Source organism: Hemiscyllium ocellatum, unplaced genomic scaffold, assembly GCF_020745735.1.
Source record: "Hemiscyllium ocellatum isolate sHemOce1 unplaced genomic scaffold, sHemOce1.pat.X.cur. scaffold_540_pat_ctg1, whole genome shotgun sequence".
NCBI classification, from domain to species: Eukaryota; Metazoa; Chordata; class Chondrichthyes; order Orectolobiformes; family Hemiscylliidae; genus Hemiscyllium; species Hemiscyllium ocellatum.
In genome coordinates, this window is record NW_026869107.1 from 151,188 (window position 1) to 223,276 (window position 72,089).

Here is a 72,089-nt window from a genome sequence, read left to right on the forward strand (position 1 = left end):
CTGCTCGAGGGACTCCTACAGATGTGCAGCTGAGTTGACTGACCTTCATCAACCATGACCATCTTCCTACGTGTCAGGTATGATTCTAACCAGCGGAGAGTTTGCCTCTGATACCCATTGATTCCAGTGTTGCTAAGGCCCCTTGATACCACATTTGGTCGAAGGCAGCCTTGATTTAAAGGGCTGTCACTCTCAAGCCATCTCTGGAATTCAGGTCTTTAGTCCATGTTTAAACCACGGTAATGAGATCAGGAGCTGAGTGGACCTGGTGGAGCCCAAACTGGACGTCATTGACCAGGGTATTGCTGAGCAAGTGCTGCTTAAAAGCACTGACACCTTCCACCACTTTACTGATGATCGAATGTTGGCTGATGGGGTGGTAATTGGCCCGAATAGATTTGTTCTGCTTTTTATATACAGGAGATACTTGGGGTAATTTTCACATAATCGGGAAAAGCCATTGTTGTAACTATATTGAAGCAGTTTGGCTGGGGGTTTGGCAAGTTATTGGTACTATTGCCAGAATGTTGTCAGATTATGGACCCTATGGAGTATCCAGTATCTCCAACCGTTTCTGGATATCGCGTGGACTGAATTGAATTGGTTGATGACTGGTAACTAAATTGCTGAGGACCACTGGAGGGGGCTGAGATGGATCATCATTCCCATTTCTGACTGAAGATTGTTGCGAATGCATCAGCCTTATCTTATACACTGAAGTGCTGAGCTCTTCCATCATGGAGGAAGGGGTTATTTGTGGAATCTCTTCCTCCAGTGAATTGCTTAATTGTCCCCAACATTTCTCGACAAGGTGTGGAAGGACTGCAGAACTTAGATCTGATCCTTTGCTTGTGGGATCACTTAGCTCTGTTTATCACTTACTGCTTATGCTGTTTGGCGCACAAGTTGTCCTGTGTGGTGGCTTCACCAGGCTGACACCTCATTGTCAGGTATGCCCAGTGCTGCTCCTGCCATCCTGCGCATTCCATTGAAACAACGTCGATCCTCTGGATTGATGGTAATTGTTGTGAGGGGGATATGCCAGGCCATGAGGTTGTGTGGCTGTACAATTCTGCTCCTATAGATGAACCACAGCACGTTATGGGCACCCAGACTTGAACTGCTAGATCTGTTTGAAGTCTGTCCTATTTAGCACAGTGATAGTACCACCCAAAATGTTGGAGGCTATTCTCAATGTGCAGGTGTGACTTTGTCTCCACAATGACTATGCAGTGGTCACTCTTACCGATACTGTCATGGACAGATACTTCTGCAACTGGCAGATTAGTAAGACTGTGGTCAAGTGTATTTTCTTCTTGATGGTTCCTTCACCACTTGCCAGTCTAGCAGTTATATCCTTTAGTACCAGGCCAGCTCGATCAGTCATGCTGTAGCTGAGATACTCTTGGAAGTGGACATTGAAATCCTCCACACAGAGTACATCTTGCATCCATGCTTCCCTCAGGGCTTCCTCCAAGAGTTTTTCAGCATGGAGGAGTACTGGCTCATCAGTTGAAAGAGGCTGGTACATGGTAAGCAGCAGGAGGTTTCCTTTCCCATGTGTAAACTAATGCCATGAGACTTCATGGGATACGGAGTCATTTTTGAGGACTCCAAGAGCAATTCCATTCCAACTGTATCCCAACGTGCCGCCACTTCTGCTGTATCCGTCCTGCTGATGAGACAGGGGATTTCCAGGGAAGGTGATGGGGAGTATGGGACATAGTCTCAAATGGACCATCCACTTAGTATTTCTGACTGAGGATTGTTACGAATGAATCAGTCTTATCTTATACACTTAAGTGCTGGGCTCTTACATCATGGAGGAAGGGGTTATTTGTGGAATCTCTTCCTCCAGTGAATTGTGTAATTGACCCCAACGTTTCTTGACTAGATGTGGAAGGACTTGTAACTTACAGAATCATACCTTACAGACAATGTCAGGCTGTTGCTTGACGAGTCTGTTTATTTCTATTCATTGTTTCCTGTCCCATTCTAGAAACATGTCCATACATTAGCCCCAATCCACTCACATTTGATTTTGTAAACTGGGCTTGGAGCTGTACCAAAAGTTTTCTAAAAATCAAAATGTTTTACATATATTGCTTCTCTTTCATTTGTCTCCCATTCTGTATCTCAAACATAATTCCCATTTCATAAATCTATGTTAGTGTTGTCTATGACCATTACTTTAAACCCCAATAATTTCTCCTAAACAATTTACTTACTATGTTCTATGTTCCATGAACTCTATCATTTTCCCACACCAGACTTGGTTTTCCTTGTATTGTTAGAAAGTTCTGTGAAGACAGAACTGAAGTAGTGGCTTCATAGGTCTGCCATTTCTCTGTTCCCCATTCTCCATTCTCTGGTTTAAAACTGTAAGGAAACTGTACATGTTACTCATATTTTTCACATTGAAATGATTTATCAAGTTATTACAGTTCACTCTTATAATCCTTGTGAATATACTCTTCAGAAACTCATCAATTCCAGCCTTAAACTGCTCAATAATTGATCTTCCACACCACACACACACACACACAGGAGCATAGACTCTGTGTCAACAGAAGTACAGCATGATCTATATTAGTCCCACTTTCCAACAGCAAACCCATAGTCTGGAATGTTATGACACTTCTAAGTTCTCGTCCAAGTACGTTTTAATGATTGCGAGGTTACCTGTGATAATTTCCCTCTCAGGAAGTAATCTCAGAACACAACATCCTCGAGCAGAAAAAATGTTTAAATCGTCTCTGAAACTCAAACGTTTCACTTTAAAAGTGTGCTCCTTTGTTCTCGACCCACTGACTAAAAGGAACAGCTGCTGTCTATCCACCCTGTCCGTGTCCCTCATAATCTTATCCTTCTGAATCACGAACCCCTCAGCTTTCTCTGCTCCAAAGTAAACAACACGAGCTTACCCAGCCTCTCTCCATAGCTGATATGCTCCATCCCAGGGGACATCCTGGTGAATCACTTCTGCACCCTCTCCAGTACAATCACATCCTTCCTGGAATGTGGCTCCCAAAACTACATACAGTACTCCATTTTGGCCGAACCAAAGCCCTGTATTACTCTTATAATCTACGCCCTGATTAGGAAACACAACACCCAAGGTCCAATTCTTAACTTGTTCATTACCCTGTCCAGCCACATTCAGGGACGTGTGGAGAAGCACACTCTGAGGTTCCAAGTGTGCTGCCATTCATTGTGCCCTCCCCTGCCTGGTTCCTTCTCCCAAAGAGCATCACATCATATTTATCAGAGTTACATTCAATCTGCCAATGATCTGCCCATCTGACCATTCTGTCTGCATCTTCACCTAACTTAAGGCCTTCCTCCTCACTGCTAACCACTCAGCCAGTCGTTCTGTCAAACATACACTTACTTATCACACCTTCCCCACTCTCCACCTAGCCCCCTCCACATTCACTCACACACACACACACATACACACACACACACACACACACACACACACACACACACACACACACACACACACACACATATATATATATATTCATAAATATATATATTTATGAATAACCCAAACAATAAGGGATACACCTCTGATCCCTGTGGTACACCAGGGGTCACTGGTCTCCAGTCACACAAGCAGCCCTCTCCCACCATCCTCTGTCTCCTGCTGCTAAGACTGTTTTCGGTGTAACTTGTCAAGTTTTGCTTCATATTGTGAGATGTTACTTTATTTCTCAGTGTCCCAGGTGGAAATTTGTCAAAAACCTTCTTAAAAAAACAAAACAATCGACCTCCTCAAACTAATTCAATCAAACCCATTCGATGTGATTTCCTTCTGATAAAGTCAAGATGATTATCCCTGATCAAACCTTGCGACTCTGATTGGAGTTCGATTTTCTCCTTCCCTATTTTCTCCAATGGTTCCTTAACAGTGATCTAATACTCGCTCGTCTCCAGTTCCCTGGTCTATCTCTCCCACCCTTACTGTGAAGTGGAATCGTATTAGCAGTTCTCCAGTTCTCTGGCACCTCGCCTATGGTCAGATTCTAATTATAATATTCAGTCCGCAATGCAATCAACGTGTGTATTGCTGCTTCCTCTGAAATACATGTATGCAGTACATCTAGTCTGTCAGATCTATAAATACACAATCCAGCTTTCTTTTCAAAGACAACCTCATCACTGATAAGAATGATCTCAGATTTTACTTACACAAGTCCCATGGTCACTTGGTATTTCTGGAAGAATTTCTGGACATTCTTCCAATGAAGGTAGACACCAAAGAAACTGTTTCTTTTCCCTGCGATTTCTCTGTTCTCTGCAATAAATTATCGTGAACGCACACCAACTGTTCCACATTTGATCTTATTTTTATTTTTTTCATACATTGATAGATGCTTTTTAGCAGTCTTTATGTTTTTCTTTCATATGCATGCTTTTCCTCTTCATGATTTTCTTCTCAGTTTCTTGGTCATCCTTTGCTGGCTCCTACATTTCTCTGAATGCACTGGCTTACTGCAACACTTGGCATTTTTCTAAGCTGCCTCCGTTCATCTAATAGGTAGATGAAGGTGGGGTTGAAAGTGATAGTTGGAGAGGAGGGTGGACCAAATTGATAGGAAGGAAGGTGGACACATCAGAACATTCAAAAGGGCGGTGCTGACTTAGAAGGTTGGAGTGGGATAAGGTGGTACGAGGGGAAATGGGGAAATCCACTATGATCCTCCGTGGTTGGATGGTCCCAAGGCACCAGGTTTCTGGTGGATCGGATTTGGCGATGGAACAGGCCCAGGACCCTCATGTCCTTGGCAGAGTGGGAAGGGGAGTTAAAGTGCTCAGCCACAAGGCGATGGAGTTGTTCAATGTGGCTGCCCCAGAGATGTTCCCTGAAATGATCTACAAGTTGGCCTCCTGCCTCGCCAATGTAGAGACCACATTGGGTTGAATGGATGTGGTAGATGAGGCGTTTTGTCTCCCTTTATCACCTATCACTTTCAACCCCACCTTCATCTACCTAACGTAATCCCAGCTACCTCCCCCCGCCGCACTCTCTTCTCATTTATCTCTCAGCCCCCTTGGCCCATAAGCTTCATCCCTGATGAAAGGCTTATGCCCAAAACATCGATTTATCTGCTCTTAGTATGCTGCCTGACTGTGCTTTTTCAGCACCACACTCTTCGACTCTGATCTCCAGCATCTGTAGTCCCCACTTCCACCTCACACCTTCATGGCTTGCATGACTCAGATTTATAACGGTTACGTCAAATACAACAAAAACTGTCGTGTACTCAAACAGCATAAAAGAAAACCAGTACATTGTGGTCACTGTTTCCAAAAGGTCATTTACAGCAAAATTTTCAATTAGCTCTTCTGATCACTCAACACCAATTCCTAAATAACCTGATCTTGAGCTCAGTGCTCAACATAATGTTAATGTAAACCATCTCACACGTGGTCATGAAATCCATTTTCCCAGCATTAGCATTCAATTGGGCTAACACAGTTTAGATATAATTTAAACATACATTATCACTGCAGTACCCACAAATGTGCATATCTCATTTCCTGTTTTATAACATGTCCAGCATTTGTATTGCAGCTTTCACTTTGATATATAACTCCCATCAATGTTTGCTCCTCCTTGCTGTTTTTACTCTCCACCTTACTAGATTCTGTAGAATCTGAGCAATGTGGGCTCTGGGGAGATTAATGGCAGAGATCATCTCGCCACATCATTTATGATCTTCGCAAACTTTAATTTCTCCAGATCCCCAGTTATGCGGTAGAGTAGAGAAGGACAATGATCTTCCAACAATGCTCTGTATTCCCCCAGAGAGCTGAGACTGCTCTAACATGTGTGGGAACCTTACAGCAGGCTGGTAAAGTGTTGCTGCTGCTGTAGAGAGAGATCGCTTCTGGAGTAGTGTGTACAGATTTAGCCTCTTCTATGAAGAAAGGGTGTTGTTATATTGGAAACAGCACAGAGATGGTTCCCTCAACTGATTCTTGCAATGAAGATGCTGGCGTATAACAAAAGGATGATCAGGTAGCCATTGGAGTTTACAAAAAATAAAGATGAACTTATTTGAACATAAATGACGGAAGGAGTGAACGAGTGAAGTGAATTACACAGATAGTGGAGGAATTCATTCCGTTCTCCAGCCTGTTACACAGGAACAACAGGAGGATATTCAGGCCTTCGACCCTGTTACACCAAAACAGGACGAGGCTATTCAGCCCCTGGAGCCTGCTATGCCTTTACAGAAGGAAACCAATCAGCCCCTCGAGCCTATAACAGTAGGCCATGCTGCACCAGTATCCAGTTAAACGGCAACATGATCAGTCCATTCAGCCTCCTCAAGTCTGTAACTTAGGAACTGGAAGAGGTCACACAGTGACTGGAGATTGGTACACCGGGATGACAGGAGGCCATTCAGACTCACCGAGCCTATTGCAAGGGAATTGGATAAGGATAAAAACTATCTGAGACTTCTTTCATGAGAAAGGGAGAGGTAATTTAGACACGCGTCTGTTAGATGGGAACAAGAGAAGACCAATCAATCCCTTGGTCCCATCTCCGGGGTACATGAGGAGACCGTTCAGTATTTCCACCTGTTATGAGAAGATCCATCAGCCCCTTAAAATGTTACACAACAATGGGAAGATTCCATAATCTCCCAATCCTCTAAAGCATCAACAGGAGGGCCTCATTCTGGCCTTGGAGACGACAACGTGGGAACACCAGAAAGACATCAGCTCATCGATTTTGATGATAAGTCCATTCAGTGACACATGGCTGTTACACAGCAATTGGAGCACATCTCTTAAAGTCTGTGCCCATTAAACAGGAATTCAAAGAAAATGCAAAGGTTGTCGAAAGGGAAGAACTTATAATAATGTTATACATTAGGTACTAAAGTGTAACAATAAACTATTGTAATTTAAGGCAAATTCTTAGAGTCCATTGTTCAGGACATTTGCAAAGTTAAACCAAAATCCATCAGAGTCAACATGGTTTTACGAAGGCTAAACCGTGTCTGAATTGTTTGCTCGAGCTATTTGAAGATGTCACAAACAAGGTGGTTCGTGAGAATCTTGGAGATGGAACATATCTGGTCTTCCTGAAGGCATTGAATATGTCGCTTCTCCAAAGAGTAAGTGGTAAGATCAGACAACTTGGGTTTAGGAATAATATATTAGCTTGGATGGAGGATTGGTTACCCAACAGAATGGAGCCAGATGGAATAAATGTGCCATTTTCTTTTGGCAAATGCAATTTGTGGGGTGCCATTGATTTCAGGACTCATGCCTCATACATTTGCAATCAATGGTATTACTGCACTCCGTTGATGGGATAGAAAATACAATGCCACATTTTCAGATGACACTAGCATTGGTGGGAAATTACTTCGGAATGATGATGCAAGAGATTTGAAAATTATATGGATAGGTTTGATGAATGGGCCAATATTTGGCAAGGAAAATTAAAGTGAATAAATATGGAGCTATTCAAGTTGGCCAGTAGACAAATTATTATCTAAATGGAGAGAAAGTTCAAAGTGCTTAGGTGCATATGGATCTGGGTGTCTGCTTGCATATCACAGAAAACCTGCCTGCAGATACTGCAAGTAATGAGAAATGCAAGCATAATTTCAGTGTTTATTTGTAAATTGATAGAGTAGAAAGGTAGGGAGTGTTGGTGTAGCTATGCAAGGCATTAGTGAGGCTGCAACTGGAGTAGAGTTTGGGTGTCCTGCAGAATGAGGTATTTCCATTGGAGGCAATTCAGAAGAGCTTCATCAGATTGATTCCATATTTGAAGTGTTTGTCTTATGAAGAGAAATTGAGCACTTTAGGCCTATACTCTCCAGTTTATAAGAATGAAAGGAGATCTCATTGAGGTCTGTAAAATGCTAAAAGTAATTGAATGTGTAGATATGGAGTGGATTTTTTTTCATGTGACGCAATCTACAACAAGAGACTAGAGTTTTAGGATAGAGAGATGGCAGAAAAGTGGAACAGAGGCCGCGTTGACATCAGCCTCATCGAGGGGTTGGATTCCTCACAGATACTCCTTGTTCTTTTCCAACCCTTCGACTGTGTTGCACAGGAATGAGGGAGGACTGGGTATCATACAGGAGCAGGCACTCAGTGTCTGCATGAGCTTATTCTGGATGCTCTGGTTTCCCCCCCACAACCCAAAGATGTACATGTCAGGTGAATTGGCCATGCTTAGTTGTTCATAGTTTTCAGGGATGTGTGGGTTACGTGCCTTAGTCGGGGTAAATGTGTCATAATAGGGTAGAGGAATGGGCCTGGGTAGGTTTATCCTCGGAGGGTCGAGTGTAGACGTGTTGGTTCGAATAACCTGTTTGCACACTGTAGGGATGGTAATTCTAAACCCAATTACCGATTTAGAACCAGACAAGAGATCCCAGTTTGCTATAGACCAACCAGACTGTCTCAAACTATTTTAAGAAGGTAGCTTGGATGCCAACTTTTCCGTAATAACAAGACAGATGGGAATTGCATGTCCCAGATGTGATTCCACTCCTCAAACCACTCACCATTATGCAAAACACACTATATGTAAACACTCTAATGAAAATCCATGCAACATGAAGAGGAATTTAGAATAACTTAGCTATTGGAGACCTTAACTGAATGATGGACACAGACCCTGCTACAAATGAACTGTTCCAATATACTAACATCATCTAAACACACCCCTTGGCAAAAATGAGCATTCAGACATACATTCTTCCATACAGTTCTCCAGTCCAGGAGGAAACAGTATCAAGTGAGGTTTCAGAGAGAATAGCAGCTAGGGATAATTTATTAAAACTTCCAACCCTTCTGGGAACCAAGCACCTTGTAACTGTTACATCGGCAAGGAAAAAATCTAGAAAGCCTGGTCTGTGCCAGCTGGCCATTGTTACTTCTATTTATTAAAAAAACATAAAAGCCTCATAAGTTCTTTTCGTTGAGCCGTTTGCAGTCGACACTTTTGCCTTTAAGACCTCTTACTAAGAAAAGGAGAAAATAACCTTTTCTTTAAAAAAAGTGACAACATTGCAACAGAATTTAAATGATTGTTCATTTATTCAAGGGGCTTCCTTGTATTCCTGACCGCAAGGTCACCTGAGAGGGACAAACACAGGCACAGACCAAGTTACAAGGATGTGTCTCATAACTTCTGATACACGCCTGTCCATGGACCATCACATGGGACATACCGGGAAGTGAACAACAGCCTGACACACACCATTTCACTGTTTCTGAGCTACACAATGCCAGCAATCGATATACTACAGAGCCATAACTCGAGGCCAGGGAAAGATACAGACGGACAGAGAGATTCACATTAAAGACAGAAACAGACCGTTAGTTAACTGGGAGGAGGTTGTGGAAATATGCGGAAAAAGACAGGGCAGTGGGACTAACTGGAGAAGTGAGATCTTCGAGAGTAAAATTACAAGAATGAGAACATTGAATAAAGGCATTGCCAGATCAGCGGAAATAGTTTGTTACATCAAATTCTGAATTTGCTTCACAGAACATCACAAATAGCATAAACTGGGTCAAGATGACAGCCCAGCATGGAGGTCTGTGCAGCCCATGCTAGTGTGTTGCTCAGTAAACTGCACTATCTGCACAGCATAGAGAGCATTGCAAACTTTACTATCATATGCTAACTATACTTGCAACAGATTACTGTCTACAATGGGAAGATTTGCTGCGTGTATGTGTTCGTCAGAAACTGAGGGACAGTGCGCGTGCGTGTGCGCGATTGGCGTGGTTGAATGTGAAACTCATTGTTTGAGAAGGAACGCACATGGAAGAAATTATTTTAAATACGAACAACTGGCAGGCTATTTGTTAATCAGCAGAGAGAGGACGAGAGAAGTTTCATGGACAGATGAGATAAAGAGTTTGAGAATGTTAAAATAAAGACATTGCCAGACACAATAGCAATATACATCGGTGAGCACATGAATGGCAGATGGATGGCAGTTTGGCGTGAGTTAGAATCAGATTTCCTTTGGCAGGTTTGAAGCCGGGACCGTCAGCAGCAAATTATTAACTTCATTAAGACGGTATTTCATAGCTCAAGGTTCAAACATCAGATGGGAAACACCAGTGAGATATATTCTGGGGTGGTGAGTTTTTCAAGTTAGAAATGGTCAGGATATGGTGTCAGGAATCAGCTCATGGTCAAAGGGATCTCCCACAGTTGTGACTTGTCTGCTTCAGCCGCAGATACCAACCAGGGATGGGATGGAAGTGGAGATTGTAACTAGAACAGTGGATAGTGACCTCCATGCTGTTAATATTTAAATACCAAAGGCAATGATAGAATAAATTGTAGTTCTCCGCTGAAACTGAGTAGGTCAACATAGAGACCCATGAGTAACACTGCCAGAGCAGAGAGGGAGACAATAGTTGAACACATTCCTTGATGTAGTTAGTAGTGGTCCGTAGAGTGAATATCTGGACTGAGAGTTTCAACAGGAAAATAATAGTGACAAGAAGTGTAGACTATATGCAGGAACAGTAAGACTATCATAATCGGTTTATAGAAAAAGAAAACTGGACAGTGACACTTACCAGGAACACCAACGATAGCCAGGAAAGGATAATAAAAATATTGAATAATGAGAAGAGCATAATAGATCCATGATGATAATGACCACCAATAAAATACAGAAAGATACCAAACATAATCGGATATACTCCTGTCTATTTTTGGAACATGCCAGTCTAATGTTCCTAGATTCGGGTACATTTTTTGGAACATTCCAATCTAATGTTCTCAGATTCGGATCTCTCCACCCCCTCTCTCTAAATCTGCTGATCACTGTCAGTGCTGTCGGTGATGCTCCCGCTCATCTTATGGGATAACACATTGCACGGCGCCCATTTATCATTAAAAGATGGAAACCCTCCACTGGGATAATTAGAATCCATGGAGATTGGCATTTATCACAGTCACTGAACAAACACTGGAAAACTGAGCAAAGGCTACAACAATGGATGAATGGGCACCGCACAACAATCAACAGACAGGAGTGTTCCCTTCCAGTTGGGGAATACTTCAGTGGTCCAGGACATTAAACCTCGGACCTTCTGGTGACCATACTTCAAGGTGGACTTTGGGACGGGCAGCAGCGAACAGTGGCTGAGCAGAGGCTGATAACTAATTTCGGGACCCATAGGGAGGGCCTCAACCAGGACATTGGGTTCACGTCACATTACAGGTAACCAACATTGCACTGTACACACACACACACACACACACACACATCCTATACACACACATGCATACTGACACACATGTACACAGATACGCACACAGACTCTCACACACACCCTTACAGACACCCACACTCAGACAAGCATCCGATCAGAGATTTAGACCATTCTGCACTCATGCATATACATATACACTCTCTCATACTGATACTCAAACCACCACCCCACCCCAGCCATGCACACACACTCCCACACTCACACATGCACCCACTCTCAGACTTAAGAAACTCTACATCACTCACACACATAAACACTCCCTCTCACACTCACAACCCCCAACCAAGACAAAGACCCACATGCACACGTATATTTTGTGGGGTGAATTTGTACTTGCAGAGTTACATGGTACTTTGCTCAAAAACTGCATGAATTCATGTAAAACTCTATTATCTCACTTTTCAGATTAGAATCAATATAAACATCATGGTAGAGGCAGAGAACACAGGGGGCGAATACCTTCAAGATATTGTCTAGCTATCACTCAATGTTACAGCTAACCTGAGAATGCAACTTTAAAATAAAAAGGTTTTGTGATTTATACATGAAAGAAGTCAAACTATCATGGTATTCGAACCGATGAAAGACTCAAAAGACACTCAAGGTATTTTTCAATGTATAATTTCAGTTACATCACCCTGTAAATTTTTGCTGTAAATTCTGTGTCTTAGAAGTGTGGTGCTCCGAAAGCTAATGTGCTTCCAATTAAACCTATTGGGCTATAACCTGGTGCTGTGTGATTTTTAACTTGTACACCCCAGTCCAACACCGGCATCTCCAATTCATGACTAAACAAACAGGCTCAGTTAACCAGTTCCACACATCACTTCTCATATCACTATAAAAGGGAACATTTACTGAGTTTGGATGGAATGGATGTGGGTTGCTGAGGGATGGACTATAAATCTTTAAACCTTTTAAATCTTTTTTTTAACTTGCATATGAGAGTATTAGCAAGACACTGTAGGGGTCTATATGTGTTTCGCTCTGTTTATGAAAGGAGACAATTATAAACTAACAGATGGGCTGCATAATAAAAACTCGGATGATAAGTTTCTTGATACCTCGACACAAAGTACGGTACTTATTGACCAGTGTAAGGCTGCTCCTGGTTTTAAGTGCCCTGTTGTCAAATCCTTTCATAACCTTAAGACAGAGCATTGAGACTGCTGCTCAGTGACAGGCCGAAGCAATTCTGTCCCGATAGGCCTCTTACAGAGGGATAAGAGAAGGCCATTATGCTCATATTAGCCTGTTGCTAATTGAAAAGGTGGAAATCTAGAATATTGGCACATTTTGCCAACAGAATCATTCAGAACGAAGACATGTGTCGCTGCAGCTGTATGAGGTTGTTACTGAGAGGGCACCTGGAATACATTGTGTTGTTTGTGTTTCTGTAACTGAGAAGGGATGGATTTCCATCAGATTCAGTTTAATGGCTGCTCGTAATCCGTGGGTTGCTGTGTCATTTGATGACTTGGGTCTGTTTCACCGGGACATGAGGAGGCCATTAAACCTTTCCAGTCTATTACAGAGGGCCACGAGGAGCCCATTCAGCCTCTCGAGCCTGTTCCAGACGGTCTGGAAGTATTTATTTAACTTTCAAGTCTGTTACGCATAAATATTAGTTTTAAATTAGTTTTGGAATAGGAAAAACCTAATGTAAATATTAAAGTTTTAATATTGAACAAGGCCAATTTTGAAACTGTTTTGGAGACCTGTGAAAGGCTGATTGCAATAACCTATTCACAGGTAAAAGGATGGTTGGAAAATGCAAGGCCATTAAACTGGGTTTCAGAGAATCCAGAGCCAACGTGTTCCCGCAAGGCTGGTGAGTGCAGGGAGTGCTGGATGGCTCGATATATTAATGCTCTGGTCAAGGTAAGGAAGGAGGCATATGTCAGGTAAACACAGCTGAGATCAAGTGAATCCCTAGAGGTGCATAAGGGCAGCAAGTGTATAGTCAATAAGGAAATTGGGCCAGAAAAAATGAGGACAAGGGATGGCTTCAGAAATATGGTTAATGAGGCATTGAAGAAATTCTACAAATCCTTTTATGGCAAAAGATTAACACGGGAGAGAATATGGCCCCTTAAAGATCAGTCAGGCTACCTATGTGTGGAACCACATATACATAGGTTGGAGGGATACGAAACAAGTATTTCTCCTCAGTATTTAATGTGGAGGAGGTTACAAGAGCGAGAGAATGAAGAAATATATAGTGATATCTTGAGAAGTGTCTATATTACAAGGAGGTGTTGGACATTTTAAAACACATACAGGTGACCAAATCCCTGGAACCTGAGCAGTTGTATCCCAGATAGTTTTGGGAAGCTAGGAAAGAGATTGCTCAGCATTTTGCTGATATATTTGTAACATTGATTTCCACAGGTGATGTGACAAAAGACTGGAGGGCTGCTAATGTAGTGTCATTATTTAAGAAAGTAAGGAAAAAACAGGTAACTATAGATCAATGAGCCTGACGTTAATGGTGACTAAATTGTAGGAGGAGATTTCGTTTTAGATCTCACCCCTCCATATTCCGCACTCCTCTCGGAATTCTGTAGTATTATGTTCCCGTTGTGTGATGTAAGGTTTCCTGTTCTGTTTTGGTATTCCTAGATTTCAAGGGGGCTCTGGATTTACCTGCCTGAACCGTTTCACTTAATGAGAACACATTTTCTTAGAATCACTTTAATCTCCTCCCAGACTACCTGCCACTGCTCTGATTCTGATTTATCTTCTAGTTACTTGTTTCTGTTTACTTGAAGAAATAAAGTGTCTTCTTAGACTAGCTTTGTCCTTTGCAATACTTCTGTTAATATCAAATGAATTATGATCACTATTCCCTAATTATTTTCCTTTTCTTTCCAGCTGGCAGTGGTAACGACTGCGAATGGTGCTTACTGAGGAAATATCAATGTACTCATACTTGCTACTGAGTGTCGGTGGAAGAGGGAGAGAGTCGTTGTGGATGGGGACCATTTATTTCGGCTACTCGGTCTTTAATCGTGTCAAACTGTCTGAGTACTTCTGGAGTTGCACTCATCAAACAAATGGAGATTATTCGATCATATTCCTGACTTGAACCTTAGAGATTTTGGACAGGCTTTGGCAAGCCAGGAGAAAAGTTACTTGCTGCAGGATTCCTAACTTTTGATCTGATATTCTCACCGTAGCAGTGAAATGGTCTTGGATTAACCTGAGAATGTTAGTGTCAATGGATTCAGCAATGGTACTGCCTTTGAATGTTGAATGCCGATGACGAGATAGTTTAAGATGGTCATTGTCTGATAATTGTGTGGCACAGATGTTACTTGTCACTTGTCAGCCCCGAAGCCTGGCTGCTGTCCAAGTTTTGCTGCAGTTGGACTGATTTTTGCGATCTCAGGAGTTGGTAATTGTAAACTCATGAGCCAACCTCATCACATCTGATCGTATGAAGGAGTAAGCTTGCAGATAGCTGGTTCCGAAAGTCCCTGCTGCCTTAGTTCTTCTAGATTGCAGTGAGTTTGGAAGGTACTGTCCAATAAGCCTTGGAGCAGTGAGACTTGTAGATGGTATAGAAGGGCTCTGGCCCGAAACGTCGAATTTCCTGTTCCTTGGATGCTGCCTGACCTGCTGTGCTTTAACCAGCAACACATTTTCAGCTCAGTTGTAGATGGTATACACTATTATTGCTATGCATTAGTGGGAGATGGATGGCTGGTTGTGGAAGTGATAATTATTAGATTGACTGGAATTTGACCTTGGTTATTCTTGCAATGTAATCTATCATACGTTTTGGGAAGTTAGTTGGTAAATTCCTAACCTCTGACCTGCACTTAAAGGCAGTGTTATTCATATGGCTAGTCCAGGGCGATTCCTGGTCAATTATAGCAGCCAGGATGCTGATAGACACCGTGTTGGGGACTCAGTGTTGGGGACTCAGTGATGGGAATGCTATTGAAAATCAAAGAATGATGGCTTGATTCATTCGTGATATATTTGTCTAATGTTTGAGTTTCGTGAACATTACTTGCTGTTTGTCAGACAAAACCCATATGTTTTTCAGATCTTGTTGCATTTCAGCATGTTGGTCATCTTGTTGCTGTTTCAGCAATGGTATAATCAGTGACCATTCCACCGTCCGACCTTATGATGGTCATTGCAGCGGCTGGAAATGTCTGAGCCTCGGACACTCTCTTTCCTGAGGAATGGCTGCAAAGCTTTCCTGGAGTTCCAGTTACTCACACTGACAACAGGCATTATTGTTGCTGGGGATAATTACTCACACTGACAACAGGCATTATTGTTGCTGGGGATAATTACTCACACTGACAACAGGCATTATTGTTGCTGGGGGTAATTACTCACACTGACAACAGGCATTATTGTTGCTGGGGATAATTCCCACCAGGAGAGCACTTGCCCCAGATTATGATTAACTATAGTTTTACTCGGGCTCCTATCATCACACCCTGTTAAATGGTGACTCGATGTTCAGAGTAATTACTCTCACTGCCCCTTTGGAGTTCCCCATTTTTAAACGGAGCTTGCAGTGGGTTCAGGATCTGATTGAGCCTGACGGGTCACGAACTGAATGACACTGAGCAGATTATTGCTGATCGATCCTATTATTGCTGACACCTTCCATCATATTTCCATGATAGACCGTACACCGATGGGTCAGTGACTGGCTGCAATGCAAGGCCCTTGCTTTTTGTTCAGAGGACACACGTGGGCAGTTTATCACATTGTTTGTAGGTGTCAGTGTTCTTGTTGGAATGGAACAGCTTGGCTAAAGATGTACCAATCTCTGGAGTTAAATCACAGTTTACAGTGTCTCCAGCCATTTCTTGACATTGTGTGGAGTGAATCGAATTGTTTGAAGATTGGGATCTGTGATGCTGGGGCCGACTGAAGGAGGGTGAAATGGATCATCTGCTTAGCCCGCCTGGCTGAAAGTTGTTACAAATGCAGCAGCTTTATTTTATTCCTGCTGTGCTGGGCTCCCCAATAATTGGGGATTTCATTGTTGAAGCGCAACAGCCTCATCCTCCAGTGGTCTCTTTCATTGTCCATTATCTTTTAAAACTGCATGTGGCAGGACTGCAGGGATAGATCTGAACCATTGATTGTGGGATCACTGAGCTCTGTCCATCACTTGCTGCTTGTGCTGTCGGAATACAGGTTGTCCCATTGCGCAGCAAAAGGCAGTAAGAGTTTCTCCAGGTTGTCCCTCGTCTCTAGGTCTGGCTGATGCTGCTACCTGCATGTTCTTCTGCACTTAACACTGACGCAGGTTTGTTCATTGGCTTGATAGTTACTGTACAGTGGGAGGTATGTCGGGCTGTGATGGTTACTGTACAGTTGGAGGTATGTCGGGCCGTGAAGTTGCAGACTGTATGAATTGTACAGAGGATGATTCTGCTGCTGCCGATGGCTCATGGCACCTCATGAATTTTATTTGCTCAATCTGTTTAAAGTCTATCCCATTCAGTACTCAAAGGGTTACATATCATGGTGAGGATGGTCTGCAAAATGTGAAGATAGCCCTTGCTCCCCATAAGAACTGCGCAGTGACCATTGTTACCGATGATCAAAATGGAGACTCTATCTGCAGCAGGCAGATTTGTGACAATGTGGTCAATTACATGGTTCCCTTTTATTAATTCCCTCATAACCTGCTGCAGAGCAGTCTAACAGCCACAGGATCCAGCATCAATGATGAGCACTATGATCAGATTAGATTCCCTACATGGTGGGCCCAGGCCCTTCGGCCCAAACAGTCCACACCGACCCTCCAAAGAACAACTCCCCCCACCACCACCACCACCTTGACTAATGCACCTAGAACTATGAGCAGTTTACCATGGCCGATTCACCTGAGCTGCACATCTTTGGACTGTGGGACAAAACCCACGCAGACACGGGGAGAATGTACAAACTCCACACAGGCAGTTTTCTGAGGCTGGAATCAAACCTGGGTACCTGGTGCTATAAGGCAGCACTGCTAACCACTGAGCCACCATGTCAACCTATATCGACTATATATCAAGGAGCTGTCCTCCTTTTCCTGGCTGTGTCCTGTCAGTGGGACAGACCCTACCAGAGAGGGTGCTGATGTTGTCTGGGACATGGTCCTGTTCACAGAATACTTCTTTACAGACAATATCTGACTGTTGCTTGATTCGTCCGTGGGAAATGTGCAACAGGTCACTTTTACATTTTCTATAATGAAGAGTTAATATCACTTTATTTCTTACATATTTTAAAATAAACCAAACATCATTGTTTTTCAGTTGAAAATAATTGAAGTGAACAATAATTGAAATACCAGAGCGCACACCTAAATATTACACAATTCAGTGACTGTAGTAAACAGCTGATTGATGTTCAGATCAGTGAACACACCATCTTGCAGGTAGCATAGCTATTGAAAATGACTTTGAGGAAAAGCCTGAATTCAGACACAGTGTTACTGCCCTCACCACAACCTCTAAAACACTGGCTATCTCCAAAATCTGTCCAGAGAGCATCCAAAATGGAGCAGGACGGTTACTCACACAATCCCTCACAATAGACTGGTTAGAGACATACCTAAACAACAGGAAGATGTATGTGGGGGGCAGACTGTCAATGGACTAGCACATGACGCTGCTCCAGACACAGTTCAATATTTATAACATCAACCTGTAAACAGCCATGTCTTTCAAGTATATCTTTTCTGTGTGCCTCCTAATCTCTGTAATTCTGCACCTTGGACCCGATCATGAATGAAGGTGTTATAAAGGTGATGGGCCCCTACAGCACATGACATCTTACTTTGAATCCCTCATAAACCATATCCAGTGTATGTTAGCTCCACAATGTCAGCGTCCAAACAGAATTGTACAGCTCTATTGATGGCCAGAATGATCCCAGCCCAACGTCCTTGTGTGTGACTTGAGCTGGAAATCTCTGTGTAAATATTTGCAGCATTGTTCTAATCATTAACAGCAAAGTCTCTTTGCTAAAGTTTAGATAGCCTTTCATATTATCAACTTTTAGATTGTCCAATAAGCATTATATCCCCCTTTATAACAGTTCACATTTATAACAACAATATGATGAAAACAGTGCACAACTCACAGTAAGGAGCATTGAAATGATGAGTCTCATTCCCACACCCAAGACCACATTATGATTAAGTGCAAGGACTTTGAAAATATACAATTATTTTCCCATGTATTAATATTACGAACTAACAGTCAACTCTCCTGCTCCTCAGATGCTGCCTGAACGGCTGTGCTTTTTCAGAACCACACTTTTTGACTCTGATCTCCAGCATCTGCAGTCCTCACTTTCTCCCTGCTAATATTCATTCATAATCATTTTCATGGCAAAAAATACTTTGTGTTTAAACATGTTCGTCAGATATGCGTACAGTTTGAATTGCTTCTGTCTATCTCAGAGCTTAGTAATGTTGGGTGTGAATGTAAATGTCTATGTAAACTTGATTTGTTACCCTGCCTCTAAAGACTGACAGGGGTTATCCCTTCAGCAGTACACAACAAGCAAGTTACGAACTGTACCCAACCAGCCTGAGCTCGCAAAACCCAAAACACTGTTTCCAGCATTGGGCATGTTTGGACAATATTTTACATTTTAATTTATTCATAGAATATGATTGGGCCAGTATTTACTTTCCGTCCCTTTTTGCCCTTGAGATGGTGGTGGTGAGCTGCCACTGGAGTCCATGAGTTGTAGTTAGACGTACAATACCATTGGGGATGGACCTTGAAACAGTGACACTGAAGGAATAGCAATAAACATCCCAATCAGGATGGTGGGTGGCTTGGAACGGAACATGAACATGGAGGTGATCACATGTACCTGCTTTCCTTATTCTTCCTGATGATCATGGTTTCAGAGTTATGTTATAAAGACCTTGGTAAATTTCTGCAGAGCACCGTGTAGTTGGCAGGCAGAGTTGTGACTGAGTGTCAGTGGATGAGGGGTGAAGCTGCCGTCACTAGGCAAATGGGGGATATTTCATCACACACACATTAAATGTGCGTCTTATCAATGGGGGACAGGCTTTCGGAGATAATGAGGTGAGTTATTTCTGGAGGACCCGAACCCCTGACATTCTCTTGTCGCCAATAAATTTATATACGATATAAGCTCTTCATCAGGAAGGCATTGGTGCATTCCTTTTTTTTTATCTTTTCGTGATTCACGGCATGTTGGGAACTGTACTTGCTCAGGAATCTAGTATTGTATATATCACTGAAATGGAAAACACTCAATCAGTTGGTTGGACAGGGTGCTGAAAAGTTGACCGGAAGTAGAGACTGGTTGAAGTACAAACATAAGGATAGATAAATCCCCAGCGCCAGATGGGGTTTCCCCAAGTTACTCCAGGAAGTGGCGGGAGAGATTTGTGTACTTTTGTCAGTGATCTTTGCATCCTCACCATTCACTGGAGAAGTGCCAGATTATTGGAGGGTGGCAAATGTTATTTCCTTTTCAGGTAATAGGGATAACCGTGAGAATGACAGAACAGTCAATCTTGCATCAGTGGTGGGCAAGCTATTGGAGATGATTCTGAGGGACAGGATTTACAATTACTTCGAAAACCATAGCTTGATTCGAGATAGTCGGCATAGCTTTGTGGGGAGAAATTCATCCCTCACAAGCCTTACTTAATTCTTTGAAGATGTGACAAAAACATGTTGATGAAGATAGACCTGTAGATGTTGTGAATAAGAATGTTTGCATGGTGTTTGGTAAGGTTCCCCTTTGTAGACTCATTCAGGAGGTAAAGAGGCATGGGAAGCAAGAAACTTTGGCTATCTGGATGTTGACTTGGCTGTCCCATAGAAGACAAAGGGTGGTAGCAGATGGAAAAATATTCAGCCTGGAGCTCAGGGACAAGTTGTGTCCCACAGTGATCGGCTGTGGGAAATGTGATGTTTGTGAATTTATAAATGAATTTGATGAGGAAGTGGAATGGTGGGTTAGTAATTTTGCCGATGACACGAAGGTCTGTGAAGTTGTGAATAGTGTGTAGGACTGTTGAAGATTGCAACACGACATTGACAGGACGCAGACCTGGGCTGAGAAGTGGCAGATAGAATTCAACCTTTAAAAGTGTGAAGCAATGTATTTTGGAAAATTGTAACACAGGGTTAGAGGCAGAATTCTTTGTAATGTGGAGGAACAGACCTTAGAGCCCTCGACGTTGCCATCCAAGTTGACAGGATTGTTAAGAAGGCATATAGTGTGTTGGCTTTCATTAGCAGCGGGATTGAGTCAAAGAGGATGAGCTTAATGTTTATCTCTATAAAGCTGTGGTTCCACCATACTTGGAATATTGTTTTCAGTTCTGGTTACCTCATTATAGGAAGCACGTAGAAGCCTCAGAGAGTGTACAGAGGAGATTTACCAGGATGCTACATGAACTGGAGGATATGTCTGAAGGAGAAAAGTTGTGGGATCTAGGGCCTTTCTCTCTGGAGCGAAGAAGAATGACAGGTGACATGTTAGAAGTGTACAAGATGTTAAGAGACGTAGATATAGTGAATAGCCAGAGTCTTTTCCCATGCCAGGAATGGCTATCAACAAGGGGCATAATTTTAATGTGATTGGAGGAAAGTTTCTGGGGTGGGGGGGTGATATCCGTGGTAGGTTCCTCACACAATCTGTGGTAGGTGGGCGGAATGCATCGCCAGTGGTGGTAGTAGAGTCAGATAAGTTAGGGATATTTAAGAAGACTCCTGGATTGGCACATGGAAGTGAGTGCATTTAAGGTTATGTAGGTTAGTCTGATCTTAGAGTAGGATAAAAGGACGACAAAACATTGAGGGCTGAAGTGCCTGCACTGTGTTGTACCGTTCAATGTTCCATATTTCACTCAGTTTGTGGATTCACATCAGTTGGTAAATGTGTGAGGGAGTGAGCTGTGCGAGGGAGTGAGCTGTGCGAGGGCGTGAGGTGTGTGAGGGAGAGAGGTGTTTGAGGTCAGGAAGCTGGGGAGGGGCGTTCGGCCAAGACTTCCAGTTTTGGTGTGCATTGTTACATTCACCTAAGTGTCACCACAATATGTATGGTTAGCTAGACAAAATTCACCAAGTTCAGTCATTAAAAAGATATTTGGCTTGCTGTTAGCCCCTGATTTCTTCAGACGCATTCTGTTGGGTGACCTATAAATTAGTATTTGATCATTCACAAGCATGTACAATTTTATTTTGATACTGGTGAATGTGAAGGTACATTTATTGGATATAGTTTCAGACAATTCACAGTGAGACATAAGATGCTGCATTATACTGTCAGTTGTGAACATTTTCACTCAATGTCTGGTCCAGGGTGCAGATGTATAGGGTCTAGGGGACATGCCGGATGTCAGCATCATAAGTAACTTTTGCGATGTGATCCTGACAGTCCATGTCCATACATCTGCTCCCTGGGCCATGCTCTGACTGAGGATGAATTGGTAAGGCATGGTTCCTGGTCAGTCATTGGTGTCTAATTTAGACAGCATTTGCACCTACATTGAGTGCAGTGATATCCTGTTGGCTAGTTTCCTCCTGTTCAAGGTGGATGCCAAATGATTCTCTGTGAGGGAATGTTTGCATGACTGCCCTGATCCAGGTTGGAAACTCTCTGGACAGATTCAAGACCAGGCCAGTGTCTCACTCAGTGCCACGGGCAGCTGTGATGTTCAGTAGCACTGTACCCGAATTCAGGCCTTTTGGAATCCACTTTTAATATCGGTCATGAGGTAAAGTGATGGGTTTACTGACCTGAATAATGATCAGGAGTTTCCCATGTTTGTGCATTGGTCGATAGTAAGATATGACCTATAATAATATACAATCATCATATCTGAAAGCATTTTAGTTAATTCTACATTGATGGAATTAAATTATAAACACCAAACATCCTTTTATGATTCAAATGTATAAAATTCACATTTTGTTTTGTATCGAAAAAGAACATGTTATCTGACTATGCTGGTGATCACAATTACACATTGAATTTCAGTATTCAAATGCATACATTGTTGCTCTATCATTTGCAAAGTGGTTGACTTCTGACTGATTGCATATTCAGAGTGAGCAAACGATTGAACAATCAAATCGACTTATCATTCTTACACATTTAAATATAATCAATCGATTTAATTTCTCACTGAAATGTGTGAGCTTCAGCTATTTGCCAACAATTCTATTAGTTTTAAAATGACAACGGAAAAGGATAGACCAGAACTTAAAGTTGAAGTTCTAAATTGGGGAAAGGGCAATTTTGACTGTATTAGGCAAGCACTTTCAAAAGCTGATGGCGGCAGATGTTCACGGGGAAAGGGATGGCTGGAAAATGGAAAGCGTACAGAAATAAGATAACGAGAGTCCAGGGACAGTATATTCTTGTTACGGTGAAAGGAAACGCTGGTAATTATAGAGAGTGATGAATGACTAAAGAAATTGAATGTCTAGTTTAGAAAAAGAAGGAAGCATATGTCAGATACAGGCAGGATAGATCGAGTGAATCCTTAGAAGACTTTAAAGGCAGTAGGAGTATACTAAAGAGGGAAATCAGGAAGTCAAAAAGGCGACATGAGATAGCTTTGACAAATAGAGTTAAGGAGAATTCTAAAGGATTTTACAAATACATTGAGAAAAAAAGAGTAAATGGGGAGAAAATAGAGCCCTCAAAGATCAGCAAGGTGGAGTTGCAGGAGATGGGAGAGATACTAAATGAGTATTTTGTGTCAGTGTTTACTCAGAAAGACATGGGAGATGTGGATATACAGAGAAATAGATGGTAACATCTTGAAAAATGTCCTTATTACAGAGGAGGAAATGCTGATGTCTTGAAACGCATTACAATGGATAACACCTAGGACCTGATCGATCAGGTTTACCCTACAACTCTGTGGGAAGCTAAGGAAGTGATTTCTAGGCCTCTTACAGAGATACTTGTACCATTGATAATCACTGGTTTGGTGTCAGAAAACTGGAGGTTGGCGAACGTGATGTCACTGTTTAAGAAAGATGGTAAGGACAAGCCAGGGAACTATTGACCAGTGAGCCTTACGTCAGTGGAGGGCAAGTTATTGGAGGGAATCCTGAGGGACAGATTGTACATTTACTTGGGAAGGCAAGAAGTGATGAGGGAGAGTCAACATGGCTATGTGCGTGGGAAATCATGTCTCACAAACCTGATTGAGGTTTTTGCAGAAGTAACAAAGAGGATTGATTACGGCAGGGCAGTGGACGTGATCTATAAGGACTTCAGTAAGGGATTCGATAAGGTACCCATGGGAGACCTGTCAGCAAGGTTAGATCTCGTAGAATACAGCTAGAACTGGCCATTTTGATACAGAACTGGCTAAAGGTAGAAGGCAGAGGGTGGTGGTGGAGAGGTGTTTTTCAGATTGTTGGCATATGACCAGTGAAGTGTCACAAGGATTGGTGCTGGGTTCACTATTTTTGTCATTCATATAAATGATTTGCATGTGACTATAAGAGGTATAGTTAGTAAATTGCTGATGACACCGAAAATGGCGGTGTAGTGGACAGCGAAGAAGGTTTCCTCAGATTACAATGGGATTTTGATCAGCTGCGTCAATGGACTGAGGAATGGTAGATGGAGTTTAATGTAGGTAAATGCAAGATGCTGCATTTTGGGAAAGCAAATCTTAGCAGGAGTTATATTCTTAATGGTGAGGTCCAAGGGAGTGTTGCTGAACAAAGAGAATATGTAGTGCAGGTTCATTGTTCCTTGAAAGTAGAGACACAGATAGATAAGACAGTGTAGAAGGCATATGATTTGCTTTTGTTAATTGATCAGGGCATTGAGTACAGTGGTTGGAAGATCGTGTGTAGCTGTACAGGAAGTTGTTTAGGCCACTTTTGGAATATTGTGAGCAATTCTGGTCTCTTTCCTATCGGTAGAATGTTGTGAAACTTGAAAGGGTTCTGAAAAGATTTACAAGGATGTTGGCATGGTTGGAGGGTTTGAGCTATTGGTGGAGGTTGAATAGACTAGGGATATTTTCCCTGGGACGTTGGAGGCTGAGGTGTGACCTTATAGAGGTTTATAAAATCATGAGGGGCATGAATGGGGAAATAAACAAGGTATTTTCCCTGGTGTGGGGGAATCCAGAACTAGAGGGTATAGGTTTAGGTTGGGATGGAAAAATATAAAAGTGACGTAAGGGGAATTTTTTCACACATGGGGTGGTAAGTGTATGGAATGAACTGCCAGAGGAAATTATCAACAGTTTAGAGAAAGTATCGAACTGAAATTAATGGGAATAGACAAAGTCAACAGAGCTTTATGAAATGGAAATCATGCTTGTGTTTCCCATTCCCTTTTCTAATAACGAGGCTGGGGCCTGGTGTTCTCTCCGGGTTTATCCTTTAAGACCTGAGTGCAGTTTGATACAATTGAGTGTCTTGCTTGGCCGATTCAGAGACCATTGAAGACTTTATCACATGTCTGTGTGTCTGGAGCCACTTTTAGGCCAGACAAGGAAAGCACCTTATATTCGCTTCCTGAAAGTACATTTGGGAAGGAAATCGCTGTTTACAATTGATATTGAACACAAGATCACGATTACTGACACCAGATATTTACATCTCGATATTTCATTAATTGTTTTTAATTTGCACCGGCTGCTAGAGCATTAGCCTGGTCTGGATTAGTAATCCAGTGACATTTCCACAACAGCACAATTTCCATATGAAGATCGAGCGGAAACCACACTGAGCAGATTATTTCTGTGCTGCTTGACATCTCTGTCAAATAGAACTCCCGCCAATTTAACTGTCGTGACGGGAATGAATCACTAGTCAATAGTCAGATTGCAGTAATCCTCCTCTTAGCGGATTGGACAGAGTTGAGTACTTTTCCATATTGCCAGTGGGATGTCAGAGTTGGAGCTGGAAGGAAACAGATTCCCCAGGGACACGGTTTGTTGTGCAGCACAAGTCTTCATTCCTAATGCAGGAATGGGGTCAGGGCCAATTGCCTTTGTCGTATCTACTGTGTTCAGCTGTTTTTTTCATGTCATGTACAGTGAATTTAATTGGTTGAAGACTGTCATCTATGATTCTGTGGGCATCATGACGATGGTGAAGTGGATAATCGACTCAACACTTCTGGCTAAGGATGGTGCATATACTGCATCTTTTACACTGATGGACAGGGCTGTTCCATTATTTAGGATGCGGATATTTGTAGAGTCCTCTCTTCCAGTAAGTTGTTTCATGGTCCATCGACTTTTATGCATGGATTTGACAGGCCGACAGAGCTTAGATCTGATTTGTTAGTCTTGGGATCATTTCTCCCTCCGTATCAGATGTTAGTCCTGCTGTTTGGAGTGTAACCAGTCAACTGTGGTCACATTAATGGGTTGACATCAGGTTTAGGTGCATGTGATTCCGACCCTGGCATGTTCACACACAATCATCACTGACCCATGAATTGGCTTGATGGTAATCGTGGACTGATGGATTATCCTGAGGAAAAAGTTACAGATTGTCATTGAAAACAATTCTGCTTCTTCTTTTGCTGTGATCTACATCATCAGATGATAACCCAGTTTAAGCCTCATTATTTACAATTCAATTCTATTGACCCCCATTTCACACCGAGACACATTCACCCATCAGCCCTGTATTCAATGACTTGCTCTGGTTTCTGATGCGGAAATACTTCCATTTTCATATTCTCATTCTGCTGGAAGTCTTTCCTCGGTGCCACGCCTCCAAATTGTTGCATAAACTCAATCCATTTAATCTGAATCTTCTCCTTTCCATAATGCCATCTTCTGTATTCGAAGTGAATGTGTTTCCCTCTGTTTTTCTCCCTGACCATGATTCAGAGCTCTGTAGTGTCAGTGATGCCAACCTTATGCAATTTCAGAGTGAAAGGACTTCTGCACCATGCGTTATTGTTCAGTTCCCAGTGTATGGCTCTCCATGTTCGACAAGATGTTGGGCATCTTTGGCATACGTCATTGGAACTTGTTTAAAAACAGAAATTCCTGAAGAAAGTACTAAAGATGTTGCAGAATTTTCTGGAGTGAATGCCGAGTTAACCTTTCAGGTTCAGTGAACCTTCTGTAAAGCTCACAATATCTCCAGCATTTTTATTCTCTTATTTCCAGTACCCATAGTTATTTGTTTAATTGAATATTTGTTCTGTGCCTATTCATTTCTGGAGAAACTCAGCAGGTCTGTCAGCATCTGCAGAGACAGAGAAACAGAGTTAGCGTTTCCAGTCCAGTGTGACACTTCTTCAAAACTGAATACAATTGCAAAATCGTCTTTTAATCTCTTGCCAGAAGCGGGGGATGGGTTGCAGGGAAAAGAGGGTGTGGCAAAAGATAAACGGGCTTTTAGCAGTGTGAATGAGAAGATTCTGCAAAATGGGTTTAAATTAAGGTGTGAATGGGGGAAAAGGGTTCTCTCCATTGATTGCAAGATAAAGAAGACACAACCATGCACGGTCATAGGGAGGCCAGGAGGGAGAATGCTGACCATGTGGTATTATATAGGTCTGGCCACAGATACGTTTTCACTGCAGTTATCATCATTCTATTTAGGCAAAGAAATTCAGATGCTTAACTTCTTATTGACACTAGTAAGCGTTTCATGCCGCCTTAGTAATGTAACATGGAGAAAAACAAATAACAGTATGAAGTTTGGACTGAGTGTTGATTACCTGTCATGTTGAAGATAGTTCCAAATTTGCAGTGCTTATCTTTAAATGCTTTTTCTTGAAGTTAGTATCAGATGGAGTGAAGAAGATTGCGGGCTGACATTGTAGACGCTTATAAAATCATGAGAGGAATGGATAGGGTGATTAGCCAAGATGTTTTCTACGGGCTGGAGAAATTCAAGCATAGAGGGAATGGGTTTAAGGCGTAAGAGGGAAGATTTAAAAGGGACAAAGGGACAACGTTTCTACACAGAGTGTAGTGTGGGTATGGAATGGTCTGCCAGAGGAAGAGCGGTAGATGTGTGTACAGCTGCAACATTTAAAACTCATTTGGAAAAACATATGACTGGGAAAAACTTAGATGCATATGGGCCAAATGAAAGCAGATGGGACTGGTATATTTTGGAAAACATAGCCAGCATGGACATTTAGAAAAGCTTCACGCAGAGTCAGTGTGGGTTTGTGAACGGGAAATTATATTTTGCCCTGTAAAATCATGCAAATTACTTCTGGAGATGCCTGAAAATGTAACAAGTGGCCTTGATAAAGGGAATCTGGTAGACACGAGGCTTTCCAGAGATTTTCCACAAGGTATTACAAAATAAAAGTTCTTCCACAAAACAGAAGCTCTAGGACGTCAGATACTGTATTAACATGGGATGATGACTGTTTAACACAGAAATCGGAGGGTCAGGATTAATGGATCTTTATGATAAGGGTGTGTCTGCTGGAGTACCACACACATCAGTCTGATGGCATCAGTTATTTACAATCTATACTGATAGCCTGAAGGAGGGAACTGAGTGCTACGTCCATCCGAGTTTGTGGATGACACTGAGAATCAAAAGGCAGGCTGTTATTTAATGGCGAGGACTTCCAGAAAAGGAGCAGTACAAAGGGATTGGAGTCTTCCTGTGTATGAAACATAAAGTCAGCATGCTGATGCAGCAAGTAACTAGGTTGGTACCATAGGCAGCTTCCTGGGATGAAAGGGTTTAGTTATTGAGAATCTCTAAAATGGTGAGGCGATCATCCATTGGGGTTTAAATGAATGAGAGGTGATACTGCTGAGACATACAAGACACAGAAGAGGCTTGAGAAGGTAGGTGTTGCGAAGTTGATTCCATTCTTGGCCAAAGTGACGAACTCGAGAATGTAGATACCCAATAAGGAACATCGATTTCAATCTGAGATGCAAACCGATGTCTTCTCTCCTAAGGTAGTGAATGTCTGGAATTCCCTGACCCAGAGAGGTATGGAGGGATACAAGGAGTCGGCAAGAAAGTAGAGCTGAGCCCTGGATTAGATCAGCCATGTTGTTATTAAATGACAGGGTTAGCTTGAGAGGTCGATTGACCTACTCCTGTTCCTATTTATTAATTTCATATGCTGTGCTTTTGGAAATAACGGGTAATTTTCCTGGAAATCGTGTTGGACAATGTTGCATTCAGGGAGAGCAGAGGATTTGTTGTTTTAACCCTGGGTGGGGTATGGGGCTGTATTCCCAGCATATCTGGGGCTGCAATATGTCCCACATTTGGTGCAGACGTTACAGAGAGGGGAAGCCTGGAAACAGGGATTGGGGGTGGTGGGGGCACTTTCTGGCCCAGCCTACATTTTCCAAGTACATTTCCACAACTGCACCTAACCATGGGAGTGGCCTCGATCTGTCCCTGCGTAACAGGTCTGAAGGGCTGAATGGAACATCAGAACACAGGGCTGAGGGACACGAGGGGGCCATTCGGCCCTTTGGCACTACTCCATCAGTAAGTAAGGTCGTGGCTCATCTCATTGTGGTCCCAGATGCACTTTGCTCTCTATGCACCATTATCCCTGAGTCACCTGTCTGTAGACAATCAGACAAAGCCAGCCTCGGAATAATATAAATATCTGACCATCCCAAACTTCTGGGAAAGAGAATTCCCACTGGAATGAAATACCACTTTATGAATTTCTCCTAATTCATGCTCTGACTGAGGTTGGAGGGTGTCACTCTTTCCTTTTCTCGTCCCACTCCTCCACTGCTCGCAACAAATTTTAAATGTAACCAGGTTGGTGATTTGGCTGATGATAAAGTTCTCAGACTGGCTGAGGTTCAGTGATAGGAACAACTCAGGGAGATTTCTTTAGTCACCCACACGTAACTAATAGAACTAACAGATGCACCACATGGTGGATCTGTGGTTAGCACTGTTACCTCCCATTGCTATGGAGCTGCGTTCAATTCCAAACTCGGGCAACACTCTATGTGGATTTTGAACATTCTCCCCATGTCTGTGTGGGTTTCCTCCCAGAGTTCCAGTTTCGTCCCACAGTCTAAAGACATGCAGCTTAGAGTGGATTAGCCATGCTTAATTGCCCATAGTGCCCAAGGATGTATACGTTAGATAGGTTAGTGATGGGAAATGCAGGGTTACATGGATAGAGTACGGGGGTCAGGTCTGGGGGGATACAGTTCCGAGGGTCAATGTGGACATGATAGATGGAATATCCTGCTTCCACACTGTAGAGATTCTATAAAAATGACAAGAATCTTGGACGATACATACACCCAGCGGGTATCTATCTGATCCACTCTCCTCTAGGCTTTGTATGTTTCAATAACACCACCTCTCATTCCAAGAGTAACCTGTTAAAGCCTTCATAATATAAGACCCTCTTCCCTGGAATACATGAAATGAAGCATCTCTGAACTGCTTTCAAATTAATTATATCCTTCCTCGGGTAAGAAGACAAAAACAATCTCACACGCACTTGAGGTTAATTTTTCTTTTCACAATGGTGAGTGTAATTGGAATCTCTTCTCCGCAGAGCATTGAGGCAGAGATATTGAATATTTTTGAGGCACAGACAGAAGGTTCATAAGTAACAACAGAGTCAAGGATTATCGAGGAATGGGCAGCAATTTGCAGTGTAGGGGAAAATGTAGACAGTGGTACAAAATCACACTGCTCCAGAACATCCAGGAATATAATGCAAACCAAAATGATAATATCGATAAAATGTTAAAGGGGAATCCAAGATGGCGGCGATCCGGAAGGTCTTCTTTGTTGGGCTCTGCATCACAGCATGGGCAAAGTGGTTCCCTAACCCACTCCATCCCCGCAATTTACTTAAAATTCAACCCTAAAAGATTGATAGAATCTTTACTAATCCCGTTTTATCAAGCAGAGATGACAGAATTTGGAAAAGGATGAGTAAGTCGTAACACACGGTGCACCCGTCAGAAACATCGAGCATACCTGAGGTTGTAGCTGCAACCCACTCTGCTCGTTTTGTGGACCCAGTTACTCACCAGGTCTTGGTCACTGAGTTCATCAAGTTATGTAAAATGATTGACGGCATGATTAAAGAAAAGTTCAGCCGTGGCTAGAACCACAACCACTCTCAGACACGCTCCAAAAACATGAACAGCAACTTGACAGTCTTGGAAACCAAATGGACGATGTCAAGCGCCAAACTGCATGAGAGATTCTGTGATCAATTCCTCACAAGAGAGGATCCTCATCGTTGAAAAACAGGTCCGTATCTTTACTGAACATGCTGGCGACCTTGAGAACAGGGGCAGGATGAAGAATGTTCACATCGTCGGTCTGCTGGCCCAGACAGCAGGTGGTCAGCCAGTCAGTATTTTTCGAGATCTGGCTACAGCGATTCCTTCACTTCGAAACTGAAGAGGGATGGCTGAAGACTGAGACAGTTCATCGGGTTACGGTGCACAGATCAGGCTCAGACCAGTGCTCTCACCCTGTCCTCGTGCGGCTACATAATTATGGGGATAAACAAAGACTAATGGAAGCTTTCAGAACCCGGGGAAGATCCAATGGCTTTAATTCACGGGCTACAGAATTATGTCCTTTCGGGATTTTCAGCAGCGGTGATTCTGAAAAAATATCGTTTGATGATATAGAACATTGAACATTACAGCGCAGCACAGACCATTCGAGCCTCGATGTTGCGCCGACCTGTCATACCAATCTGAGCCCATCTAACCTACACCATTCCATGTACGTCCATGTGCCTGTCCAATGACGATTTAAATGCACTTAAATATAGCGAATCTCCTATCTATGCAGGCAAAACATTCCATACCTTTACTTCTCTCTGTAAAGAAACTACCTCTGACATCAGTCTTATATCTATCACCTCTCAATTTAAATCTATGCCCCCTCATGATCACCGTTACTATTCTTGGACAAAGACTTACCTATCTAAACCTCTGATTACATCACACAACGGGAACATAATACTACAGAATTCCGAGAGGAGTGCGGAATATGGAGGGGTGAGATCTAAAACGAAATTAGAAAGCAAACAGTGTTTGTGAACTGATGCTTTCAAGAAATATCAAATCATCTTTAGCAGATGTCTTTTCAGAACAGAGAAAGAAAAGTAAGATACGGAATTTAAAAGGCAAGCAATAGAAACTGTTGAAGGTTTGAGTACGGTTCTGAGTTTCAATAAAAGCTTAAAGGACATCAACAACATGGGCTATTGTGATGAATCTGGGAGAATTGTCTGAGAATCCCATCAGACCCTTATCGATGTTACTATATTAAGGGATCTGAGATCTGGTCATGGAGACATGGTAAGAATGGCAAAGTTTGGGAAAGTTGAATGACAAGAGAAATTGTCAGTTCAGTCAAAAAGAAAAAGGAAGCATATCTAAGTGTTTGGGAACTGAAGACACTCAGAAGCCATGAAAAAGATGATAAAGGACAAGAAAAAAGAAATGAAAAAGAATTTGGAGGATGAGAAAGCACGATGCAATGTCTTTATAAACAGGATTAAGGAAAATGCCAAAGTTTATCTGGAGGAACAGAGTAGCCATGGAAAGAGTACGCCCAATGAAGGACAAAGGAGGGAATTAATGCGTGGAGCTGGAGAAAGGGGGTTAAGTTTTTAATAAATACTTTGTATTGGTATTCACAAAGGAGGAGGATATGGTGGGTGGTGAGTCAAGAGATGGATACGCTGATATCCAATGTCATTTTGATATTAAAAATGGAGGCTGTGTTGGGTGCTTTGAAAAATATTAAGGTCGACAAGTCTCCAGGAATGATGGGAATAATCCCAGAATACTGAGGGGATCGAAGTAGTAAATGGCTGGGACCTTTTGCACACACTTTGTTTACTCTTCAGTCACAGCAGAGATTCCAGAGTACTGGAAAAAGCCAATGTTGCTCCTTGGTTGAAGAAGGGCAACACAGATAATTTCAGAAATTTCAGCTCGGTGAGCCTCACATCAGTAGTAAGGAAAATATTGGAGATTCTTACTGATAGGACTGACTCACATTTGGAAAAGTATGGACTTATTCCTGATGGGCAACACGGCTTTGTGTGGGGAAAAATGTGTCTCACAAACGTGATTGAATATTTTGAGAAAGTGGCAAAAGTGATTGATGAGGGCATGGAGCTGGATGTTGGCCATTTGGACCTCTGCAAGGCCTTTGATTTGGTTCCTTACAGCAGGCTCATATAGAAGGGGATGTGAACTAGGATCAGCGGTCAGTCAGTAACATAGAGAACTGCTTGGTCATAGCAGTCAGTAGTGGTGGAAGGGTGTTTTGTTTCTGTCTGGATATGCGTGAATAGATTGGGGGATTTGCAGATTGTCAGGATGATTGGCAGATGATGCAGCAGGATATACGTGGGCTGGAGAGTTGGATGGAGAAAAAGCAGATGTAACTTAAAATGAACAATTGCGAGTTGATACCTTTGAGAATGTCTCCTGCAGGAGAGAAATATACAATAAATGAAAGACCTCTACGTATCTTCAGCATTGGAGGGATCTGGGCATATCGTCCCATAGTTCCCTGAAAGTAGCAACACAGGCAACATTTTTACATGTTGCAGCTGGATAGGGCTATATTTCGGAATCGTTTAGAATATTGTGTGCAGGACTGATTACCAGATCAGCAAAAGGATGTCGAAGTATTGGAGAGGGTTTGAAAACCGTTTACAAGGATGTTGTCGGGTTTGGAGGGTATTAGGCATAACTGGAACCTGTTACAGGTTTACGAAATTATGGGAGGTATGGATAGAATAGACAGTTGGAGTCTTTGTTTTTCCCCAGAGTAGAAATATTAATTGCTTGGGGGATAAGTTTTAGGTAAATGGGTGAAAGTTTAAAGGAGATATGAGAAGCAAGTTTTTTTTTGCTCTGTTCCTGACAGAATGTGAAAGTTCCCGGAATGCACTGATGGAGGAGGCTGTAGAAGAAGATACAACAGCAATGATGTTGTCTTGACATGTACATGAGTTATCAGGGAATATAATGATATACAACATTTTATAACTTCTAAATGCATCAAGTATTCGTGTAACTTAGTGGGCCGAAGGGCCTGTTCCTGTGCTGTACAGTTCAAGACAAGATTTCAGCAAGATAGTGGCCAATTGCTGATTGAATAACTCCTGATGATCAGCAGCCACATTCATGCAGATCTCTTCTCTTTACTTTTCAGGGTCATGTCCTCCCTCCCACTGTGGGGAAACTCAATATGGACAATTTGACATGAATATTAGAGCTGGTATCTGGTGACGCCATCATGACCCTCGTTCCTGTGACCTTCTGTCTTAGACACCAGCGTCTCAGGGGTTACTGCACAGACCAAAACTGCATGTGCTATATATGCTCCAATGCTGGCATCTGACACATGCCAGCCTCACCATGCCATCCCAGCAGATCTCCGACCTACTGACAGTACGCTTTTGTACTTCAATGCTGGAGCACAGGGTGCGCTGACAGCTCTCATTGCAATGCTGCTGCAAGGACACTGTGCTCAGGGACACACACCCAGCTCATGGACTGCCCCTCTGGGCTGCTCACTCTCTGTTTGTACACATTCACTTTGAGCTGACTTGAATGCTCACATAATTATTGCCTTACTTCACCCTGCCTTTAGCAGTGTTACTTCTCAGCTAGAGTTACCAGGCTCACCCGCCTGCTGCATTGTCTTGGCGTTTAGTGCAAACACAAACCCAGGAAGCTTGGTATCATTGTCCACAGTCAGTTACGGTGCCTAGCAGAGTGAGTCAGGGGGAGTATCAGATCGCAGTCCGGGAGCTTGGACACGGTCAGTCAGTCTCTCGTGGTTGTTAGGGTCAGCATCCTTCCCCTGTAAGGGTGGTGGTGGTGGTGGTGGTGAGGAGCTGTATGTTGGTAGATTTGGAGGAAGGTATCGATTCCCTGATTAGCAAGTTTGCAGATGACACTAAGATTGGTGGAGTAGTAGACAGTGAAGGGGAATGTCAGATAATACAGCAGAATATAGATAGATTGGAGAGGCGGGCAGAGAAATGGCAGATGGAGTTCAATCCTGTCAAATGCGAGGTGATGCATTTCGGAAGATCCAAATCAATAGTGAATTATACAGTAAATGTGAAGGTCCTGGGGAAAGTTGAGATCTGGGTATTCAGGTCCATTGTTCCTTGAAGTGGTAACGCAGGTCAGTAAAGTGGTCAAGGTGGCATACGGCATGCTTTCCTTCATTGGACATGATATTGAGTACACGAGTTGGCAGGTCATGTTACAGCTGTATCGGACTTTGGTTTAGAATATTACGTACGGTTCTTGTCTCCACATTACCAAACGGATGTGCTTGCTTTGGAGAGGGTGCAGAGGAGGTTCACCAGGATGTTGCCTGGTATAGAGGGCGCTAGCAATAAGGAGAGATTGAATAGTTTTGGATTATTTTCATTAGAAAGATGAAGGTTGACTGGAGACCTGATTGAGGTCTGCAAAATCATGGCATGTATAGACAAGGTGGATAGCAAGAGGCATTATTCCCCCAGAGTGTGGAACTCAGTTACTAGGGATCACGAGTTCACAGTGACAGGGGAAAGGTTTAGGGCAGATATTCGTGGAAAGATCTTTACGCAGAGTGATGGGGGCCTGGAACACTTTGCCAGCGGAGATGGTACAGGTGGGAATTATAACGTCAGTTAAGATGTATCCAGACAGATGTATAAATGGGTAGGGAGCAAAGTGGTACAGATCCTCACCAAATAGGCGACGGAATAGGCGACAGCTTTAGACAGAGAATCTGGACCAGTGGAGACTTAGCGGGCCATAGAGTCTGTTCCTATGCTGTGATTTTCTTTGTTCTTTCAATGGTCTGCAGGTTAGATTGATCTTATAGTAGGATAAAAGATTGACACAACATTGAGGGCTGAGGGCCTGTTCTGTGTTCTAAATAGGGAGGGTTACAATGGCAGGAAGAGGTTTCAGGAGGCTGAAGAGGATGGGATCTGAATGAATAGATACATTATGGAGGTTTACTAGGATTATCGGAGGTAACTGAGAGCAATGGCCTGATCTGGAGAAAACAACACAGACTGGGAGGGTTGTGGGGACTGGAGGTGGTTTCACAGGGAGCACATAGAACCACAGGGTGTTACAGAAATGTGGGGAGCTGTTCATGAAAATGGAGAGGTTGGGAGGGATAGAACAGTTTACAGAGAGAAGGGTGTTAGTAGGATGGAGTGGTTTACACAGACAGGGAGGATTTTCGGTGAATGGAGCAGATGCCAGAGATAAAGTGGGTTGTATTGACTGGAGGACCAAACGGAGATATGGCAGGTAGTCATGACTGTAGATGTTTTTAGATATAGGAAGTTTTACTTCTGCAGATTATTTAGATATGAAGTGTGTGGAGTCTGACAGGTTACCCAGAAGGGCAGTAATTTTGGTTGGAGACAGTTTCACAGATAAGGGAGCATAAGTAACCTCCTCCAGTTTGGTCAAAGTGGGAAAGGGTTGTAGGGAAGGGTGACATTTACACTGGTAGGGGCGTAAGAGCTGGAGAAAGGTGTGGAGATGCATAAATGGATGGAGATACAGGAGGGGCTTACATTGAAAGGGTGGGTGTTAGCGATAGGATGATGCTACACAGAGAGTGAGTCTTGTCAGAACTGGATCGGGAGAATCACAGGCTTTCCGTGGGTTATACAGATCGGGAGTGCTGCAGGGACCTGAGAGGATTGTTGTGTCTCCACCGAGTGATCGTGTCTTTAAGACTGGAAGAGGTTACGTAGATACTGAAATATTGAAGACAATGTGTGTCGCCGCCTTTTTCTTGAACAGAGCCTCAATATCCCCCATCAGCCAGGGATCCCGTAACCTGCCAGTTTTTCCCATCACTCTAACAGGGACATATTGGATTCTTGAGATCACACTTTTAAAAGCCTCTCATTTGCCAGTCATTCCTTTTCCTTCAAACACACTCACCCAGTGGATGGGTGCATGATGTGGAGGAGCTGGTGGACTGGGATGGACAACGTTAAAAATCACAGAAGACCAGCTTACAGTCCAGTGGGTTTATTCGGAGGCACTGGGTTTCAAAGCGCTGCTTCATCAGGTGGTTGTGGAGCACAATAAACAGGCCCAGAATTTATAGCAACAGGATTGCAGTGTGATGGAAAGTAATACCAACAAATTTAGTTTAAGTTTTTATCTTTCAGAATGATCACCTGGACTTCGAAAGCTGGTGCTTTGAATTAAATCTGTTGGACTATAACCTACGGTTGTCAGATTTTTAATTCACCCAATCGACCTCTGCTCGATACAGCAAAATAACCCCATAATTAGCCCTACTGCCGATTAAGACCTTAATCTGTGGACCTGCCTGATTTTTTTTCCATAACTATGTTAAAATGAGGACACTTGTGGTCATTGGACCCAAAGTGCTCTCCGATTGACACTTCAGTCACTTGCCTGACTTCATTTTCTGAGGGGAGGTCTCGTTTTCAGCTGACTGAGTAGAGTGGGACAGGACTTTTACACTCCAGGTGGTCCAGTCAATACAGGGGAAGTTAAAATCTCCAACCAATACTATTCTATTATTTCTATAGGTACCTGCAATCTCTCTTCACATCTGCTCCTCTCGTACCCACTGGCTATTTCGGGATCCGGAACACCATCCCAGCAGACTGACCAACCCCTTTTTGTTTCTAACTTCTAACCATATGACCTCATTTGATCACCCCGATAGAGTATCCTCTCTAAGCACTGTTGTAATGTCCTCCCTTATCAATAAGGCAGCTGTCCCTCCTCACTCACTTGTCCTTCTGTCACGCCTGTACCTTGTGTGTCCTGGAACACTGAGCTGCCAGTCCTGCCCTTCTCTCAGCCATGTTACTGTTATGGCTATAATACCCCAGTCCCCATAGCCAATCCATGCTCTGAGCCCGTCTGCCTTCCCAGTCAGGCCTCGTGTGTTGAAATAAATGTCCTTTAAACCAGAAGTCTTTTCCCTCCCTATACTGTGCCCCAGATATCTTGGATAGGAAACTTGCTCTCGATGGCTGATGTATTTTCCCCTGACTGGTCGATGGTACCTCTCTTAATCAGAGTCCAAACCCCTGCCAAACTAGTTTAAACCCTCCTGGGTAAGACAAGTAAATCTTCACCCAGGGATACTGGTGCCCTTCTGGTACAAGTCAAGCCCGCCCCCGCCTTGTTCAGGTGAGCTCTACCCCAGAAGAGATCCCAATGATCCAAGAACTGAAAACTCTACCCCTCCACCAGCTCCTCAGCCACACCTCCATCTGGCCTATCTTTCTATTTCTATCCTCACTGGCACGTGGCACTGGGAGTAATCTGGTGATCACTACCCTTGAGGTCCCGCTTTTTAACTTCTTTCCTCACTCCCTGTACATATTTCAAGGGATCTCACCCCCTTGATTAACTATATCATGTGGACCGATGTGCACAATGACCTCTGGGTATTTACCCTGTCACTTCAGAATGTTCAGTAACCGCTCAGAGACACCATTGACGCTGGTACCCGGGAGGCAGCACACCATCCTGGGGTCTCTTGTCTATCCCTCTCACAACTGAGTCTCCTATCAGTATCATTATCATTAGAGAGGATCTGGCAAACAGAGACTGGGAGGACAATCTGCAGTTGGTTCTATATTTGGAAAATGATAGAATGTTAAAGTGATACAGTGAGAATTTTTGGCCAGTGTTGTTCTGACAAGGGAATAGTAAAGGCAGCAAGTCCAGCGAATACTGGTTAAGTGATATTGTGAGTTTGATAAAGAAAATACAGTGCAATAAACACAGGTGAAGCCATTCAAAAGTATAGAGTGTACAAGGGGACTCCTTAAAAATGAAGGACAAACAATGGTCATTAAATATCCTTGGTAGATAGTGTTAAGGAAAAGCCACAAGGTATTTTAGCAGTATAGTTCGAATAAGAGAGTTACTGGGGAAAGTGAGGGGCCTGTTAGAAACCAAAGGGACAATCTGTACATGGAGCCAGAGGCAGTAGGTGAGGTCTTCAGTGAATGCGTCCCATCTGTATTCGCACAGGAGAAAAGCATTGTAGCCAGAGATTTCAGTTGGAATGATGAGGTTCTCAAACATATTAAGATCAATAAGGAGGAGGTTTAAATGTTTTCACAGGCTTTAAGATGGAGAAATCCCCAGTGCCCAATGAAATATATCCCAAGCTGCTATGGGAGGGAAGGCAGGAGATTGCTGGGGCCCTGGTGGATATATATAATACTTTGCTGGCCACAGGTAAAGTGCTGAATGACTGGAGGATCGCTAATGTGATTTCTTTGTCCAAGAAGGGCAGCAGGGATAGGCCGGTAATTACAGAGCAGATAGTCTGACAGCAGGGGGAGGGAAAGTATTGGGAACAATTCTGAGGACCAGAATGAAACAGCATTTGGAAAGGCAGAGATCGATTCGAGGTACTCACAATAGATTTGTTAGAGTAAGATCCTTTCCCAAATTCAGCTGAGATTTTTATTTGAAATTATGATTGAGGATTTTGATGAGGGCTGTGCAGATGATGTGGGTTACATAGAGTTCATTACATCGTTTGACGAGGTCCCACATAGAAGGCTGGTCCAACAGACCAATGGGATCCAAGGCAATTTGGTAAGCAGGATCCACAACTGGTGGAGGGCTGCTTTTACAATTGAAATTCTTTCACCAACGGGCGTACCACAGGGATCTGTGTGGGGGCCATTGCTGTTTATTATATACATTCATCACTCTGATGTGAAAGCAGGAGGTATCATTAGTAGGTTTGCAAATGACATGAAAGGTGAGGGTGTTGTCCATAGTGAGGTGGATGGTGCTAGGCTGCAGTCTGAAGGTAGAGGCTGGGACAGAATTTCAAGACAGGAACTGAAGTAGAAAAAGCAGGAAAGAGCACAAAAGGCAGTGAGGGAAAACTGATTGTTTAAAGTGCATTTATTTCAAAATAAAAGGCCTAACAATTAAGGCAACTGAAGTCGGCGCATGGATGAGAACATGGGACTGGAATACCATAGGTATGGCAGAAACACAGCTGAGAGTGGGACAGGATTGGGAGGTAAATATTCCAGGGTACAGATTCCATAGGGAGGATAGAACAGGAGGTGAGAGAGGAGGGTGTGGAGTTTTTGATCAGTGAAACATCACTGCAGCACTTACAGAGGATATTCCTGGGGATTGCCCATTGAAGCTGTAATCGTGCAATTGTGAAATGGGAATGGGTCATCAGTTTGGTATGACTGTACTACCCGCCCCCAACAGTCAGTGAGATTTTGAGCAGCAAATATGTCGGGAGATCTCAGATATCTGCAAAAATGATAAGGTTGGAATCGTCAGGGATTGTAACTTTCCAAACCAAGTCTGGGACTGCCAGAGTGCTCAGAGCTTGAATGGGTGGAATTTGTTAGGAATGTTAGGGGTTTAGATAGGGTTGACCATGAGAACCTTTTTCCACGTATGGAGTCAGATATTACGAGGGGGCATCGCTTTAAATTAAGGAGTGGCAGGTATAGGAATGATGTTAGGGGTAGATTCTTTACTCAGCAAGTCGTGAGTTCATGGAATGCCCTGCCAGTAACAGTGGTGGACTCTCCCTCTTTATGGGCATTCATACGGGCATTGGATAGGCATATGGAGGATAGTTGGCTAGTGCAGGTTAGGTGGGCTTGGATCGACGCAACATTGAGGGCCAAAGGGCCTGTACTGCGCTGTATTTTTCTATGTTCTATGTACAAGAAAAATGTCTCAATCAGAATGCAAATGGTTGGACTGCAGGAATGGGTAAAACCTGACCTCCCCTTGGGGAACAAGGTCGGGAAAATGATTGAAGCATTAGTGGGGCAACACTTTGGCAAAGTGAGCACAATTGTATTAGTTTGAAAATAGTGATGGAAAAGCACAAGCCTGGCCCACAAGTTAAAGATGAAAATTCGTCTTGCTGCAATCCAGAAGGTATTAGTGAAGAGCTTTTGACAATTGGTCGTGGAGGCTATTTGCAGGTAAAGGGACTTCAGGCAGGTGGGAAGCTTTCAAAAGAGCGATAACATGAGTGTTCAGGGACACCATATTTCTGTTAGTGTACAGGACAATGCTGATACAAGTGGGATACACTGGATGACTGGGGGTATTGAGGCTCTGGTCAACAAAAATTCGGAACGTGTCACATATAGCCAGCTGGATTAAGGGAATCAATTGAAGAACATAGCGGGTGGAGTAATTCACTTAAGAGGGAAATCAGGAAGGCGCAAAGAGGACCACAAAAAGCATTGGCATATCAGGCTGAGGAAAATCCAAAGAGACTCTTCAAATATATTCTTCAGGAGATTAACTCGGGGCAGAAATGGCTTCTTGAGGACGAATGGGGCCATCCAAGTGTGGAAACACAGGAGATGGGTGAGACCTGAACAAAACTTTCATGTTTGAACTTAACGTGGAGAAATACTGGGGAAGTCAGGGAATAAGGAACAGTGACGCCTTCAAAAGACTCCACTTAACAGAACAGGAGGTACTGAACGTTCTAAAATGCATGTAAGATGGACAAATCCTTGGGAACTAATCAAGTATATCCCAGGATATTGCGGGAAGTTCAGGAAGAAATTGAGGGGTCCCATAGAAGAGATATTTCTATCACTGATAGCCATGGGTGATGAGCTGAAAGCCTGGAGGATGGCTACGGTTGTGCCAGGGTTTAGGAAAGGCTGCAAGGGAAAGTCAGGGACATCAACACCAATTAGTTTGATGTCAGCGATGCAGACGTTGTTGTAAGCGATTCTGCGGGACAGGAGTTACATGCATTTGCAATGACAAGAATTGATTAGGGATAATCAGCACAGCTTTGGAACGCTGCATAGAATTCTGATCATCCTGATCTGGGAAGCATTTCCTGAAACTGCAAATGGAGCAAAGATTGACGAAGATGTTCTTGATACTGGAGGGTTTGCCAGAAACGGAAAGGCTGGATAAGCTGGAAAGCAACATGGGGGTGTGGGGAATGAGATTGGAATTAGATAGATTTGGCAGGTAAGTTTAAATAGAATGCGAAGAATTTTCTACAGCACACAAGTACAAAAACCAACTGGAGAGACACTAGGGATCCTCAAAGATCAGTGAGGTCATCATCCAAGTGTCGAACCACAGGAGGTGGGAGAGAGCCTAAATGAACGTTTCATGTCAGAATGTACTGTGGACAAAGACTAGGAAACAAAGTGAAAGAAACAGTGATGGCTTGTAAAGAGTCCCCATTACAGAAGAGGTGGTGCTGGAGGTCTTAGAACACAAAGGTAGAGAAAACCCTAGGTCCTGAACAAGTGTATACCAGAACATGGTAAAGTAGTAGCAGAGACGCAAGCAGAAATATTTATATCATCGTCCTTCACATTTCCAGTGGGCGTATGTGGCTGAGGGGTGACCTTATAAAGGTTTATAAAACCATGAGGTGTACAGGTAGCCAACGTCTTTACCCCAGGGTAGTGGAGTCCATAACTAGATGGGATTGAACTGCAGAAGAATAAGGTGTTAGCAATTCTGGAAAGTGAAAAAAATGGTCCCCTGGGCCAGATGGGATTTATTTTTGGATTCTGTGGGAGGCCAGTAAGGAGATTGCTGAGCCTTTGGCTATGATCTCTACGTCGTCATTGCCTTCAGGAATAGTGTCAGAAGGCTGGAGGACAGCAAATGTTGTCCCCTTGACCAAGAAAGGGAATAGAAACAACCCTGGTAATTACAGAGCTGTGAGCCTTACTTCGATTCTGAGTAAAGTGTTGGAAAGGCTTGTAAAAGCTAGCATTTATAATCATCTGGAGATGAATACGTTGATGAGGGATAGTCAGCACGGTTTTGTGAAGGGTAAGTCATGCCTCACAAACCTTGTTGACTTCTTTGAGGTGACCAAACATGTGGATGTGGGTAAAGCAGAACGAGGTAGTGCAGATGAGTAGAGAGATCACTGTGTCCATAGACATGGAACGCTGAAACTTGCCACCCAGTTTGATAGGGTTGTTAAGAAGGCATTCAGCGTGGGAGCTTTTATTAGTACAGGGATTGAGTTTCGGAACCATGAGATAATGCTGCAGCTGTACTAAACAGATGCCAGAGGTAGGTTCTTAACTCACAGTAGGGATTCAAGGCACGGAATGCATTGCCTGAAACAGTGGTAGTCTCGGCAACTTTAAGGGCGTTTAAACGGTCATTGGACAGGCATATGGGTCTGAATGGAAGAGGGAAGGTTAGATGGGCTTCATATTGGCTCCACAGGTTGGCGCACATTGAGGGCCGAAGGGCTTGTACTGTACTATCATGTTCTATGTTCTGTGTTCTGGAGGGCATAAGTAGGAGATAGGAGACGAAAGAAAAAAACCAAAAAAGGGTTTGGAGGAGAAGATTTTCCACACAGAGTATGGTGCAGGCATGAAATGGGTTTCCAGGGAAAGTGGTCGAGAAAAGTACAATACAATAACATATAAAGAAATTTGGGCAGGTACATGGAGAGGAGAAGGTTGGAAGGGATATGGGTCAAATGCAGGGAAACGAGACTCGTTCAGGGAGTCTGGTCAGCATGGACTAGTTGGATCGAAGGACCCTGTCTCTTGTTTTTGGAGGAGGAGACTACTGAGATAAGGCACGTTATAGACACTGAAGCAAGTTACAGCGATAGGGATGGTAGTCTGGAATGCAGTACAATTCAAGTATGTGGAGGGAGTATAGGGAAGGGAGGAGGTTACCGGGACAGGAACTGTTCTACGAGTTACAAATTATTGAAGACACTAGTCACCAAGACATGCCATAGATAGAATGTTGCAGAGTAGTGAGTCTTAGCACAACAGAACTTACTATAGGGGTGTTGATTGAGCCTGGGGTGTGTCTGTACTGTGCTCCTACTCCAACACTGTATCTATGTTATGTTTTGTTAGCCGATGTTTGGAGCTCTGCCTTTGCTCTCTGTTCTGTTCACTGTGAGTGATCTTACCTCACTGTAGGAATTATTGAAGACTCCAAATCTCCCCTCCCTTTGTCTCCCTGGCTGGTCAACCATCTTCAATGTGGCGATGGACGAGACACCCAGCAGCTGGGAAGTCTATTGAGTCAGGACCTTCCTAATTACTACAGGAGTCAGAGGAATCGACAGTATGAGAAATTAGACTGATCTCATTAGAGAGACACATGCAGAATGGCACTAAGTCCAACAGAGATCTGAAAAACGCTGTCTCCATCCCTGGCCTGTGCTGCTGCGTCTCTCTGGAGTGAGGACTTCAATTGGCTCAGGATCTGGAGTAGCTGCAAGAGTGAGAGACACTGACAGAGGCAGCAATTAGACCCACACAGTGAGGGATACCACATGGATTGAGACTGAGTGATATCACCAGAGTGCAGGAAGATTTCAGAACGAAACAATCATGTAGGAAGAACAGGTTTAGGTTCCTGATGCCCTGGTATCAGTGCTCGGGAATGAGCAACTTTTGAGCAGGTAAAGTGATGGCCTCTTGTTATTAATGCGAGAGCATGTATCCAAACGCTCACCCAATGTTCAGTGGAGGTAGGTTTCAATCCCACCATCAGAAATGGTGGAATTTGCAATCATCATTTTTTTAAAAATTGCAATTAACAATCCATGAATAAGTACGAAATTATTGCTGATGTCTAAAACAATGTTTGTTCATCAAAAATACATTAGGGGACATCCCTCACATGGTCTGTACGACATCCCCACAGCAAAGTGTTTACCTCTGAAATGGCCGACCAAGTTACTCAGCTCAAGGGCAGCTAGGGATGAGCGAGAAAGGCTGGTCAGCCAGAGACACCAACATCCCATCCCATGCAACATCCATAAAAATAAACCATTCGGATGGTCCCACTGGAAGTGTGCTGGGACCAGTGTGCTGGCCAATCACGTCGGTAAGTTTAGGGACAGGGTTTTAAACTGACAGAGAGGATGCAGGGACAGGGTCCAGGTGAAAGGAGCTTTCCAAATCCAAATAGAAAAGGTGAAGCTTTGGAACAGCACGGGGATGTGGCTGAAGACAAACAGAAAGGACCAGGATGGGATCAAGTTTAACTAAGACTGTACGTCAGCGAATCAATTTGTGACAGGAAATTGTAGGAAACAGTAAATTACGTGTTTTTTTTTGGATTGGACAAAGTCTCTGCCATAAGGGAGGTGGATTTGTGACACAGAGATAAAAGAGAGTTAGACACCAGGGTGACGTGGTTACAGGGTGAAAAAAATGTGGCATAAATATTCAATGGCTCACAACCTTGTGCAAACTCAGGTGAAGTGGACAATGCTAACAATAACTGATAACAAAGGCATTACAGAGAAATCATTTGGCCGCAGATCATGAAGTAGAGTCAGTCTGAATGTAAATTCTGGCTACTACTTGCCAAGGACACAAGCAGCAGAACAGTTTTAGGACACTGAACAGCATTTCATTGCTCATCACTGCATTACACAGGAACTCATTGGAATTTTTAATAAAGTCATAATTACAATTCAGTAAAAATTCAAAATTCGTATAATCTTGACAATCACACTGACAATAGTGATATTGGAAGTGAAGTTCGGAGAATTTTTTCAGTGTTTCTTTAAATAACACATTGTGCAACTGGCTAGGGATGTAACTATGTCAGATCGACCATTGCATGTTGAAACTTAGTGAATGAGTAATATCACCTGGAGAAATCCTCTGTGAAATTGTGATAAAGTGCATTTTCAAGAAATATAACGTTTTAAAGTGAATCACATAAAGGACAAGCTCCAACTAAAAACAAAAATTGCCAATCACATGAGTTTGAGAGGAGAACTGACCAACTTAAACAATCTAAACAGACTGAAACACGTGTGTGCATAAATGAACAGTGGTAAACATTTGAAGGAACAGTGTAAGTCACTCAACAAAAGTATATGCCATTGAAACTGACAAAATCTTCACAAGAAACTCACACCTGTCCCTCACTCAGGATAAAATGGATCATATTAGATTATAAAGCTGAGAAGATCATCAAAAAGTACTTAAAATCTTGAAGTGCGTGAGTGTTTTAGGAATAAGTTTTAAAGGGGTTGCAAGGGGTCTGTTAGCAGGAGGAGGGCAGTTGGCAGAGGAATACCTGTGAGGGTATAATGTCACAATAGGAACAGGGAGACGTGTAGGTGCTGGAGGTGGTGAGAGTGTTACAGAGAGTGGTCAGGGCCTGAACATTGTTTCAAACTAAGTACAGATTGTTGCAGCTCGAGGGGTTTGCAGAGGTAGGGAGGGACATATGTATTTTTATTTATTCATTTATTGGATGTGGGTGTCACGGCCTGGACAAGCATTCTTTCACCACCACTCTTAATTGCTCAGAGGGCAGCTCAGAGTCAGCCCTCTTGCGGTGTGTCTGGAGTCAAATGTTGGCCAGACCAGGTGAGAATATTTGTTGTCCCTCCCTAAAGCAGGTAAGTGAACCTGATGGGTTCTTCCTACTGATCAGCAATGCATTTATGGTGGCCTCGCCAATGTCTTGTACAGATACAACATGACATCCTAACTCTTACTCTCCATGATCTGACCAATGAAGGTAACCATCCCAAACGCCGGCTTCCCCAGCCTGCCTGCCTGTGATGCAACTTTCAAAGAAATGTGCAGCTGCATCCCCGTGTCTCTGACTGACAACACCACCCAGGGCCAGAAAATTCACTGTACAAGTCCCACCCTGATTTGTTTCACCAAAATGGAACACTTCACATTGATCTAATTAAACTCCATCTGCTATTCTTTAGACCACTATCCCAGCAGTACTGTTCATCCTGTTGTATCATAGATATCCTTCTTCACTGTCCACTTTACCACCAATGTCAGTGTCACCCAAGAAGCTTATTTACCAGGAAACCAATATTCCTATCCAAACCATTTATCCAAATGACAAACAACTGGGGACCCACTCCACCGCTGGTCACATGCATCCAGTCAGAAAAACAACATGTCTCCCACCACCCTCTGTCTCCAATCATCAAGCCAATTTTGTATCCAGTTGACTAGCTTCTCCTCAACGCCATATCCTTTTACAGTGATCTGAGCTTATTACCCATTTACCATATGGAACGCAGAACACAGGACAGTACAGAACAAGACACTTCGGCCATTATGCCAAGCCAACCTTCTATCCGACTATATGACCAAACTAACTTCCATACCCTTCATTTTAATATCATTCATGTGCCTATCCAAGAGTCTATTAAATGTCCCAAAATTTCTAATTTTATTACCACCATTGTCAGTGCATTCCAACCACCTACCATTCTCTATCCTCTTCTCCATCCTTCATTCACCTTAAAATTACACCCCCTTGTACAAGTTATTTATGCCATAGGAGAAAACATCTCTCACTATTCACTCTCTCTGTGACTCTCATCATCTTGTTCATCTCTATCAGGTCGCCCCACCCCCTTCTTCACTCCCATGAGAAAAGCCTTATGTCCCTCAAACTTTCTTCATAAGAAATGCCCTCCATTCCAGGCAGCATCCTGGTAAATATCCTGTGTACGCTCTCTAAACTTGCACATCCTTCCTGTAAAGAGGGGACCAGAACTGAGCGCAATATTCCAAGTGTGGTCTCACAGGATGCTATAAAGATGCAGTAAAACCTCACTGTTCTTAAAATCAATCCCCTTGCTAAGGAAAGCCACCACAACATATGTTTTTTTTAACAACCCTATCAACATGCGTTGCAACTTTGAGGGATCTATGGACATGGACCCCTTAATCTCTCTGATCTTCCACAATGCCAAGCATTCTGCCTTTCACCCTGTATTCTGAATTCAACTTCCACCTTTCAGAATGAATCACTTCACACTTTTTCACCTTGAGCTCCATTTGCCATTTCAAGCCCAGCTCTACCTCCTGTTAATGTCCCATTGCAACCTACAACGGCCCTCCACATTACCCAACACTCCACCAGAATGGCAAACGTACTAACCCACTCTCCAACATTCACATCCACATCATTTATAAAAGTCACAGAGAGCAGAGTCCCAAAGCCAACTGTTACAAAACACCTCGGGTCACTGAGCTCCAGGGTCAATACTGTCCTTCTGCTGCCATACTCTGTCTTCTCTGGGCCATCCAATCATGTATCCAGACAGATAGATTTCCCTGTATTCCATGCTTCCTTATTTTCTGAATGAGCTTCAACATATTCTGCCATTTCGTCCAAGAATTCAATGAGGTTTGTGAGGCATGAAATGCCCCTCACAAACCCGTGCTGACTGTCTAAAATTTAACTATGGTTTTCCAAGTAGTCATAAATTCTGTCTGCCAGAGTCCTCTCCAATAATCTGCATACCACAGACATTAGACCAAATCTGTAATTCCCAGGATTCTATCTCCGTAACATGGCCCGGACTCTACAAATCTTCCCTCCTCTGCCACATTCCCAAAAGGTCACTGGAGGCTGGTGGGGGTTACAGAGATAGGGAGGGATATCAGGACAGAAGGATTTTGCAGACATTCGGAGGGTTGCAGTGCCAAATGGAGGCTTCAGTAATTGTGAGGTTACATGGTAATGAATGCATTTGAGGAGGGAGGGAGGATTGTTGGGAAATGAAACGTTTCACAGTTTAGGTGTTTTGTTACGACTGCAAGAAGTTACTGAGTTGGGGAAGGTTTAAGCACTGGTGGATTTTACATAAACATGATTTTAATTGCAATAGCAGGAAGAGGATTCAGGAAGCTGGAGAGTATGGGGTCTGAACGAGGTTACACAAATGGGAAGAGTTGTCAGAGGTGGAGGTGTTTACAGAGACAGCAATAGTCTGATCTGGAGCAGAGGACCCAGATTAGGAGGGATGTGAGGACTGGAGGTGGTTTCACAGGGAGGGAGGGCCATCGAGCCACAGGAGGTTACTCACCCACTCAACCTCTGCTAGGTCCTGCTTCATGGCCCCAAAACTGGCTGTGTTCCAGCATAGCTCCTTTAACCTGTGGACCTCTCCTATCATTTTCTGTAGTTATGTTAAAACTAAGACAGTTGCGATCACTGGGCCCAAAGTGCTCTCCGACTGACACTTCAGTCACTTCGTGATCTCGTTTTCTCAGGGGAGATCCAATGTCGCGCCCACTTGAGTAGAGTAGGACCGTCTACATATTGGTCAAGGAAACTTTCTTGGATCCATTTCACAAACTGTACCCCTTACGGGCCTTTTAGTCTCTGAGTACACAAGTCAATCCAGGGGAAATTAAAATCTCCAATCAATACTGCTCTCTTATTCCTTCAGCTATTTAAAATCTCTCTACACATGTGCTCTTCCCATACCCGCTGGCTATTTGCGAGTCTGTAATACAGTCCTAACAAAGTGATCATCCCCTTCTTCTTTCTAACTTCTAACCATAAGGCCTCATTTGATGACTCTTTAGGAGTATCCTCTCTGACCACTGTTGTTTTGTTCTCCCTCATGAAAAAGGCAACTCCCCCTCCTCACTTACTTGTCGTTCTATCACCCCTGTACCTTCTGTATCCTGGAACACTGAGCTACCAGTTCTGCCATTTTCTCAGCCATGTTTGTGTTATGGCTATAATATCCCAGTCCCCAGAGCCAATCCCTGCTCTGAGCTCGTCTGCCTTACCAGTCAGGCCTCGTGTGTTGAAATAAATGTCCTTTTAACCAGAAGTCTTTTCCCTCCCTTGACTGTACCCCTGGATATCCTGAATAGGAAACTTGCTCTCGGTGGCTGGTGTATTTTCCTCTGACTGGCCGAGGGTCTCTTTGTTTTTTCAGAATCCCAATCCCCTGGTAAACTAGATTAAACCCTCCCAGGTAACACGAGCAAATCTTCACCCCCAGGTTGCTAGTACCCCTCTGGTTCAAGTCCAACCCGCCCCCCTTGTCCAGTTCACTTCTACCCTAGAAGAGATCCCAATGATCCAAGATGTAAAAACCCTTCGCCCTCCACCAGCTCCTCAGGCACTCATCCATCCGACTAAACTTTCTATTTCCATATTCACTGGTAAGCGGCACTGGGAGTAATCTGGGGTTCACTACCCTTGTAGTCTTGCTTTTTAAATTCTTACCTAACTCCCAATACTCACTTGACCAGAACACATCCAACTGCATCTATGTCATGTGTACTGATATGCACAATTACCACTGGTTGTTCACCCTCGCCCTGGAGAAAGGGGCAAAACCTGAACTCCCTTTTGGGAACAATGCAGGGAAAGAGACTGAGGTGTTATTTGGGGAGCACTTTGACAAAGTGACCGCAACTATATTACATTGAAAACAGTTATGGAAAAGGACAGGCCTGATCCACAAGTGAAACATCAAAATTGACCTGCCCCAATCCAGAAGGTATTGTTTAAGAGCTTTTAACAGTTGATTGTGGAGACTTTTTGCAGCTAAATGAACCTCAGGCAGGTGGGAAGCTTTCTAAAGCAAGCTAAAATGAGAGTTCAGTGTGAAGATATTTCTGTTAGTTTGCATGACAATGCGGATTACAAGTAGGAAATTCTGGATGATTGGGGGTGTTGAGATTCTGGTCAAGAAAAAGGCGGTACATGTCATTGCCAACTGGATTCCTCAAAGAACATTGTGGGTACAGTAATACACTGAAGAGGGAAAGAAGTAGGGCAAACATGAGACCTGAGAAATCTTTGGCTGATAATGCTGAGTAAAATCCAAAGGAATTCGACATGAATACTAACGACAGAAGATTAACTAGAGACAGAATGTGCTCCCTAAAAAATCAATGGGATAATCCATATGTGGAACCACAGGAGATGGGTGAGACCCTTGACGAAAATTCCACATCAGTACTTAAAGACTGGGGAAGTCAGGGAAATAAAGTCTTCAAAAGAATCCGCATAACAAAACAGGAAGCGCTGGAGATTTTAAAACGCATAGAAAATATACAAATCCCTGGAGCTAATTATGTATATCCGAGGACACTCTGGAAACTCAGGAAGAATTGCCCCTTAAAGAGGTATTTATATCAGTGACAGCCACGGGTGATGAGCTGGAAGCCTGCAGGGTGCTTAACATTGTACCAGTGTTTAAAACTGCTGTGAGGGAAAGCCAGGGACCGAAAGACCAGTTGGCTTGATGTTAGTGGTGCATACGGTGTTGAAGGGGTCTCTGAGGGATAGAAGTTACATGCATTTCGAAAGGCAAGGGTTGATTAGGCACAGTTGACTCAAAGTACACAAGTAGTGTCTCACAAACTTGACTGAGTTTGTTGAAGAGGTGACTAAGAAGATAGATGAAGACAGAACAGGAGACTGTGTCTATACTGACCACAGCAAGGTCTTGGACAGGGTTTAGCGTGGAACACTGGTTAGTAAGGTTAGATCACATGGGAGCAGGAAGAGATAGCCAACTGGACACAAAATTGGCTTGATAGTAGGAGACAGAGGGTGGTTGGAGAGGGTTGTTGTGCAGACTGGAAGTCTATGACTAGCGGTGTGCCATAAGGAACAGTGATAGGTCCACTGTTATGAATCAGTTACAGAAAATCTTTCAGTAAGAACTTAGGAGTCATTGTTAGTAAGTTTATTGATAAAAGTCCGGATAGAACAAGGGTTATAGTGGGCAGGGAATACAGTTATCGAGGGGGATCTCAAACAACTGAGCCAGTGGGCCAAGGAATGAAAGATGAAGTTGAATTCAGGTGATGGATTCTCTTAACACAAACCCGGGAGGACTAACACATTTAAAGGTCAGGCCCTGGGCAGTGCTGTCGAACAGAAAGCGACCAAGGGATGCGGTCACATTGTTTCTTGGAAATGGCATCACTGGTGGACAGGATGGGGAAAGTGGATTTGGCACACTTGCCCACATGGGTCATAGAATTGAATACATGAGTTAGAACATCATGATATGGCTGTACAAGGCATTGCTGGGTCCCCAGTTGGAGCACTGCATAGAATTCTGATCCTCCTGCTTTAGGAAGCATTTTCTGAAACTGTACACGGAGCAAAGATTTACGAAGATGTTACTGATACTGAAGGGTTTGACTTACAAGGAGAGGCTGGATAAGTTTGAAAGCAAAACAGAGGGATGAGATTGCTTTAGCAGCAAAGAGAATGCAAAGATATCCTACAGTACACAAGTACAAAAAAAAACGATAGAGACAATACGCCCCCTCAAAGATCAATAAGGCCATCCATGTGTGGAACCACAGGAGATGGGTGAGACCCTAAATGAATGTTTTATGTCAGAAATTACTGCAGACAAGTCAGTGAAAGAAGCAGTGATGTCTTGAAAAAGAGTCCCCATTACAGAAGAAGTGGTATTGGAGGTCTTTGAACACAAAGGTAGAGATAGCACGAGCTGCTGAACAAGTGCATCCCAGAACATTGTGGAAGGGACCCTAGCAGAGATATTTCTATCATTGTCAGTCCATTAAGCGTAGGTGGCTGAGAGGTGATCTTATGAAGGTATATAAAACCACGAGGGTTATACCTAAGGTGAAGAATGTAGTTCTCTATCCCAGGGTTAGGGAGTCTATAACTAGAGGGCAGAAACATTGAGGTGGGCGAGGAAAGACTTAAAAGGGATCGTAAGAGAACATTTTCCACACAGAGGATGGTTCATGTATTGAATGAGCTGCCAGGGAAGTGATGGGGAGAAGCACAATAACAAAGTGTAAAAGATATTTGGGCAGAAACATGGGGAGAAGATTTGCAGGGATATGGGTCAAACACAGACAAATGTGACTCGTTCAGGAACTGTGGTGAGCATGGACTAGTTGGACAGATGTTTCTGTTTGTGTGCTGCATGACTCTGTCATTCAAGGGGGAGACTCCTGAGATCAGGCACGTTGTCGACACTGAAGCAGGTTACAGCGATACGGATGGTAGATCGGAATGCAGTACGTTCCAAATGTATGGAGGGACTTTGGGAAGGGAGGAGGTTACAGGGACTGAAACTGATATAGGAGTTACAAATTATTGAAGACACTGGTCAATGAGACATGACATAGATACAGTGTTGGAGAAGGAACGCAGAACAGAAAGATCCCAGGCAGCATTCCCACCCTGTCTTGGGAGGCCTGCTTTCCCCACTGTTGTACTGATGCTCATTAAGACAGCAGAGGTCTGGATTGATAACTGTGACACTCCCGATGCTGTCTTAGTACAGCATTTTGTGTTTATTGTACTCCCCCTCCAGCAATGTCATGTCTTGTTAGCCGATGTTTGGAGCCCTCTCATTGCTCTCTGCTCTGTGAGTGATTTTACCTCACTGCAGGATTTATTGGAGGCTCCAGATCTCCCATCCCTTTGTGTCTCTGGCTGATCAAACATCTTCAATGTGGTGATGGACGGGACACTCAGCAGTTGGTGAGTTTATTGAGTCAGGACCTTCCCGAGTACCTACAGGAGACAGAGAAATAGACAGAATGGGAAATTAGACTGATCCAGTGAGGGTTACACATGGAGAATGGTACTGTGTCCCAGAGACCTGGAAAATCCCAGTCTCCATCCCTGGCCTGTTCTGCTTCGACTTTCCAAATTGGATGATTCTGCTGGCTCAGGATCTGGAGTAGCTGCAAGTGTGAGAGACTATGACAGAGGCAGCAATTAGACCCACACAGTGAGGGATACCACATGGAGAGAGACTGAGTGATATCACCAGCGTGCTGGAAGATTTCAGGATCAAGCAGTAGGAAGAATGGGTTTAGCTTCAAAATGCACTGGTATCAGTGATCAGGGATAAGGAGCTGAAGTGATGGCCTCGTGGTATTTTTGCGAGAACATGTATCCCAAACCTCAGCTCATGTTCCGTGGAGAAGGTTTGAATCCCACCATCAGAAATGGTGGAATTTGAAATCAACAATTTTAAATGTTGTAATTAACAATCCGTAAATAGTATGAGACCAGTGTTGATGCACAAAAAAGCCTCAAAACTTGTCATTTCTAAAAGGACATCTGCCCATCCTCACATTGTCTGCATAACATACCCACAGCAAAGTATTTGCCTCTCAATTACTCTCTGAAATGGCCGAGCAAGTTACTCAGTTCAAGGGCAGCTAATTCTGACAAGAAAGTCTGCTTAGCCAGAGATATCCACATCCCATACCTTATATTAAAAAAATCCATTCGGATGGTGTCACTGGAACTGTGCTGGGACCTGTGTCGTGTTCAATCATGTCGGTAGGTTTATGGACAGGGCTTTAAACTAACACAGACGATGCAGGGACGGGGTTCACGTGAAAGAAGATTTCCGAATCCAAAGAGAAATGTTGGCACATCAGAACATCATGGGGATGAGGCTGAAGACAAGCAAAAAGGAACAGGAAATTACAGAGTTTAACTAAAATTGCATATCAGTGAAGATGTTTGCGACAACTAAAATTGTGGAAAAGAGTAAACCATGCTTTTTTTCTTGGAATGGACAAAGTCTCATAAATAAGGCAGATGGATTTGTGACACAGAGATAAAAGAGATCTAGTCACCAGAGAGACGTGGTTAAAGGGTGAACAAAAGATGGAACATAAGTATGCAATTATTCACAAACTCAGGCAAAATGGGTAATGCTAACAATAATGGATAACAAAGGCATTACAGAGAAAGTATTTGGCCTCAGATCATGAAGTAGAGTCAGTCTGAATGTAAATTCTGGCTAGAACTTGCCAAGGACGCAAGTAGCAGAAGAGTTTTAGGCCACTTAACAACATTTCATTGCTCATCACTGTGTTAAACTGGAATCCATGGGAATTTTTAATAAAGGCATTGTGATAGTTTAGTGATACTTTAATATTTGCATAATCAGGGCAATTATACTGAGAAGAGTGATATTGAAAGAGGAGTTTGGAGAATTTTTTCAGTGTTTCTTTGAATAAGACATTGTGCAACTGGCTAGCGACGTCACTACCTCAGAGCGACCGTTGTGTGATGAAACTTCGTAAATGAGTAATGTCATGTGGAGAGATCCTCTGGGAAATTGTGATACAGTGCAGTTTAAAGGAATATAAAGTTTTAAAGTGAATCACAGAAAGGACAAGTTATAACTAGAAACAAAAATAGCCAATTACATGAGTTGGACAGGAGAAGTGACCAAGTTAAACAGGCTAAACAGACTGAAACATGCATCTGTAAATGAACAGTGGAAAACATTTGAAGGAACAGTGTAAAACACTCAATAAAATGACAATCCATGGAAACAGACAAAACCTCAGCAAGAAATTCCTTCCCGTCCCTCACTCAGAACAAAATGGATCGCATTAAATTATGAGGCTGGGAAGATCACAGAAAAGTACTTAAAATCCTGAACTGAGAGAGTGTTTTAGAGTAAGTGATAAAGGGATTGCAAAGGGTCTGCTAGCAGGAGGAGGGCACTGGGAAGGGAAATCATTGTCAGAGTTTAATGACACGACAGGAACAGGGACAGGCGAAGGTGCTGGAGATGGTGAGAGTGTTACGGAGAGTGTTCAGGGCCTGAACGGTGTTACAAAGCCAGTACAGATTGCTGCAGCTGGAGGGGTTTGCAGAGGTATGGAGGGACATCTATATTTTTATTTATTCAATCATGGGATGGATGAGATGAGATCTTCCTACCGATCAAATATGCTATTATGGTGGCCCCGCCAATATCTTGTACAGCTACAACATGACATCTCTGTTCCTACTGTCAATGTTGGGATCAATGAGATAACCATCCCAAATGCCTGCTTCACCAGCCTGTCTACCTGTGACACCACTTTCAAAGAATTGAGTACCTGCATCCCTGTGTCTCTGATTGACAACACGACCCAGGGCCCGAACATTAACTGTCCTACGCTGGTTTGTCTCACCGAAATGGAACACCTCACATTTATTTGATTAAACTCAATCTGCTATTCGTCAGCCCACTATCCCAGCAGAGTCCTGTTAATCTTATTGTATTATGTATTACCTTCTTCATTGTCCACTTTACCACCAATTTCAGTGTCACCCAAGAAGCTTACTAACCAGGAAACCAATACTCCCATCCAAACCATTTATCCAAAGGACAAACACCAGTAGACCCACGACACCGCTGGTCACATGCCTACAGTCATAAAAACCACAAGTCTCCCATCACCTGCTATCTCCTTCCATCAAGCCAAGTTTGTATCCAGTTCAATAGCTCCTCCTTAAAGCCATACATTGAACTGAGCTTATTACCCGAACGTAGCACACAGAACAGTACAGCACAAGATTCCATGCCAATCTATAATCTGACTGTAAGATCAAACAAACCTACATACCCTTCATTTTGCTATCATCCATGTGCCGACACAAGAGTCTATTAAATGTCCCGAATGTATCTACTTTCGCTACCATCGCAGTGCATTTTATCCACACATCATTCTCTGTGTAAAGAACCAAACTCTGAAATTGCCCCTTATCCATCCTCCAATCACCCTAAAATCATGCCCACTTGTAATAGCCATTTCTGCCATGGGAAAAAGATCTCTGACTATTCACTCTGTCATCTTGTTCACCTCTACCAAGTCGCCCTTCACCCTTCTTCACTCCAATGAGAAATGCTTTAGCTTGGTCAACCTTTCTGCATAAGACATGCTCTCCAGTACAGGCAGCATCCTGGTAAATCTCCTCTTTACCATCTCTAAAACTTACACATCCTTCCTGTAATGAGGGGATCCAAACTAAACACATGCCATACTATGTTCATAGTCCACCTTCATAGAACAACCCATGAACAACCCATGAACAAGCTCCTCATTACAGCGTGATTTACCGCCTCGTGTTATACCATCTGTGAATTTAGTTACTACACTCAATCTCTCCTTCCAGGTCATTTGGGCAGATTGCAAACAATTGAGGTCCGAAAACTGAACGCTGCAGCACCTCAGTAGTTTCACTTCGCCAGAAAAGGCGATTTACCCTAATGCTTTGCTTTCTATTAGTCAGCTAATTCTCTATCCAATTCAAAACTCTACACTTAATCCCTGGAATCTAACCTTCTAGATCAGTCGTTTATGCATCATCTTGTCAAATGCCGTCTGAAGTTTAGATGTACAGCAGTTACTGCATCCCATTTATACACATTATTAGTTACATTCTTTAAGAATTCCAACAGATTTGTCAAGCACAACCTTGCTGACACTGGTAAATTGATTTTTTGTGTTTCCAAGTGTTCAGTAATTTCCTACTTTGTGGTTGTTGAAGAAACATCCCTACGAAAGAGGTTAAACTGATTTGCCTATAGTTTGTGATTTGTTTGCCTATCTCCTGTTTTGAATGCTAGTGCCACATTATTAATTTTCCAATACTTCGACACTGTTCTAGAATCCAGGAATGTTTTGAAAATCATAACTAATGCATCCAGTACCTCTGCTGTAGTTTCCTTTAAAATGATAGACAACAGGTCGAGGGCCTGACCTGACCTTAATCCCATCAATGTATTTAATATATTCTTACTCATCATTGTACTTCCATCAAAATCCTTTGCAATTGTTGTACATTTTGGGATGAAAATTTCTTTCACAGTGAAAATAGGAAATGTTGGTTTTGCCTCTGCCACTTCTGAGTTTCCCATTTTACCTTGCCGTTTTCATCCTCTAAAATACCAACATTTCTGTACAGCATTCTTTTCCTTTTTGTCTACTCGGAGAAGTGTTCTTTATCAATTCTTATGATTTCTGCTCGTTTTCCTTCGTAGCCATTTTGATTTTGTTTTTAGTAACCATTTGCTAACAATATAAGCGTTTTTCTTTAATTCATTAACAGGATGATGGCGTCGCTGGGTTACACAGCACTCATTGTCCGTCCCTAATTGCCGAGAGGGCAGTTAAGCGTCAACCAAATTTGTGTGGGTTTGATGACACATGTAGGTCAGACCAGGTAAAGATTGTAGTTTCTGTCCCGAAATGAGAGTCATGAAACAGATGGGTGTATCCAACAATGAGCAGTGGATTCATTATCATTGATAGACTCTTAATTTCAGGTTTATCTTGAATTTATCTTCCACCATCTACCATGGCGGCATTTGAAGCCATGTCCCCAGAACATTATATGGATTAGTAGTCGGCGATAATACAACCAGGCTATCACCTTCATGTTATTACTGATTTCCTTGTTAAGACATGGATCACTTTTCACCTTTTTTTACAATTCCTGTTCCACTCAGGATTACACTTCAGTTGAGAAGTTTTGATTATCTCCCTAAGTAGTTACCACTGTTCTTCGACTGTCCTGCCCTTTAATGTTTTTCCAAGTCTACTCGTGCCAACCGCTTCCTCAGGCCAGTAAAGTTATCATTGTCCAACACTAAACCTCTCAAATGTGACTCTGTCTTTCCTGTTTCAATTTGAATGCGAAATCAGAACATGCTGTGTTGACTCTTTCTAAAACAGTTCAGTACGACAATATGATTTATCACGCCTTCCTCAATACGTAATACCAAAGCCAGTTCTCTGTTTGATTAGATGACATTTTACTTGAAGAAATTATCCTTCATACATTTGATGAACCATTCTCTGAGGCTACCCTTGCCAAATTGATTGGTCTAGTAAATATGAATGTTCAAATTAACCATGATTACTCTTGTGCCCTTGTCTCAAGCCATCAATATTCCCTGCTTCATGCTATTCACTACTTTGAAAGTCGTTTGCCGGAGTGGGAGCTTGTGGGCTGGAATTGCTTCTACCAATGGGTTTCCTTCTATGTGTATTATTTTGAACCAGATTGATTAATCATTGTCGTCCCACGTGATAATATCAGTTCGTAATACAGCCTTGACATTATCCTTAACAAATATAGACACTCTACCTGCTGTTCCTTCTTGTCTGAATACTGAGTCCCCTTGGACATTTAACACTCCAGTCCTGACCTTCCTGTAACCACATTTCTGTAATCCCCACTAGGCCATACTTATTTATCTCTGTTTGAGCTGTCAGCTCATTAATTATACTGCAAATACTGCACACATTTAATTTTCCACATATTCAACTAGACTATATTCCTCTTCCTTGCCTCACTTCCAGGTGGCACAGTGAAAAATCCCAAAATTACGACCCTGTAGATCTTGCTTTTAAACTCACTCCGAGCTACCTGAATATTCTTTGCAGGACCTTTTACTCTTTTACTTCTGTCACTGGTACCAATGTGTTCCCCGACAACTGGCTGTTCACCCTTCCCCTTCAAGGTGCCCTGAACATGCTCTGAGACATCTTGATCCAGGCACCAACCACCATTGATTTGTTTTTCTCTTCTAATATTTTTGTGCCCAGGCTCTTCATCTTTATTTATTGATCCCCAACAATAGGGAGCCTATCATTTACTCCAGCTTTCGATTCACATTTTTAAATTGTTATGGTTCCTTCCTTCAGCATGATCATTAAACTGGCTCTGCCTTTTTATTCGATGAAAATCTACGTTCTGCTCAGTTTCTGACCTGTTGCTTTGGTTCCCAGCCTCCTGTATTATTAGCTTAAGTCTACTCGAGTTACAGGATGTTGGGGCCCCTCCAGTTAAGGTGAACCTAGTACTTTTCGTACAGTTCCCACCTACACCGGAAGGTATCTGAATCATCAAAAAATCAGAAAGCCTCCTCCCAGACCAGGTCTTTAGCCATATACTCAACTGGACTATTTTCCTCTTCCTTGTCTCACTTCCAGGTGGCCCTGGGAGCAATCTCAAGATTACAATCCTGGAGATCCTGCTTTTAAACTCACTCAGAGCTCCCAGACCTTTTTTTTACAGGACCTTTCACTCTTCTTACCTATGTCATTGGTAGCAACGTGTACGATGACCACTGGCTGTTCACTATGCCTGAACATGCTCTGAGACATTCTTAATCCTGGCACTAACCACCATTTGTATGAAGAATTCATAGAATCACAGAATCCCTACGGTGGGGAAGCAGGCCGTTTCACACAGTATGTCCACGCTGACCCTCCAAAGAGTAACGTACCCAGACCCATCCCCCTACTCTGTTACTCTGCATTTACCCCTGACTAATGCATCTAACCGGCACATTGCTGAACACTATTGGCAAAAAGTAAACGTCCCGTATTTCGCTGCACTATGTTGAATGTGCTTTCTCACAACAGATACTGCCAGAACTATTGCGCATTTTCAGCAACTTCTGCTCTTGTCAATGATGACGATTGCATATTGATAAGAACCTGTGCGACTCAGACTTGAAAAAATGCTGTATTTAATCTTTCCGGAGAAAACTAAATATTTGTTTTTTTCAATAATTTCAGTAAATGTTCATTAAATTACTTCTGTTCTGTACATGAACGTCATGCCCTCACTTTCCAATCCTGAATAAATGAGATTTTTGCAACTTTTTTAATATCAGAAAGCTCGGAAACGTTGCACTTTTGCTTCTTCTTATGGGAATGTGATTCCATTTCATACTGTAATGTCAGTTTCATTATAGCAGATTAATCACAAAACACACGCGCGCACGCGCGCACACACACACACACACACACACACACACAATGTATTACTTTGTTGAAGAAAACCAGTAACATTGTTAGTAATTGGAATCATAACTGGAAAAGATTTAGATAAAGGAAGGATGACAGTAAACGTGTCTTTTTATGGAACAGATTATTTTATTATGTGAACTTACTAAGATCATCAAATTTACGGAAAACAAAAGATGTTGTTATGAAGGTGTAGAGGTGCACATTGTTCTGAAAGGAGTTAAATATAAAATTTGACTGTGAAATCGACAGTGAGGCGGAGTTGCCATGGAACAAAATCAAATTCAAATTGGGCCAGTCAGTTTAAATTATACCCAAATACACTGAAATCCAATGGAATTTGAAATATAATCTATTTTATGACTTCAAATCAATTAAATGATCCAATCTTTTGAGGTATAAAACCACTCATTTTGAACATTTAGGGGGAGAACTGCCAAAGATAGACTGCTAGCTGAAGAGCTTTCTAAAAGGTACCTGTCTATAAGAGGTTTCTACAACAGAAAATCATCAAAGCCGACCTAGAGAAAAAAATCTACATAGCAAAATCTACAAAGGAGAATTGAAAAGGCCGACTGTTTTTTTTTGTAAATCTTAATCGTGGTTTTTGTTTCATCGGACCAGTATTGTTCATTTGTTCAATAGTTGTTCATTTTAATATTCTGTGTTCGACTTAACTAAAAAAATAGTTTTACTTTAAATAGTGACCTCTGTAAATAGATGTCTGCCTCTCGAATTTTAACAGATTCCAGCATGAGGTGAACTTTTTCTCTGTGTCTGGTTTAAATTAGGAGAAAGGTTTACCCTGTGTTGTAACGGTTTGCGGGTTTTCATTTGCGATTTGAACAGGTTTCGACAGAACCAGTCAGAGATTTGGGCAGATTTAAATAGGATTGGACTCTGAAAAACACGCAGCAGATTTAATTATTTGCATTGTTCCTTGAAAGTGGAGTCGCAGGTAGACAGAGTGGTGCTGAACATGTTTGGCACATTTGCCTTAATCAGTCAGAGCATTGGGTATAGGGGTTGTGGTGGCATGTTGCATCTGTACACCGTGTTGAGAAGGCCATTTTAAGAAAACTGCATACAATGCGATTGTCTGCAGAAAAGGTTTACACAGATGTCCCAGGGACAGGTTGATTAGGTTGAGGTGTTTCTTTCTGGAGTGTCAGAGGCTGAAGGGTGACATTATAGATGTTTATAAAATCATCATGGGAATGGATATTCTGAACAGCCACGTTCTGCTCTTCAGGGTAGGGGAGACCAGATTCAGAGGCATACGTTGAAGGGGAGAGGACGAATGATTTAGAAGGAACCTGAAGAGAAATGTTTCACACAGAGAGTGCTGTGTGTACAGAAAGTCCTGTCAGAGGAAGTGCTGAAGGCGGTTACAATCGCACATTTTAAAAGTATCTGAGAGGAGGGATATTGGCCAAATGCTGGCAAATGGGACGGGATCAAATTTGATATCTGATCGGAGTGAGCAGGTTGGACTAACGGGTCTGTTTCTGTTCTGCATGACTCTTTGATTATATAAGAAGGATGATGAAAAATTCTAAAATGACCTTTCAAGTGGGAATTCTCTTCACTGGAAGTTTATCGTGCCTCTGTGTTCACATTGATTGAAATCTGCATTACTAAATATTTGACAGGGCAGTAAGTCACGGATATTGGGATACAGACAGGAAAGTGGGGCTGAGTCCACAACCTGATCAGCCACAATCTTAGTTCCTGGTGGAGAAGGCTCAAAGTATCTAATGACCCACTCCTGCTCCTCAGTCCCATGTTTCTGTGTTCCATTCAGCCACTCAAACCTGCAACACAGGAACAGTTGGAGGCCACTTACTCCTATAATCTGGTGCACAGAAACAGAGGAGACCATTCAGCCTCTCAAGACTGTCACACACGCTTTGAAGGGATTTGGGAAATGTAATTGGAAAATCCAGGCACAGGTATGAAAGAGGCCCCTCATGTCTCTTCACAGAGCTTCCCCTCTCTGCAACTTGCGCTTCATTTATTGGTCATGCTGTAGACGCAGATTGACTCTGAATACAGCCCATATACTCACCAGAGATGACTCACAAAATCATCTGGTCTCCCTGACTGCAATATTCAGTATTTGCATATTTGTGACAATAACACCCACTAACTCTCCAATAACAGAATGTGGGAACATTAGAAGCAGGGACAGGTCGATCACTCCTCAGTTCTGCTTTTCCCTTCACTGAGATCATGACTGATCTGCTCTTGGTCTCAAATCCTCTTTCATACCCAATTCTTCATCGTCCTCACCTCTCTGACAGGTCAATATCCATCTACCTCTTCAAATACTTTCAGTTATCTGGCTCCCCGAACACTTTTAAGAAGAGATATCCTTACATTCAGTCACACCTGTTTGAAGAAAACCCTTACTGCTCCTATATCATGACCTCTTGATATGAACAAAAGAGATTGATACAAGGGGTCAGGTAAAAATGACTGGCCCTGATATCAAGGCACTGGTTACCTTCTGTTGACATCACGGAGCTGAACAAAATAGGACTTAATGGGAATCAGAGTAAACTCTCCAGTGTTTGGAGTCAAACATGGCACAAAGGAAGATGTTCATCATCTCCATCCTGGGACAGCTCAGTGGGAGATCCTCTGGGTAGCTTCCTCTTCACAAACAGCTTCAGCTGCTTCATCAATGTCTCCCCACCCCCACCCTCCGCAACATAAGATCAGAAGTGGGGATGGTGACTGAAGATTCTACAATGTTCAGAACATTTGTGGCCCGTCAGCTCCTGAACCAGTCTCTGTCCATGTGCAGCAAGACCCAGACACCAGTCAAGTTTGTGCTTTTAAAGGATCCATAACATTCATGTAACAGCACTGCCTGACACTGCACATTGCCACAGTGAAATAGAGTCCATTCAGCAGCTCACACTAGCTTTAAAGGAATGTGAGAAAGCCATTCAGCCCATTGACACTATTGGAGAAGAACTGGGATAGCCCATTCAGTGCCTCCAGCCTATTACTCAGGAAGGGAAGGAGTCTAGTGTGATGGACCACACCAAGGCGCCTGGAAAATATTTGAAGGCGGTAGCCTTGACTCTAATGTTTTCGTATTTTAAAGAAAATGTAAACTGTCTGTTCCAGATGCAATATGAATGTTCAAACTACTCGGTGTGAAGCAAACACCATTTATTTAAACATGGAAGATAAAATGAAACCAAAGAAAGAGGAATTTAGAATAACGTAATTCTATTGGACAAGTTAACAGAATAATAGGTTGTGGAGCGATTTCTAATGAACTGTTCCACTATAGTAAAATCGCATAAACACAGCTCCTGGCAAAAAGGAATATTCAGACACAGAACGTCACAAACATTTCTCCAATCCAGGAATTAAAAACCGCAGCAAGAGAAAATTCAGAGAGGGTAGCAGCCAGGAGACATTCACTGAAGCTTCCAACTCTGTGTAGACCCTAATATTTTCTGATGTTGCTGTGAAACCAAAACCCAGAGATCCTAATCTGTGAGAGTTGGCCACACCCATTCAAGCTGCATTAAAATAAACCCAAGGCCTCCCTCGCTGTTTACCCAGTGATCTTAACTAGCCAGTACGTTCACTATCTTTCTTAAAAGAAACCAGGACAAAATGACCTCTTAAAGTTGCAGCATCATCACACTTGTCAGCACATCGAGTTGTCAAACAGGAACCGGGGTAACCCAATCTGGCCCTTGGCCATGTCCAACCGGACAAGGAAGGAGTCATTCAGTCCTTTGAGTCAATTACACAGAAACAGAATGAGGCCATTCAGCCTATTGAGCCACTTATACAGGAACAGGAGGAGGCTATTCAGTCAGTTGAGCCACTGACATAGGAACAGTAGGAGGCCATTCCCACCTCAATGCACTTACACAGGGGCAGAATAGGGTAATTGATGCTGATCCTGATGAATGGCTTATGCCCAAAACGTTGATTCTCCTGCTGTGCTTTTCCAGCAAACCACTGTCTACTCTGATCTCCATCATGGTCAGTCCTCACTGTCTCCTAATTGATGCTCTAACATGATGAGCACATGGAGCAGAGGCTGTAACTCGTGGCGCCGTCACTCATGATACACACGTGGGACTTTAGCATGGTTTACTCGCGGTGAGGAGGGAAGTCATGTATCTTGTGTGAAGTCTCAAGAAGTGACAGCCTGGTGTTCTCTATGTAGGGCGGAAGCTGGTGGGAATAGCTACCTGTTTCAGATGGAAGGTATTGTGGCTGCTGTTGGGGATTGTGAATAACATAACATTCAGTACGGGTTCACACGGCGATTAGATTAGATTACTTACAGTGTGGAAACAGGCCCTTCGGCACAACAAATCCACACCAACCTGCCAAAGCGCAACCCACACAGACCCATTCCCCTACATCTACCAATTTAACTTGGCCAATTCACCTCACCTGCACACTTTTGGACTGTGGGAGGAAAGCAGAGCACCCGAAGGAAACACACGCAGGCATGGGGCAAATGTGCCAACTCCACACAGAGAGTTGCCTGAGGCGGGAATTGAACCCAGGTCTCTGGCACTGAGAGGCAGCACTGCTAACCACTGTGCCACCGTGCCAACTTCGTATTCATGTGGGGAGAGTTAATTAAGGCATATAAACTATTAGGAAAGTCACGTTCGACTGATGAATGGACTCTCTAAATTCAAATAATGCTGATCTTATTCATGTTGATCTTGTCTAGTGTTTGTCCTGTTCAGTGTAACCTGTATGCCTTACTCTTTCCAAGTCTATTTCCACTCTATGATCTGTCTGGTCATGCTTACTATGATCTGCCTCCACTGCTCATAAACAAAGTGTTTCCCTGTACTGAGGTACATGTGGCAATAAATCAAACCAATCAATCCTGGGTAAAGTATGGAATTTCTCACCCTATCAATGTCTGTTTTGGAAATAAGTGATCGCTGCCACTCCTCGTGTTTCAGCATCGCCAATTCTTCGTCTCTCACAGCTCAACCGATTAAGCACTCAGCCAATGTGCCAAAAGCCTTTTTCACTATCCTGTCTATCTGTAACTCCACTCTTAGAGAAACGTGCACTGAATACCAAGGTCTCTCTGCCTACTGCGCCCCTTAAGACCCTCCCATTCCCCATGAAACTCCTACCTTGATTTGAGTTTCCAAAATACAAGACCTCACACGACTATATTAAACTCCATTTGCCATTTCAAAACCTACATGCCCACTGATAAAGGTCAAGTGGCAATTTCTGATAAAAGACCTTTAGCTGTCATCTGTGGCTGTACTTTCTATTCAGCAAAACCCGTTCTGTCTTAAAATGACCGGGCATGATTTCGGCTTCATAACACCTCCCCCCTTCAGGAAAAAAAATCAAACAGCAGAATGAAAAGATGGCTTCATTTCTTTTCCTCTAATTTTTAATCCTATTATTATGAATTACAAAAGTATTAATCTCAGCTATACCATACATATTAATTCTGCACAAATAACTAACATTGCAATAAGTCAAACCTTATCGAAACTTTTTCCTTTAAATCTGTGGTAACACATCTGCTATCACATTTTAGGACCCACAGCATGTATATTTTGTAAGTTTGAAGTCGGTAAAATAAGACTCCAAAGAAATACTCTCAAATTCTGTTCTTTAAGTATTCAAAAAAAAATGCGAGAGTTTTGTCTTTGTCCACGATCATCTCTGACAATTTGTTTATCATATAAACATTAAAATATTGTCAGTCCAGTGCGAAACTTAATCATTCTTTTTCAATAATGGAGATGTTGCTTTTTTTTCTGGTGGATATTGAATTTTTTTTCGGCAAGTAGCTAATTGGCCATTCAATTCCATCATCATCTTTCTGTATCAATTCATCTCCGAGCCCTATATCACGAGCATCAAATGCAATTTTCACTGGTTTTCAAAATATTTGGTTCAGATAAAACTGGTGCGGGGTGATTAATCCTGCTTTAAAATTCTCAAATGCCTCCTGGCATTGTTCTGTCCACCACAATTCTGTGTTCATCTTTAATAAATCCATCAGTGGTGCCAATACGCTGCTGAAGTTTGCAACAAACTTCCGAAAGAATCCACTCAGTTCCAAAAATCGAAGCTCCTCTTTCTTCGAGGATGGTTGTGGAAATTCCTCAAAACCCTTCGTCTTTGTGTTCCATGGGGTCAACTTTCCATGTCCAATATAATGTCCCAAGGACGTCGCCTCTGCCTTCGCAAATTCTGTTTTCTTTAAGTTTATTACCAGGTTTGCTTCTTGTAATCATTCAGCATGTTCTACCAATTGTAACATGTGAGCTTTCATTCACTTGCTAAAGAACACTACATCATACACAATTTGTTCATCTGGCCACAACTCTGTTCCTGTGTCTTAAATGTGGCTGGAGCATTATTCATTCACATGACGTACTCTAACTTTTTTGTCATCTCCGGTAGCTTTACCAGCTAGTTGAACTGACTCAACACTTTTTTAATTTAAAGGGTCCACTAAACATGGCTTTGAAGAGATTTCCTACCACTGGTGGCAATACTAACACGTCATCCCCACGGGAAATCGTCAAAGTTTCAGAGTTTTTCTCTGCCACCTGCTTCACTCTTCAGGTGCTGTTTAGATAACTCACCTACTCCATCTAATCTCTCCCTCACCTCAGATACATAATCCAAGTGTGAGATTTTCGATTTCTCTCCTGTCAGTTTATAGTTAATTAATTTCGAAGGACCTCTCACTTCATACACGAATATTAACTCAAAAGAAGTAAACTGAATAGATTTATTTGGGGCATCTCTAATTGCAAACAATATAATGAGACACCTTTATTCCAATCATTCGGGTAATTCTGACAGTACGCCGCTAATATCTTCTTCAGAATCTGATGCCAATTTTCCAATACTCCCTGGGATTTGGGATGCGATGCACTCAATTTAAACTGCTGTGTGCCAAAGCTATCCATGACGTCCTTAAACAGCTGATTGGTAAAATGAGACCCTTGGTCTGACTGAATCACATTGCGTAGCCCACAGTGAGTAAAGAAAGCTACCACCTCCTCCACCTCCCCTTTTGCCTTAACACTCTATAATGGAATTGCCTCTAGAAATCTGGTGGACACATCCATTATGATCAGCAGGTATTGGTTTTCACGTTAATTTGGAAAGGGGAGCTCCACAACTAATCATAACACACGTGCAAGGTTCTTCGAATACAGGAATTGGCAGCAACGGTGCTGGTTTTATTACTGCCTGTGACCTACCTACCATTTGGCATGTATGACATAAATGAAAATTAACCACGTCCTTGTGCATTCCAGCCACTAGAAATTCTTTAGCCTGAGTCTTCCGTGCATCAACTCCTTTGTTTTTTCCTTTCGGTTTTCCTTCCTGTTATAACTAATGTCAGTGGGATCTTGTTACTACACTATTTGGAAAAATCCCCTGTTTCCTGGTCTTACTTTAGCTTCACCACCACAAGGGGTGCCTCTCCTACCTTGGATCCTGCTAAATCATTCCCAAGAACAAACTACATTCCTGGAACTGACACCCTGTCACTCAATCCAGGCATTAGCCCACTCAGGGCTATCTGTTATTCTGTATATAAACAAGCCTGAACCCCTCAATTAGATTCCATGCCTTAAGTCACTCCAGTGTACCTGTTTTCTGTATATAAACCACCCCGAACCCCTCGGTTACATTCCAGGCTTTAACACACTCCGGGATATCTGTTATTCTGTAACATAAACCAGCCTGAACCCTTGATTAGATTCCAGGCTGTAACTCACTCCGGGCTACCTGTTATTCTGTATATTAACCACCTTGAACCCATTGATTTGATTCCACTTATGTCATGTTAAGCTCATGTTCCCAACGCAATCTAATCTCAATAATGTTCAATGTATAACTGGTCCTCCTATCTGCTGGCACTACCATCATGTTAACTTTCTGATGTTCACGTACATGATCAGCTGTAGCATCTGAACAATACTGTTTCAGAATTTCTCATAATTTTACACAGAAACATTCAGCTTTTTCTATTCTTACTGCAAATTACCTTCCAGAATATTCTCTTGCACCTGCCAATGTTTTCAATCTAATTCACAAAACACTGACAGCAAAGTAGATGACATGATGGGATGTAGCAAACTGTTACACTCAGTACCTTCATGTTGCAATGTAATCATATCCAGTCAGAAACCTGCCCCGGGTCAGGGACAAAACCTCCCTGGGTCTGGAAGTGTGGACTGTGCAGAGAACGGGGATTTCGTCTGTCACATCTGTGCTGCACATAGAAATTTCTCCACATTACATTCAGTATTGATGTGTGGGTGTGTATATGTGATGGAGAGAGATTAAACTGAGTTTAACTCTGCGTCTCTGCTTAGGGATTCCCTGTCCTTCAGATATTTGACTGCAACATCATAGAAAGTGTGGGTAACTGCCTGGTTCTCTCCCATCTTTCAGAACACATGGAAACTTCCACATACCTGTCTGGCTCAGCTCATTGTTGAATTGGTCCATGGTGGGTACTTTCTCCTCTGCTTTCTATCCTCTCATATCCCGTTGTTCTGTCGATAAATCGCCCAATACCCTCAATTTGAATGCAATCAGCAACTCACTCCTGGGTATCTGTTATTCTACACATAATCATCCCGAATCCCCTTGATAAAATTCTAATCTGTAACTGATTCGAATTTCAAGGGGCTCTGCACATTAACCACCTCAATCCTTTGATTAGATTCCAGTCTGTATCACACTCCTGGGTATCTGTGAGCCTGTATATTAACCATCCAATCCAAACCCTGTTAAAATTGCCCATGGTATTCAGGGATGTGTAGGTGAGGTGCATTAGTCAGGGGAAATGTGGCGAAATGGGTCAGGCTGGGTTATTCTTCTGAGGGTCAGTGTGGTCTTGTTTGGCTGAAGGGCTTGTTTCCCCACTGTCGGGATTATATGAATCACTCGTAACCCTCTCAATTAGATTCCAACGTGTAACTCACTTACATGTATGTGTGACTCGCATGTTTCAAAAACACCACAAAACCTTCAATTCTATTCCACTTTGATAAACACGAGGTGCTGCATTTTGGGATAGCAAATTTGAGCAGGATTTGTACACTTAATGGTTAGGTCCGAGGGACAGTTGCTGAACAAAGAGACTTTGAAGTGTAGGTTCGTAGCTCCGTGAGAGTAGAGTGGCAAAAGGATAAGATAATGAAGGCAGCGTTTGGTATGCTTTCCTTTATTGGTCAGAGTTTTAAGTATAGGCATTGAGATGTCATGTTGCAGCTGGATTGGACATGGGTTATGCCACTGTTGGAATATGGCATGCAATTCTGGTCTGCTTCCCATTGGAAGAATGTTGTGAAACTTGAAAGGATTGAGAAAAGATTTATAAGGAGGTTGCCAGGGTTAGAGGATTTCAGCTAAGGTTCTCCCAAGGTACCCCAAGGGAGACTGATTAGCAAGGTTAGATCTCATTGGAGAGGCTGAATAGGCTGGGGCTATTTTCTCTGGAACATCGGAGGCTGAGGGGTGACTTTATCAAGGTTTATAAAATCATGAGGGGCATGAAGAGGATAAATACACAAAGTATTTTCCTCTGTATAGGGGAGCCCAGAACTAGAGGGCAGAGGTTTAGTGTGAGAGGGGAAAGATATGGAAGAGACCTAAGGGGCAACTTGTTCACTCAGAGGGTAGTACATGAATGGAATGAACTGTCTGAGGAAGTGGTTGAGGCTGGTACAATTGCAACATTTAAAATACAGCTTGATGTATATATGAATGGGAAAGTTTTGGAGGGAGATGGGCCAAGTGCTTGAAAAAGAGACTGGAGAAGGTTAGGATTAGTGGTCGGCATACACGGTTTGGACCAAAGGATCTGTTTCCATGCTGTACATCTCTATGACTGTATGACTCCACGATTTTGTGACTCACCACTTGTTATCTGTTATTCTGTATGAAAACCATCCAGTACCCCTCGATTAGATTCCAATCTGTAATTCACTCTGGACTACCTGTTATTCCGTATATTACCCACCCTGAACCCCCAGATTAGATTCCAGGCTATAATTCACTCTGGGGTATCTGGTATTCTGTATATAACCAACCCTGAACACCTCGATTCGATTCCAGGCTGTAACTCACTCCAGGCTATCTGTTATCCTGTATATAAACTACCCTGAACCTCGCGATTAGATTCCAGGCTGTAACTCACTCTGTGCTATCTGTTATTTTGTATATAAACCACCCTGAACCCCGCGATTAGATTCCATTCTGTAACACATTCTGGGCTATCTGTTATTCTGTATATAACCCACCCTGAACCCTGCGATTAGATTCCAGGCTGTAACTTCCTGTCAGGGCTGAAAGGGAAGGCTGGTAATTACAGGGAATGCTGGATGACTAAAGAAATTGAGCGTTTGGTTCAGAAAAAGAAGGAAACATATGTCAGGCATAGACAGGATAGATCGAGTGAATCCTTAGAAGAGTATAAAGGAAGTTGGGGTATACTTAAGAGGGAAATCCGGAGGGCAAAACACGGACATGAGATAGCTTTGGCAAATAGAATTAACGAGAATCCAAAGTGTTTTTACAAATATATTAAGGACAAAGGGTAACAAGGAGAGAATAGGGCCCCTCCAAGATCAGCATGGCGGCCTTTGTGTGGAGCTATGGGGGAGATATTAAATGAATATTTGGCATCAGTATTTACTGCGGAAAAGGATATGGAAGATATAGACTGTAGGGAAATCGATGGTGACATCTTGCAAAATGTCCATAGAAACAAAGGAGGAACTGCTGGATATCTTGAAATGGTTTAATGTAGATAAATCCCCAGGACCTGATCAGGTGTACCCGAGAACTATGTGGGAAGGTAGAGAAGTGATTGCTGGGCCTCTTGCTGAGATATTTGTATCATCAATAGTCACAGGTGAGATGCCGGAAGACTGGAGTTTGGCAAACGTGGTGCCACTGTTTAAGAAGGGTGGTAAAGAGAAGCCAGGGAACTATAGACCAGTGAGCCTGACCTCGGCGGTGGGCAAGCTTTTGGAGGGAATCCTGAGGGACAGGATGTACATGTATTTGGAAAGGCAAGGACTGATGCGGGATAGTCAACATGGCTTTGTGCGTGGGAAATCATGTCTCACAATCTTGATTGAGTTTTTTGAAGAAGTAACAAAGATGATTGATGTGGACAGAGCAGTGGATGTGATCCATATGGACTTTTGTAAGGCGTTCAACAAGATTCCCCATGGGAGACTGATTAGCAAGGTTAGATCTCATGGAATACAGGGAGAAGTAGCCATTTGGATATAGAACTGGCTCAAACATAGAAGACAGAGGGTGGTGGTGGAGGCCTGTTTTTCAGTCTGGAGGCCTGTGACCAGTGGAATGCCACAAGGATCGGTGCTGGGCCCTCTACGTTTTGTCATTTACATAAATGATTCGGATGCGAGCATAAAAGTTACAGTTAGTAAGTTTGCAGATGACACCAACATTTCAGGTGTAGTGGACAGCAAAGAGGGTTTCCTCAGTTTCCAATAGGATCTGGACCAGATGGGCCAATGGGCTGAGAAGTGGCAGACGGAGTTTAATTCAGATAAATGCGAGGTACTGCATTTTGGGAAAGCAAATCTTAGCAGGACTTTTACATTTAATGGTAATGTCCTAGGCTGTGTTGCTGAACAAAGAGACCTTGGAGTGCAGGTTCATAGCTTCTTGAAAGTGGAGTCTCAGGTAGATAGGATAGTGAAGAAGGCGTTTTGTATGTTTTCCGTTATTGGTCAGAGTACCGAGTACAGGAGTTAGGAGGTCATGTTGCGGCTGTACAGTATATTGGTGAGGTCACTCTTGGAATATTGCGTGCAATTCTGGTCTACTTCCTTTCGGAAAGATGTTGTGAAACTTGAAAGGGCTCAGAAAAGATGAACAAGGATGTTGCCAGCATTAGAGGATTTGAGCCACAGTGAAAGGCTGAATAGGCTGGGACTGTTTTCCCTGGAGTGTCAGAGGATGAGGGGTGACCTTATAGAGGTTTCCAAAAGTATGTGGGGCATGGATAGGATAGGATAAATAAACAAAGTCTTTTCCCTGGAGTCAGGGAGTCCAGAACTAGAAGGCATAGATTTAGTTTGAGAGGGGAAAGGTATGAAAAAGAGACCTAAGGAACAACTTTTTCACACAGAAGGTGGAGTGAGCTGCCAGAGGAAGTGGTGGAGGCTGGTACAATTACAACATTTAAGAGGCATTTGGAAGGGTATATGAATAGGAAGGGTTTGGATGGATATGGGCCGTGTGTTGGCAGATGGGACTAGATTCTGTTGGGACATCTGGTCAGCATGGACAAATTGGACTGAAGGGTCTGTTTCCATGCTGTAAATCTGGATGATTCTATAACTGACTCCGGGCTAACTGTTATTCTGTATATAAACCAC